The sequence below is a fragment of the Cupressus sempervirens genome, chromosome 11 (genome assembly GCF_028749045.1).
Source record: "Cupressus sempervirens isolate cs-2001-9-10 chromosome 11, ASM2874904v1, whole genome shotgun sequence".
NCBI classification, from domain to species: domain Eukaryota; kingdom Viridiplantae; phylum Streptophyta; class Pinopsida; order Cupressales; family Cupressaceae; genus Cupressus; species Cupressus sempervirens.
In genome coordinates this window covers 766,177,028-766,236,368 of record NC_143128.1, presented here as the reverse complement: position 1 = coordinate 766,236,368, position 59,341 = coordinate 766,177,028, and the positions used below count along the sequence as shown (strand labels likewise).

Genomic DNA, 59,341 nt, shown 5'->3' with positions numbered 1-59,341 from the left:
ATTAGGGTTTCATTAAGGAAATAAGTTACAGAACTAATGTTTTCGGTGGCCTATTTTTAATTAATTTTTAATCTCATGGGATGCTATAGTATAAAGTTTGAGACAACAATATTTTAAAAATCAATGTGTAATGAATAATCTTAATTTTTGATTGGCTAAACTCTATTTTGCCAGACTTTTTGGCTTTTGTCAAAATTTAAAAATTAAATGATATTTAGAAAAGACAAGACATTTAGATAAACTCACATTGATTGCAAGCATATAGATATGAATTTAATATGCGAAGTTGAAGGTAAAGTTGAGTTGCATTGATTGGAGGCAGATAGATATGAATTTATTATGTGGAGTTGAAGGTAAAGTTGATTGTAAAAGGTGCAGGGGATAGAGAAAGAAAGTATTCGCAACTGACTCTGGCATTTGGCATAGATTTAGAAATACAACCTTTTTGTAAAGATAGAAACAACAGTTCAGATTTCACAAAGGGGAAGTGTTTTGAACAAGTAAAATTTTGAATGCCCTCTTCATACTCGACAGTTCCCTATGGTATTGTCTTGTTCATTTCATCTATTTCACACCTTTTGTTTTTGAGTAATTCATCAAATTTTTCTCTATGGAAGCCCTAACCTATTCTTCTATCGAACACCATGTTGTGCCACAACCTATATGCTGTTGCACCAGCTTCCATGTTCTCCACTTTATCCCCGAAGTTGTTTTGGATTCACCCATTTCATGTTTATTACCATGTAATTTTCCACCTTAGAAGCTATCAAAGCTAAAGGGTTTTGATTAGTTAGCAACGATGAAAACGATGGAAGAGAAAATGGTCCCATAGATATTACAATATTTGAAAATGAATGAGTCACAAATAGGCATGATAAAATTGCAGATACATTTTATTACCAAAAGAAGGTCCATCTCCATAACTGACAAGTCTTAGTCCACTCTAGGCGACATAAACATTGTGTATATCAATTTTTAAGGGTTTCACTATTGATTACTATGGCTTGTGGTAATTTTTAGAAATGCCCTTGTCATTGATCGAAGAATATATTAATAAATCTATGGCTATGATTCCCATACATAGAAAATATGTAATTACAGAGAAAGCCCTAAATTAATGGGAAAAACCCAAACTAGAAACAAGTGTTGTTTTTATCCTATACAAAACATGCCAAAATAGCTTTCTTCTAATAATTGAACTCTTTTATTTCTATCCAAACCTATGAAATGGATTTTTGGAAAATTCCATGGAGTAAGCATTTTCTTTTTCATCTAGGGATTTCAAAAGAAGATTTTAGGTTATTTGGGAAATTTGAAGAAGGGGAATTGTCTGTTGGTTATTTTATTGTGTTTTTACTTAATTATTGTAGGAAACATTGAGTTTCACAATTTGGCATTATTTTATTTGATTTATTTTCCATGCTCTTTTTGAAGACTAGGCCTCCATAAATCTACATGCATCAAATCTGACTCACCCACCTCTATTTCCTCTTTCAAAAGCCACACCACTCTTTAGAATAAATTTGAAATATCCACAGCAATCAAAATTTTCAATCACAATAATTGCTTATAGTTTGAATAATTCAAAAAAAGATTACAGTCGCTATTCTTCCAACATCACCATTATATGGCAACTCCCAAGCTTGAAATAGGTAACCTCATCTACCCACTTATTTTATTTATTTTCATTCTTTTGCCACTTTATCTCTCTCTGCAAACAACCTCAACCCCCAACGAGTTTTCATAGAACTTATCTCCTAACTCTGATGTTGGCCAATTCAATAAATCAATTAAGGTCTTATGTTAACTAGGCAAGACAAAACAATGCATGAGACTTGTTCATTTCAAACATTACAAAACACCTTTCCCTCACTCTTGTAATCTTTAATGCACTTTTGGACAGTCTTGCGAATGATAGTGACCTCTATAGAATTCCCTTTCTCCTTGCTGGATTGGAAGAGATAGGCATCCATCCAAATGTGATCACTTACAACACTCTCATAAAGAATTTTTGTACACATGGTAAAATTGAGGAAGCACTACAACTTTTGGACAAAACGAGAAGTAGAAATTGTTGTATTGATATATTGTAGATCTAAGATGAAAAGGAATGTAAATTTCTAAGAGCATTTGGCTATTGAAAGAAGGAAAATGATGATATAGAGTTCTTCAAACAGGAGAAAATATAACAATTCCCTCAAAGATAGAGAGACCTCTCTCTCACTAGGATTTGAAGCACGCCTCACAAAACCGTAGCAATGGTTGTCACATAATAATCCAAGTTGAAAATGACATCTACGCACAGTAATAACTTAAACATAACATGGTGGTTACAAATTCCTTCAAAATTGAAGACCTTACTTGGAACTACCACTGAAGAAAAAAATTGGTCATTAATGTGCCAGTGGGCATGGTAGGCGGATTAGAAACCATTGAATTATATAGGAAAAAAATTTATCAGTTCATGTGTTTTTTCTAACTCATTGCTTAAACTTTTAAGAAATCAGGTCATACTCATCATTGCTATATAACTGTATATTTATATAATTTGAAAAAAGTAATTCTCATTTTAGTTATAGCCTTAAACAACTCTTGGTAAAGATATTTTTAGAAAAAGTTGAATATGTTCACAAATTGACATATTCTAGTATTGTTAATCTATCTCAGATGATATGTCAAGTTCCATCAATATTGTGCAATCTAGTTCCCTAGATGTGTCTAGCTGATTGAAAGAAAAATGACAGATTTTGGATCAACACAAAAACCATCAATGAAAAGCATAAGATTCCTTCATTTTGATTTTACAAATCAATGTTTTAGATATGTAAATCAAACCAAAATAGATTTTATATGCATGTTTATGCTTATATTCTTGATGGAAATAATGATCTTGTCTTTGTACTAATCTTAGAGACATCCATATCTTTGTTTCAACCCTCTCTTGCCCTTACTAGTGAAAACTTTCATATTCTCTAAAATAATCACTAATCCTATTCTAATTTTAACTCCTCTGTTCCTACTTGCATTTTATATCACACAGTTGAGTTTTGTTAAATAACATTGATTAAACTTATCATAACTTATCTAAATAACTGGCAACACAGCCATTGCCTTGATGTGCAACTTTGAAGAGGGAGATGCTAGTGAGAGTGGATATTAGAGTGTAATATTTTGGTGAAAAATATTTTTTTTTTCGTTTGAACTGTTATTATGATTGTATTTACAATTTGTTACAATTGTCTTTACTTTATATTCATATAAGAAAATAAATATATTTCTTTGTTCTCCTTTCTCAACAAATTTAAAATTTCCACTTTAGAGAAACTCTATTTCAACTATAACAAACTTGTTATTAGTATTCAATGATTTTAATTATGTTTCATCTTATCGTTTACTCATATGTTTCAATTTAAGTTAACATGACTTCATCTTGTGTACAAGACACAATAAAGTAGGAGCTTTTGCTTCATCAGTGAGTAGGTGCTATTACCATTTTGCTGCTCTTGCAAACAACCAAAAATCTCACACTACTTTGATTGGTAAGATGTATGGAACTATATTATCTTGTAAAAACACCTTTTGATACAACAAAAGATGAGATCAGATCTTTATTTAAGAAATTCATAGTAAGAAGTATAACAATACACATTTGAAAGCTATTATATTGTAAATACTATATTGATACTAGTACTGTTGATCTGAAATGTGTTTCTTTCCATTTGGTATCATAGTATATAATAGAGATAGATTAGTTTCTACCTAGTATACCTATACTGAAATATTACTACAAAAGCAACATACAGAATGATTACATAAACTAATTTTACAAACAATAGAAAATCAATAGAAAACATGGCAAAAGAACATGAAACTCTACAAGGTCTTCAACAAGTTGAACAACCAAATTACATTGAAATCTATATGGAAAAATTGACTTTGTTAGTAGTTTCCACCACTTCATCACCATGTCCAACACCACAGACTGCTACTACAAATATTTCCAATATGAGATAGTTACTTTGATCTCTGTAAGCAAGAATATGTGAAAATAGAAAACAACAATCAACTATAGACAAAGAAAACAAAGACATCAGCAATGATAGGTGAGCCTCTTGGATCAAAAGGAGTTGATCTCATCCCAAAGAGTCTCAAACACAATCATCAAGAAAAATTGGCACACACAAATCAATTACAAGGTACTATTAATGACACACCAACTCATGCATGCAACATCTGTGAGCTTCTCCATTTTCACAAAAACATACATAGGATGGATGAAACATTTGTTCAAGCTTTCCTATCACTTCCCCTCATACATGACAAAAAGAAAATTGTGAAAGGATAGTTTATTTGCAAACAATGTTTGAAAGCTAATATATGTCAGAAAGTGCCCCCTATGTAGCACCTTGGAACATACGATGAAACCCACATATAAGTGTTGTCCACAACTTGACTTCATTAGAGGAAAGATTAATGTGTTTGTGTATTGATTTTCACTAATTAGGCAACTAGGATACAAAAGATCACAATATGGCTTGACAGGAACAATAATCAATGTTCCTGTTGACATTGATAAAGTGCAACAAACACTCCCAAGAGAAATAGATGAGAAAAAAATAGTTGCAATCATGCTAAAGTGAAAACTAGAATATCAGAACACATATGCTCAAGGAAACATAAGATCAACACATGTGATGAATGTAGTAAGAACCCTAGCAACAACACCATTGTATATTGAACAAAACATACATATAGTAGAAGATTGAGAAATGGTAACACAAACAAGGCAAAAACAAAGATGCAAAAATATTGATCTAGAACCTAAAATGGATGATGATACCTATGAACTCGATAATGAGACAACATCAAAATCAATGATTCATTGGTATAATGACACACAATCAATAAAAGATCTTGAGGCAAAAATAATTGAAATTGCATCGTCAAAAGGAATAAAACCTCTTGGCATCTTCCAAGACATAAATTTAGAGGAAATGAACTTTCCCACACTATTTTATGGATATGCATGTACAATAGACATTGCAACTAGATTTACATTCCCAAAAATATCAAAATGGGAGCTTATGGATCAAGATTATGACTTTGCAACACATATAAAAGATATTTTTTTCAAAGCTGTCAAAACAATTATACAACAAATATCATCATTAGCATGGGTCTGCATTACTTATTGCCTAAAGAATTTTTTGTACATACTAATAATCATGCATTAAGCTTCTTGAATAGGCAAGAAAAGTTAAATCATAGGCATATGAAGTGGATAGAATTTCTACAAGCTTATACCTTCACTATTAAACATAAAAAGGGAGAAACTAACAAGGTTGCCGATGCACTTAGTAGGAGAAATTTGACAATTCAAGAGTTTCAGTTGGAGAGCATTGGCATCCATGCAATGAAGGACATGTATGAGCAAGATGAGGATTTCAAGGAGGCATACCAAGTCTACAAATATATGGGATAAAGATACCATACTGAATTTGGTGAGTACATTTTACAAGAAGGCCTTTTATTCAAGGGTGGTCAGCTTTGTGTTCCAAAGGGATCTATTAGGGAAAATATTATAAAGGAAAAACATTGTGGCAGTCTAGTAGGGCATTTTGGAGTGGATACAACTCTAGAGCAGGTTAGGAGATTTTATTTTTGGCCAAAATTGCAGATTGATGTTAGGAGATTTGTTGAAGAATGTCTGATTTGTCAACAAGCAAAGGGAGACACATCAAATGCAAGGCTCTATACCCCACTTCCAATACCTCACAAGCCTTGGGATTCAGTGAGCATGGACTTTGTTGTTGGTCTACCAAGGACAAAATCAAGTTATGATAGCATCTTTGTAGTTGTGGACAAGTTTTCTAAGATGGCCTATTTCATAGCTTTCAAGACCACTCATGATGCCTCCCATGTAGCAGGTTTTTTCTTCAAAGAAATTGTTAGGCTTCATGGTTTTCCCTTGTCCATTATATCTGATAGGGATTCCAAGTTTTTGGGGCATTTTTGGAGGACCTTGTGGAGAAAATTAGGAACCAACTTGTGTTTTTCATCTGCCTAACACCCTCAATCTGATGGGAAGAATGAGGCAGTCAATAGGTCATTAGGAAACATGCTAAGGTGTCTTTTCAAGCAACATGGAGTCTCATGGGATTGTGTCTTACCCTAGGCAAAGTTTTCCTTTAATGATTCCATTAATAGGAGTACTAGCCTAACTCCTTTTCAAGTTGTTTATGGCACTCACCCTAGGGGTACCTTGGAACTCAAAGATGTTAAAGACATGGAAAGGAGAAGTGCACATGATGAGGATTTTGCAAAGGTTATGAAAGAAGTCCATCAATAGGTGCACGATAGGTTGTAGGATACTTCCATTGAGTACAATTACCAGGCAGATAAAAGGAGAAAGGAACTTTAGTTCAAGGTGGGGGATATGGTAAGAGTCCATCTCAATAAGGCAAGACTTCCAAACTAGATGCATACAAAACTATAGATGAAGAATATTGGCCCATTTGAGATATTTAAGAAGTGTGGCAACAATGCCTACCAAATTGATTTACCCCCTGATATTAACTTGTCCCCTATTTTTAATATTTTTGACCTGTATGCTTTCAAGGGTGCTATTTCAAATGATGTGGATACAAGTGCACTTGCACATTTCAAGGAAGAGTTGAGGAAGACCATCCCATCAATGCCTAAACCCATGGTGGAAGCTATTTTGGATAAGAGAATCAGTAAGAAAACTAGGAGGAAGACATACTATGAGTACCTAGTACAGTGGAAGGGGCAAACAACAGTAGATGCAACTTGGATGATAAAGAAAGCTCTTAAGGCTTATGGCTTTGATCTTCCACTCCACAACACTATAGAGATTTGAATTTCTTTTATGCAAGGGAGAGTGGTGTAGAGCATTAGGAGAACCTATAGAGATGGTTAGAATTCAATTTATAGGAAAATGTGGTCACAAAGCAAAAATTGCAAAAATTGCAAAAAGTTGCTTATAAACTTTTGCAATTTGTTGACAACTTTTTAAAGTAAGCATTCCAAATGGCTAAAACCACCATAAGGTGGTTATGCATATTTCAAATGGCCTATAAAGGCTCTAAAAATATGAAGAAAGGGGAGGTATGAAGGAAAAACATTGTACTTTCTCTTTCGATCAATAAAATTTGTTGTTCCAGTACAATTTTCTCTGATTTTTTCGTATAGTATGACATCTAATGATTGGAGGGTAAAAATTTTGCACTGATTAGTTAGCCCTATTTATTTTTAAGATTTTGGTTTTGGTTTCAAGTTTTTATCAATCATAATATTCAAGTTATCCAATTTCTTTGGTCTCTACCCTATTAAACCCTTAAAATTAGGGTTTGGTCAAAGGAATGGCCCTAACTTGAATCTCCATTGTTGCAATTTTGTTCCAAATTGGCATGGACTAAGCTAGGGGTATACTCTTTCATATTTTACAAGTTTTGGAATAGGAGGTTGCAGTAGTGAATTATAAGAGCAAGCCCTAGGTCAAATATCACAATGTATTTGACCTTGTTTTAATGCAATTTGGTTGGATAATAAAAAGAAAGGATGTTGAGGACTTGGTGTAAGAACAAGATATCCTTGTTTAGGTTAGGAGAACATCTTGGTGGTGGAGGTTTGATTTCATGACCCCATCCCTTTTTATTTTCCTTGTAAACCATGCGAAAAGTAGCTAATTAGGCCTGTGTGTTTGGTATTGGTTGAGTCATGCTGGAGTGAAGTGAAACATTGAAACTTTGGAGTTTATTAGCATTTGAAAAAGGTATTCAAAAGTGTATTTTTTTGGCTAGGTCCTTTGGTAGGTTTTGGAGTTATTGATGGAAAACCAAATTAGGAGACCTAATAGGCTACTAGGTCAAATTCAACATCTTGAATTGTGGGTTGTTGGGAGTGGATCCATTAGGTGATTTACCTTGTTTGGGTTAAGTTTGAGTTGTTTCAAGCCTTGGTTGGTTATAGGAAGGCCAAGAACATCAAAATCCCCATTTTGCTCTTTTGGGGTAAGAAGCTTTGTTTGCACAAGTTGGGTGTAGTTGAGTTTTTTGTCTTGCTTGAGGAGTTGGGACTAGAAACCTGTTGGAAAGTTTGTTTAATTAGAGTATTTTCTAAGGGAAGTGAATCAATACATTGAACAAATCCTTTGTGAAGTGAGGATGTTGTGTAGGAGTTTGGATTATTTCTTGCTTCCTTTGTGCTTACTCTGCATCATGCATGAATAGAGTAAACCAAGAGTTGAGCTATCGACTATTCAAGCTTTGGTGACTCCACCTTTGGAAATCATGCAAAAACATCTCAAGATTGCTAAAGATTTAATTCAAAGTAATAAAAAACTATCCATAGCTGATAATATGATAAATCTTGCAGGTAAATTGGAGATTCGAAGATGAATTCTTGATGGACTAAAGACAAATTGGAAAAACATAATGTAAATGATTTTAAGGTCCCACAAACCATTTTTTTGAGAAGTATGGTATACTTCCTAGCACAAAGTTACAAATAAGAAAAATTGTGAAAAAAACAAGGGGGAATGAATGAATAAGGTATGATCAAAGGTGTTACCAAACATAACAAATATGACAATTTTATAATTTTGGTGTGTATACTAGAAGGTTTTGAAAAATATTTTGAAAATTATAAGTATATAAGTCCATGTATCAACTGAGTTATCTTTATAGAGTATATTCTAAGGGGGAGTACTTATATTTTAGTTTTGTTATGTAAAGTTTGATCATGACAAAGTGTTTTTGCCCTAAATATCAAAGGGGGAGATTGTTGGTCCTCAAGACAATAATGGTGTTGTTAGTTGGTACAAAAAACTTAAGTTATTTAATAGGAAAGGTTGTTCGATCATCACTATGACCGAGTCATCCTATACAGGCCGAGCAATATATTTAAGGACTTTTATATATTTTAGTTTGTGTTGAGTAGTAGTTACTATTGAGTAAGTCATAGGTCACTAAGTAGTCCAGTATTAGTCAAGTTGTCAAGAAGAAGCATGCAATTTGAGTTCATTCTTATGTTGATTCTGATAGAGATTGAGTAAAATATAATATGCCAATCAAATTTGAAGCTAATTGACAACATGCAGATTAGACATGGCTGAGCATCAAAAAGTTCAAGTGCCAAGTTAGACAATTTTGATATGATTGTTTGTAATGACACAAACATTGAGGTAAACAATTTTTTTCATGATAGAGATGCTTCTATATGATCAAGGAGTTAGTTATAGAGGTGATTACATGCTCTAGTGAGGATTAGTAATCCCTATGCAAATAGTTTAACCATTTAGAAAATTGTAAGGACTAAGCATCAAAATGAATGAATCTAGATCATTGATCTTGATCTAGAAGTTTCACCTAATGGCTATTTAGGAAGGGTTTATGACCTAGTTTGTGTGTGTGTAGAGCATATGTGATTAAGTGTTTGGTTTTATGTGAAGTATGAAGTGAATAAGGAAGAATAACCAAGAATTGTAGAGAAGAAGTGAAGTGCAAAGTTAGTGACAAACTAGAGTAGATAACTAATCAATAACTATATAGAGGAGATATATTATCAACATTATAGTGAAAATTGAAGGATCAGGTACTGATACATTCTAACAAGTTTTTTAGGGTGTAAATCTCTTAACAAAGTGGTTTTAATAGACCTTTTTAAATCTCTTAACATAGTACTCAATTAGTTGTGAGGTATAATCCTTTAATTAGGATATATTGAATAAGTCTTGTAAATCTCTTAACAGGGTAGACCCCTCACAAGATAGATCATTAGATGTGATCAAAATAGTAACCCTAATAGGTGAAATTTGTTACAGTAGTAGTGAAGACTTTGTGGGTTTCATCCCCACTGTGGTTTTACCTTCACTTTGGAGGGTTTTTGCATAACCAAATCTTTGAGTCATGTGTTATGAGTTATTTATGTGCTATGAGTGTTATTCATGCAAGTAGGTATTATATATGATATTACAATTGACATTAAGGTCAATTTGTCTATTAGTGACTAAACACATAGTTTAATTTCTACCAAGCTCTATAGTTTCTATAGAGATTACCATACTTCTAATAGTGTCAACTAAGTGTTTTAGTTGCTACCGAGCTTCATAGTATCTACCAAGCATCTAAGATAGTTTATAGTATTGCCTAAGATTAGTAGAGTCTACTAAGATTTTTAGTGTAAGTGATAAAAATCTTAGTGTTAATTAAGCTTTGTAGTGTTAACCAAGTATATTAGTGTCTATCGAGCTTGTAGTGTTAACAAAGTGAGTTTAGTGTTGACTGAGCCATGTAGTATCAAACAAGTGATTCAATATCTATTGAGTTGTTTAGTGTTCACTGAGTCATTTAGTGCTGACTAATTTCCTACTACTTGAAGTAATTAGTATGGACCAAGCTTCAATGTCAATTGAGTGCTAGAGCATGCTGAGTGTTGATAGTGTTTTCCAAGTGTCAGAACATCACTGAGTTGTGTTCAAAACTTGAGATACAATAATGGGCCGACTTTGTGAATTATGATGAATTTGGTATTGTAGCTGACTCTAGAAGGTAATTAAGTGGATTGATATATATGTGATACATTGTATCATATCCAAATGGAATATAACAAGTATGTGAACAAGTAAGAAGAATATGAGTGCAAATTGAAGAAGGTCACAAGAAGTATAAGGAAAAGAAAAGAATTATCTATTGCAGTCAGGTGATCATTGTAATTCAAGGAATCTCATTCAGAAAATCAAAGTTATAGATTAGAGATCAATCATTGGTTCATCCTAATAGGTGCATCAGTCAAATCCTTTCACAAGGTGAACTTAATAGTCTCATTCCAAATCTCCTAATAGAATCCATACTTTGTTGTATGTTTGTAAATCCTTTAACAAGGTGGACCTAACCATCCTTACTGCTCCTAATAGGGCAAATCACTAGAAGTGGTTAATTGTAAGCCTTAACAAGCCAACTTGATACTATAGTCATAATGCTTGTGGGTATCATCCCTACCCTAGTTTTACTTTCTATTTTGAAAGGTTTTTGGGCTACCATATCTTGTGTCAAAGTGTTATGAATTTTTTATTGCTTTCAATCTTTCATACATGCAACTATTTTAGATTATGTGGTGATGGTTTAATTCATGAATTAATTTTTAATTTTTATTGGTTCTTGATTCACCCCTTTCCTCTTAGCAACCTAGTCTATATTACATTTCAAACAATTGGTATCAAAGCTTTTGGTTCTCACATCAGAAGTTTAGTAGCTTGAGAAAAGATCAGAGAAAATGGAAGTCTATAGATTGGAGAAAGCTATTGAAAATGAAAAGTTAGATTTTCAACTAGCCATGGATCAAATAAAAAAGGCAAAACAGCAACTCCCTCAATCCTTGAAAAGAAGAAAAGATCTTGCAACACAGATGAATGATAATCTCTACATAGAAGAAAGAATTGAAGACATTTGTCAAGAAATAAGTTTAGATGAAGCTAATGCAACAATCACAGATCTACTTGACAAGAATCTTACTCTTCATGAAGAAGTCAAAAATTTGAAAAGAGAACAAGAAATTCAATCTGTCACATTATTTGAAGTCATGGAATAAAAGAATAAAGATAATGTAGAGATAGAAGAAAAAGACAATGAAATTAATCAACTATCTCTTCAACAATCAAATTTGACTAATCAACTCAATGATGTAAATCAAGAGTTTATCAACTTAAGGACATAAAATGAAAGATTGAGAAATGATCTCAACATAGAGAAGTAGACCAATGAGAGGATACTGAATTCAAAAGAAAGCATGAATCAACTAGATAAGAAAACTCAATTTAGACACAAATTCAAAGCTAGATTAGGATACACTGAAGAAGGTGAATCATCCCAACAAGGAGCTCAAAAGAACAAAAGGCCTACATGTAGTCATCATAGAAAGATAGGACATACATCAAACAAGTGTTGGAGTAATGGTAAATCAAAGTTCAGTGGAAAGTGTTATAGTTGTAACTAGGACATAGAGCTAGTGAATGCACATAGAAACCCAAGTTTGAAGGAAAATATCACAACTGCAACAAACAAGGACACAAATCTTTAGAGTGCAAGACCAAGAAATGGAACCCAGCAAAAAAAATTGTCAAAGCTATATTTGGTTGGGATTACAATACATGGTGCAAATGTCATTGTTGTGGTGAGTTTGGGCACATTGGAACAAACTACATAAAATATCACACGAGGGAGAGAGATACTACAAAGAGATGTTTTCTATGTATATAACTTGGACATCTTGCCAAAAAAATATGAACAGAGGAAGAATTGAAGATAAAAAGAAAGAAAAGGCTGGCAAAGGTAGCAATGGGTGCATAAATTTCAAGAGAATGCAAGCCAAAGTCATGAAATTGTTGACACCCAAGTCAATGAGTTGGGTGACTCAACAATTTCAACTTAGACATCCATGGAGATTACTAGAACTGAGATTTAGAAGAAGTCATCCCATACCAGTTGTGGTTAGCAAGTAAGATATCCATATCAACATTCATGATGTACAAGGATCACCAAGTGGAGATGACAGCTAAAGACTATAGGGAGCAAGGTTGGGTTGTAAGACCTTGCTGAGAAGGTCGGGATGCATAACCTTACCAAGTTTAGATTGAGTGGTGGTAACCTTACTGAGTTCAAAGTTATCTCTAATTTGGTAGTTCCTACCGAGTCAAGAGATCTTATCGAGTTGAAGGTGTCTTCCAAGCATTGAAGAAAAACTGAGTGGAGGATAGTATATCATCGAAAAAACATTTGTATGAAGCATTAATGGCAATCATAAAGATATAATTTTTGTTAAAATGAGGAAATTGAATGTATTGTTCACCGCAAATTTTTAGAGCACTTGGGTGATTCAAGCTGTTGTTGTTGAAGATTTCTCCCATGTTTGAAAGTTTAACCGAGTAGAATGGCATCTCCCAATATTAAGGTGAAAAAGGGTTCATATATGTTGGTTTGTTGATTTGATTGTAAGGCTCCCATGTTCAAGTTGAGTCCAATAGTTATAGAGGCACTTGACCCTGCTAGAGCACAATCTCAAATTCCACCAAAGGCACTTCTTATACATGACATTAGGTCATTTATCATTTCTTAATTCAAGAATTGTGAACATTAGAGATTAACTAGACATACAATGATCTATGTGTGGATGGTGTTTTGAAACCCAAGCATAAACACTTGGAGACGAAGGATTCGACACATATTCTACATATGCTAAGGGATTTCCAAGGAAAATGGATCAGATTTATCCTAAGATGAGTCCACAAAATGTATTTGTGATTGGATCACCCTATCCATATTACAAAGAAGATGATCCACAAGATAACTGGGTTGCTAATGCTGAACAATGCAAAGACCACAAAAACCCTTGGTAGGGTTGAACTAGCTAAGAGAAATCTTGCCGACTGGAATGGAAGATGCATGAAGCTAAGTCGTTTCACAAACATGGAGTTGAATTTTGCAATCCATGTGATAGCACATACGATATATAACCCGAGCCATCTAAACAACGTATCATGCGAAGTTGTTGACCTAGCACTAAATGTGGTGAAGAATAATCTATCCTTCGACCTTACCAAGCTAATGCTAAACCAATTCAACAAGAACATGGGCAATATCTGAGTCCTGAAGAACAACCCATGTAATTTTGGTTCTTTGTTGACTTGTTTATTCTTCTATGTCCAAAAGTTTTTCCCTTCAAAAGGAATTGTGGCATGGAAAAAGAATAAACCAATGTTATATCAAATCAATGAGTTTATAATAGAGATTGGTGAAAATTTTGAAAGTATAATGGATAACTACTTTGAGAACTTCAAAGAGAAAATACAAAATAGATTCAAAATACCAAGGAAGTTGGTAGAGGAATATGAACATGGCATCTTTTTTCTGGTTGATTGTGACAAGGTTTATATCCAGGTAGTAAGGCTGAGAGAGGCATGGGTTAAACATCTGGGATATGAGGTTAACATAGATAACACCAAGGACATCATTGAGGCTCTCCTGAATGAGCTAGAAGACCCCAAGGCACCTTATTTTGGCACCTATGAGGAAGCTAAGGCCAAAATTGAACTTTAAATCAAGTTACCTCAGGTAGTGAAGAGAGGAAGGAAGAAGGTAGAGAAAATATTAAAGAACACGAAATCATCAAGTTCCCCTCTCATGCTAACTGAAGGAAAGGGTGACGACCATGAAGAAGAAGAAGCTGAGGAAGAAGATGTAGAGGAAGATGAACTTGAAGAGGAAGATCCTCCCAAGAAGAAAGAGAAGGTAATTATAACAAGCCCTGCAAAATCATCCCCTGCAGTGTTCACCAGAAGAGAAACAAAATCAAGAATGAAATTTAAGCTTGGAGAGGATGAAAATGAAGCTGAACAAATTATATTTCAAATGACTGCCCCTACCTTTGCAGAAAGATTATAAATATTAGAAGAAGGAGGAGGCATGGCATGCTTCAAGTCTCTTATGTACAACACTAGAAGTGCAGAGGAGAAGAAATAGATTGAGGATACCCTAGTGGAAAAAATGGAAAAAATGGAAATACTCTCTTGATGAGTTGAAAGCTCAAGTTCCTAATGTAATTCTCAAGGTAGTTGCATCAATATGGAAAAATGCAGTGAATGTTGCAAGAGACATCAGAGAACAAACCTTGAGACAACTCATGTCGAGTCTGAGTGATAAAGAGGTAAATACATCATTAAAGGAAAATGAAATAAAATTGACACCAAGATTCAATGCATTGTTGATCCCATCAAAGGATATTAAGTTAGTTGTGAAGTCCAAAACCATAGCATGGAAGAACATCTATGGGCTGCACAAACCCAGTGATCAAGTTGTGTAGATTGATGACAAGGATGATGATGAAGAAGATGTGAAGTAAAAGAAAATGAAGAAATGGATGATGAAGAAATTGATGACATTGATAATGTTGATGCTGAAAATGAAGAAGATCAAGAAGCCATAGGATGAGATCTTCCTGAGATTGAAAACATTCAAGAATATGATGCAGTGAAGATAGTAGCAGAGGTTATGGCCTCCTTTCCTCATTCTTCGAGCAAAGCCTTAGTGCAACTTAGCTCAAAGAGGGCTTCTACCAAGCTGGTTGAGGTAAAAGTTGCATTACTTAGCACTCAACCAATCTCAAGAGAAACATTACCAAGTGTTATGATGAGTGAAGTTAGTGTCACTTCATCTATTGAGCAATAGGCTTCATTCTTTCCAACATTAGGCCTTATCAAGCAATAGCAAGATATTCCTACTGTTAGTATTATTTCTTCTACTTTTATTAATGTTTCTAATAATTCTACTATTGTTTCTATACTGAGTGAGTCCACAATAAGTGCAATGATAGTTGAGGTCAAGCCTCAACAAAGTCCAAAATTCAATAACAAAGGAAAGGAAATTGTTCCTTCTATTATAGAAAAGCGTAAAGAGGAAGAGATTGATTTGGATGAGGAAATTGTTATTCCAAATTGGGATACCTCTAACCTCACTCCTAAAGAGATGGCTACTCTTGGTGAGCCCTAGAAGAAAAGAGCAAGGCAAAAAACACTAAGAGCTAAAAGAAAATAGAAAAACTAGGTACTTTAAGACATCAAAAGAATATTAGTAGATGTTCCAAATATTGAGGTTGATGAGAAGCAACCTATTTTGGATCAATTGGTTGAAGTTGTTCAAAAATATAATGAAGAGTTGAATGGAGAAGAAAAAATTCTATAGAGGTCAGAGAGAAAATTTGAAAACAAAGTTTTGGAGAAAGTAGCACAAAAGATAGCTATTGACCAATAGAATTATATACTATTCTTGCTACACTTGAAACTTCTGTAAATAATGTTGTTTCTTTATTTGTTAAATTAAGTGACACATCTATATTTTCTAAGGAAATCAAGGATAAACTATCCAAGATAGATGAGGACATGAAGACAAGTGCACAATAATTACCACTTGATCCCAATTGCAGCTCAACACATTTTGTGAAGATTAGGTACTTGACAGATCTTGAAGTAGAATTACTAAGGGAAGAAGCTAGGATTAGGACCACATTTGCAAATATTAAAGGTATGGTCCTTCCCAACATGGATGCAATGCAAAAACATATTGTACATGCAAAGACATTGATCCATGACAATAATTTCTCCATTGATGACCACATGATGGAAATTTCAGTAGAAGTATAGATAGCCTTGCATGCATCTAAGGTATTGTAAAAGAATTGGGACAAGACCATGGCAATCATTTTGAAGGTACATAATGATTTCTTGTCATATTTTGTTATCAATTTGTAAATATTTTGCACCTTTGGCATTTATGTCAAAAAGGGGGAGAAGATTATTAGTATTTTATATTACTCCATATATGTATGGGGAGAGATATATGTATGGGGGAGTAGTAATAAGAAAGGAAATATAGGTACATATACAAAAAAATATGTCTACAAAAGAAATTCTAAATTTTTTTTTAAAATAAAGTAAAAATAAAGTAAGAGGTTACCGAGCTACAACAGTAGACAACAATCAAAATAGAGTTGAAGATTTAGATTGTTGATAAGGGGAGCTTTGAATTATAATTTTGAGAAATCATATTTTTTGGTATTATAAATGTTTTTGTCACTAATGCCAAATGGGGAGATTGTTGACATTAAGGTAAATTTGTCTATTAGTGACTTAACACTTAGTCAGTTGGTTTCATTGCTACCAAGCTCTATAGTTTCTATCGAGCTTACCATACTTCTAGTAGTGTTAACCAAGTGTTTTAGTTGCTACTAAGTTTCATAGTATCTACCAAGTATCTGAGACAGTTTATAGTATTGCTTGAGCGTAGCAGAGTCTACCGAGCTTTCCAATGTAAGTGATGGAGATCTTAGTGTTAACCAAGCTCTATATTGTTAACTAAGTATATTAGTGTCTACCAAGCTCGCAATGTTAACAAAGTGAATTCACTGTTAATTGAGCCATGCAATAACAATTGAGTGATTTAGTATCTATTGAGTTTCTTAGTGTTCATTGAGTCATACAATGCTAATCGAGTTCCTACAACTCAAAGTGATCAATATGGACTAAGCTTCAATGTCAACCAAGTGCCAGAGTGCGCTGAGTGTTCACAATGTTTTCCAAGTGTCAGAATAGCACCGAGTTGTGTTTAGAACTTGAGTTACAGTAGCTGGCCAACTTTGTGAATTATGATGAATTTGGTATTGTAGTCGACTCTAGAAGGCAATTAAATGGATTGATATATATGTAATACATTGTATCATACCCAAATGGAATGTAACAAGTATGTGAACAAGTAAGAAGTAGATGAGTGTGAATTGAAGAAGGCTATAAGTAGTATAAGGAAAAGTCTATCATAGTCAAGTGATCATTTCAATTCAAGGAATCTCATTTAGATAATCAAAGTTGTAAATCAAAGATCAATCACTGGTTCATCCTATTAGGTGCATCAATCAAATTCTTTCACAAGGTGGACTTAAGAGTCTCATTGAAAATCTCCTAATAGAGTGCATACTTCGTTGTATGTTTGTAAATCCTTTAACAAGGTGGACATAACATTCCTTATTGCTCCTAACAGGGTAGATCACTAGAATTGGTCAATTGTAAGCCTTAACGGGCCAACTTTATACTACAATCATAAAGTTTGTTGGTATCATCCCCACCCCAGTTTTACTTTCTATGTTGGAAGGTTTCTAGGTTACCATATCTTGTGTCAAAGTGTTATGAATACTTGATTGCTCTCAGTCTTTCATACGTGCAACTAGATCAAAGTATGTGGTGATGGTTTAATTGGTGTATTAAGTTTAAAGTTTTATTGGTTTCTGATTCTCCCCTCCCTTCTTAGTAACCTAGTCTATATTACATTTCTAACAATTACATTACATTATTTATGTGTTTAGTTTATGGTGATGTTGAGATAAGGGTTAATGGTGAAGTTACTAGTTTTAGTTGAATGTTTGAATTGTTAAAGTTTAAATAGATTATGATTCACTTCCTCTCTCAGTATCTTACTTTCCCATAAGATTTCCAAAACCTGAGATGTCCAAAAATTACTTTTCTTATCAACCGTACAACCTTGGCATGATGCCAAGGATCTTTACCTTTTTCTTGCACACACAAGGGACTGACAACCTAGACAAAGATGTACAAAATGGAACACTGAAGACTGAAACAAACACAAAGGGTTTGTCTCAAATGAGACAAGGAAAAAATGAAAGGAGGGAACCCAACTTTTTTCTCACAAAAAGTAGGGATAGGTATGCATGACATAACACACCTTACGATCCACCTTAGTCCACCTTTACATTGTGCCCACCCTTTGCAAACATCATGTCAATATTATCTTGCCTTACATTATTTATAACATTTATAGATTAAAGGGAAATGCTCTTGTTGCATGTGAAAGCTCTATTTAGTATTGTATCATTATCATGATAGACACTTGTACCTTAGTATTCAACATTTCTATTATATTTATTGTAAGATGTCTAGTTGAAATGTAACACAAATTCATGCAACATTACTACCCTTATTCATGTACACTTGAAGCCTTAGAATTTATATGAAATGTATTTATCCTATATATGATTTTAAAAAAATAATTTTGGCATAGTCATTACTGTATTCCTAATCCAATGTATTATAAGTGATAAGTAAATGGTACTATCAGATACCTCTATTTTAGCTATTATGAACAATTTGTGTAACATTATTGGAATGGGGTTTCATAGAAGGCCTTTCCTCTATGGTAGGTATTTCACCAAGTCATGTTCTTCCACCTTTCCCCCAAGCACAACCAAAAGAGTGCTTTATGGATCTCTTTTCTCACGAGCCTTCAAACTTGAATTCTTCACTCATAATTTCACAGACACCTTCTTCAAAGGTTACTCTATCCTTCCAAGTGTTTTGAATTCCCCAAAAAACCATACAAATTCCTAGGATCTAAATCAATGTTGATGTCAATTTGTGCTTTAGGAACAAGTTCCCAAAACAAGGCCAAAGTATGGGAATTTTCTTCAAACTCTTTTGAATTATCATAACTCATTCCATAGGCTATCTCTATGAGGACTCAACCATTCATTGGGTTTCAAGACAACAACATTCCAATTATCCCTTATTGACATAGTAGGCAAATCTAGAAGTAATTAGGTCATCCTAAAAGTAAATTTGAGCACAACTCTTAAACCTTCCAAGTATCTAGGTGAAAAAATTAGTGTTTGGTATTCCCTTTTAGGTTTTATATTAGATATAGGGTATTTATTTTCAGAGATATGAGGCAGTTTAGTCTCCTTTATAAGGTTGATTAATTTTAGAGATATAGCACATTTATTTTGTGATTAACTAAAATCTATTATTTAGGTTTTAACCTTTCTTCATCTTGGACCATATTGACCAAGTGTTGAAAAAGTTCTTTGATGCTAATAGACTAGTTTGGGTAATATTTGCAGACTATTGCATCCTATATTAGAAACCTTTCCATTATGTTGGTGTATCTTAGGGGTAGAAACCCCTCAATATACACTAGAAGGGGAATACTTCTTGGTCTTTGATATTTCACTCTCTTGAAGATTTTTTCTCTCTTTAGGAACACATAATTTTTGAAGTTATTGTGTATGTTTAAATTCTTGGATAAACAACAATTTATCTAGAATTTTAATTTTAATTTTTATGGTTAATTCAGATGATTTTATATATACTATTAAAAAACTAATCTATAACCATTTTTGTCCTTTCGAATTCTTTGCATTTCATTTTAGATTCCCTTTTTCTCAAAAAAGATATCTTTATAAAGCACAAACAAGTCATTAGAGTAATATAGCTGGGTAAGTACACCAAGATGGTGTACAAAAAGGTGGAGTCCCCCACCCCCCCCCCACCCCCCCCCTAAAAAAGAAGAAGAAGAAGAAGAAGAAGAAGAAGAAGAAGCAAAATCTTCAATAACCCAATCGGGTTTTGAAAAACTTGATCAATTTATATGAAATTTCAAAAAGCAGCTAGGCTTTGTTACCAAGCCTAGAAAAAATACATAAAAAACAAAACCTGTTCGAGTTTTGAAACCTGATCGGGTTTCTAGGATGAAAAATCTATTCAAAACCTGATTGCGTTTTGAAGAAATAAAAATAGGCTCCACTCCGGAAGCCATAACTTTCACATCTAGACTCCGATTGACTTTGTTCAAAATATGTTGGAAAGATATTGAAGAGATCTACAATATTATGTAACTAAAAAAATAGTAAGAGATCGATACTTTCTTTTCCATCCATTATAATAAATCATGGTCTAAAATAAGTAGTCATTATTTTTTAAACATGAGGCAAATAGGTAGGTAAGAGTATTATGATGGTTTTTATCTTTCTATCATCTCTCTCACTCCCTCTATCCATTTCTCACACAAAAACTCACTCACTCATTCACTCACTAACTCCTAATCTCTGTCTTACTAACTCTTAGCCTCTCTCTCTCTCTCTCTCTCTCTCTCTCTCTCACACACACACACACACACACACACACACACACACACACACACACACACACACATTCCCTTATATCCCTTACTCTTTGTATCCTATCCCCCCTCTCTCTCTCTCCATCTTATTCCCCCCTCCCCCTCTCTCCATATTTCTCACTCTCTCCATCCTATCCCCATGTCTCTCTCTCACTCAATCTTATCTTATCCCCCCCTCTCTCTATTCCCCCCCCCCCCCATCTCTCCATATTTCTAACTCTCTATCTCCATGTAAAATCCCCTCTCACTCTCTCCATCCTATACCACACACACACACACTCTCTCTCATCCTATCCCCTCTATTTCTTTCTATCCCATACTCTCCCCTCTCTCTCTCTCTCTCTTTGACTTGTAATTCCTAAAACCCCTCTCTCTCCTTGACCTTTAATCCTTGAATTGGGAACTTCACATAGAGAGAGAGAGAGAGAGAGAGAGAGAGAGAGAGAGAGAGGCATGGGGCTTAGGGATTACTTGGTGAGAGACAATCTGTAAGGGTAACAAGTTAGACAAAGAGAGAGAGGTTATTAGTTAGTTAAAGAATGTGAGAGGTTAGGAAAAGTAAGAGATATATCTTAGGATTTATTTAGTTAGTGAGTGATCGTGTGTATGCGGTTTTGAGAGAGAGATAGAATTAACACTATGTTAGCATTCATGTTTACCTATTGATTATGCATTTGGAAAATAATGGCTACCTATTTTAGATTATGCTTAATTCAAATTGATGGAAAACAAATTTTTTATGACATAGGATTGATTTATCTACATCATGTTGTAGATCTCTTCAATATCTTCACAGTGCATTTTGAATGGCATCAATCAGTCTCTGTATGTGAAAGTCATTGTCTTTAGAGTAAAGCCTACTTTTAGTTCTTCAAAACTCGATTGCGTTTTGAATAACTCGATTAGATTTTGAATGCAATTTTTCATTTCATAAGCCGATCGAGTTATTTGAATCCTAGAAACCTAATTGGGTTATGGCTTGGTGATAGCATTGGGAAATGACCCAAAGGCTTGGGAGGCTATTTTCCCTCCAATTTTTTTCCTTTAGATGTTTTTTCATCTTCTAAGATGAATTCTCATCTTTGGCTTCATTTAGTTTTCTAATGGTGAAGTGGGTATATCTAAAATCACCACCATAATCTTACACATCTTCTTAGTTTTCTAACCATATACATTTTTCTTTTTTTGGACAACATTAACATTGTAAACTTTAATTACTTTTACCAATGCCTTGACATTCTTCACAAACATATGTCTACCGTTCTTTTAATAAATTTTTATATACTTAACCAAATTCAAAATAAATTATATATTATTGTTCTATAGTTGATTCTATACATTTTTAAAAATAAATAAATTTATTTTTGATTATTTTGATGCAAGTTATGCTCAGCACATGAACAGGTACTAAAATATAAATGAAAATTGAATAACACCAAGGCCATGCAACTATGACATAAATATGATGTGGAGGAATAATGTCCCTCTTTTTCCTATTATATTCACAAAAGATTGTAAAAGATTTAATAAATGGAAATCTATCACAGGAAAAATGTGAAATTCTTGATGTACTTTCTTCATGTCAGATACCCCCTAGGTATGACTAGATTGATCAGTTTATGAAGAAAGATCAATTTGGTTTATGAGAGAAAATCGAAAATATTAATCTCAAATTAATTAAGCCAAATGATCTCTTTAACAAAATATCTAATTCAGAAATCACTTCTCATTAATTTGGCTTCAAGCCTTTACTTCTATTTGTAAAGAAAGGAAGGTTCATTAATAAATTATTTCCTTCATGTTTATGTGTAGGATGAAAAGGTTGATCAATAATTTTGTTATTATAAATAAAAATGGGTGTTTTAATATTAATAAGTGTCATATAAAGAGCAACTGAAAACATTTTCATGTGTACTACTAAACTTTAAAACATTAGTTCATATGAGTTAAATTTCATTTCTGAATATGGAGCATAGTTCTCTCCTTTTTAACAACTTGATCATCAAGCTCAATTTTAGGTACTATATACAAGGACTTCACAAGAATAAAGCCATAATTCGAAAATCAGGAGCAGGCGCTAAAATTGGTTAAAATATTATGAGAAAAATCTGTAAGGGCTATATCAAGGATAGCTATCCATTTCTGATCTTGCGTGCCCAATTGATATGTGTGTTTAATTTACACAATCTTGGGCCTCATGACCTCTTACCTACCAATAATAATGATGAAAAAGTACTCAATTTTCTTTAAGAATTTGTATGTCATGCTTCCCTTTGTATTAAAATCAAATGTTAAAGTTTAAAAATTGTCTTCTTTGCACTAATCTCTCGTAACTTGATTAAATAACATCTAATTACAAGTACTTTCATATAATCATTTGATAACAAAAGTGACTAACATTAATTTCAAAAGAATTCTACTTATTTTTCACTGAAAAAAACTAAAATTATTTTTCACCCTCTTCTTATTCCTGCTATCTTGACTATACTTACCTCCAAAGTAAAAATGCTAAGAACTCGGAGCGGTTTGTGTGTCTTCTTTGGACTTTCCCATCCTAAAAGAATTGTAACACTAAACAGAATTAAAACATTTTAATGAGTGGGAGAAAATAAAAGCGAGATCTATCATTCACCATAACCTAAATCAAAGCTCAGCGTACTGTTTAACCATGGCCTTTGGTCCGTTGGGTTTACCATTTGTAGATATGAGAGGCGAAAAATTAGATGGAACTCCTTGCATTGCAAACGTATTCATGCAATTTGAAGAACAATCATAACGCTACGAAAGAAAGGAGTATATTGTCTATATGATGAAAGGAGATTATGCTTAATGCATTTTTCGAAGATATATACTACAAACAATTCTGACAGTACTAAATTTCTGTGTATATTATTTATTATTTATTCTGGGAAATTTTCAGAATGTAATGCCCCGCCAAGGGATCTAAAGAATTAACCTAGAATTTCGCTAAGTTTGGTAGCATTTTTTTTTTTTTTGAAATTACATGAAAGTAAATACCACATATAACTTATTCACAATCACGGAAGCAATAGAAATGTCCATCATAACATACACAACAGATTACATTCTTTAAGATCCCTTAACACTGAATTACATACATGAATCTATCTAGTACAACAACCACATGAAATAATAATGATAAGTCTAGTGTTCATACATTACATTTCCAAATGCTCAATCATTCACTGTACATGTCACAGGGTATGAAGGCTTAAAAGAATATACATATGTAGAATAAGGTACATCATCCTATTCTAATCCATGATATATCAAAGTAAAGATAATCACATGATACATCATTATAAAAGTCATATACATCCATCATAAAGATCAAAAAAAAAAAAATAAGTGCACGGTTCCTCCCAACCGTTAATAGCATCATTAGACCATCGTGGGCCCTAGCCATCCCTCTGTGCGTAACATCCCAAATCACTGAAGAGATTATCGGTATTAACATAGTAGGAATGTCACTCCTAATAAATACAACATCATATGCAGAAAATAATCTAACATGCAAATATAAGCATAAGATAACATCATCTAACATATGCTAATCATCAATGAAAGGATACATATCCACCATCACGAAGGACGCTCCAGCCACGATGTCTCAATGAATCTCAAATGATAAGAGTGGAAAATACACTACCACCCGACCACGTGGTACCTGAGTGGTGCACTCCCACCGTGCTGAGGAGATAATCTCAAGTCCCAAGCAGGCTATCAAAATCACATAGCATAAATCTCTATAGTCTAGGGATCCTAAAAGTATATTAACTCAAAGGTTCCAACACACACAAAATCGACATCTAATTTCCAGAGGCACACAATGACATGTAGGAAACCTACTCTGCAAGCACGAAAGTGTCATTGCATTTATCTCGTACAAGTTACTCTGGCAGTTAGCTAAACTCCACGGGTCCATACAGATCTCATGCGGCCACTAGTATCCTCTCATATTGACAAGGCATACTATGGAATGCAAGGTTGCAACCATGCATTCTCACTACTCCCATCCTAACCTATACAAGCACTCAAGGCATGGGCGAGAACCCAAACTCTTATCTTTTTAGGTTCATTCAGTTAGTATTAGGTGTGAATGTTATCACTTATTAATCCAACTTACAATGAGTTACCTTGGAAGCCTCTTAAGGCCCCGGCCCCCATTGCAAGCCACTTCTCGACACTACAAGTAGATTACCTACCCTAGGCTCATAGAATCATAAATCACCACAGTCCTGTACAAGCGATTGTAAAAAAAATCCAAAAGATAATCCATAAAAAGAATCATCAAATAAGCATCAAATATCCATAATAAGAATCATCAAATCACCAAGATAAGAATCATCAAATCTCCATGAGCATCCGAAAAGCATCCATAGAAAATCATGACCACAACAGTTCTCTATTGGAAACTGAAGGCATCACTGATAATCATAAGTATCCGTTGGTTCTCAATAACCAAAATATATCTCAAAATAAATCACCATAATCATTGGCTCTCAACAAGCAACCAAGAATATCTCAAAATCATACTGATCAAAGACTCCAAAATGGTTGAGTCAAACATGTCCCAACATGACATCATCAAGAAATAAATTCACATTTTAGTCCCATCAAGGTGACTAAAAAGTAATCCAAGGATAACTGATCGATGACTTAAAAATGATTAGCTCAAGTGTCTCATACGCATACATCTCAGCTTCACACATGAAGACTGATGAACAATAACAATCGGTAAATACAAACATTTCATAAAACATACGATCACATTACCATGGTTGGGCTTATAAAGATCAAGACCAAATAAGATCAACATGCCAACACATCTCATAACCCTCGAGCCTATGGTAACAACCTAAGATTGGTCAACACTAGTCAACCCAAAAACCCAAAACAAGAAGCATAAAGAATACACGATGCAAACACATGTTTTGATTTTGCTATCTTACATAGTTAAATCAAGTGTAGAGGTTTCCAGTTTTCTGTTTGCAAGTATATTTTCAAGTGTCTCAAGTTTCATCATTTGACCTATAAGTCAACCCGTTTGTTCCTCGATAGCATTATCCTTCCATTAATAAGAATTACATTTAAAGAATAACTTAAAAATAAATATTCACTAAATTGATCATCATTGACCTTTAATTAAATTTTTCTCTTATTTAACCATGATCCATATTCTAATTGATTAACCTTTCAACTTTTCTAAGATCATTATTCGTTATATTATAAGATGACCAATTATCATTCTTCGAATAAGAGATTATAACTTTATTTATCTCAATCCATTAACATAGGTACACCATCCATGACCTATTAACATCTTTTTTAGTTTTCAATTAGAAACTTAATTAAGTATTACTAAAGTTTGAGTCTTTGAATTTAATTGTCACCATCGTTGACAACCATACAATATCTAAAGTCATAATTCAAGTCATAAGAATAAGACCTATCAACTTCAATATAGATAATCTACAATCTCATTAAAAGAATTATATCAAATAAATCTCTATTACATAACTTAATTATTAATTAAATCTAATTAGCTCTCATTAATTGATTTAATTAATAATTGTATAACCATAGGAACGTTCTAATTAACATCAGTTGACAAATAACTAACTAGAATTCTGTAAGTTAAAAGTCAACTATAAATCAATACTCAAATGATCATATTAATAATTCAATAATAATTTGTTAATATTTAATGACAAGCTATATTGGGAATCTTATTATTAAATCTTTCATGATCACATACATCACTCTGCAACAATGTTCTCATTTATATTTTAATAATAACAAGTTATAATAAATCTTCAATACCAGGTATTATTATCTCAAATAAGTTTTCTCTATGTACGTTGATTCAGTTAACTGATAATCCTCTAAATTATTAACCAATTCAATTTGATTAATATCTTTTACAGTACTTCGATCATTAACTAATCTCCTTTAGAGTAACTCTGTTCGTATTAGTTGATAACTATTTAAACTATTATTTATTGATAGTTTGTTAGACCCAACAAACATTAATAAATAATAAACTTATCACAACTATAAATAATCAATCTACAGAACTTTTACATAGAACTTCATTAGCTAACTTTTAATACCATTAAGGTATTCAAACGTATTAACCAGTAACATAATAATTCAATCTTAATCCAATATCATTTAGAATTTCTAAATTTAAATCAACATAATATAACTTATCATCTTACAATTATTTAATCAATATTAAAATCAACCATTAGACTCCATTTTCTAATTGTTTTAATAATATTTTGTCTATACAAAAGTTGTTTGAAAAAAATCCCTATCACAAACCAATAAGACCCATTGTAGATTTTAACATGAATAATTTTCAAATTCTTAGCATTATCATCTTCATTAAACAACTCTAAAATTGTTTAATAGTATTCAATATACATTATAAAAAGTCCACTATATAACTATATTAAAATCTCTTTTCTTTTAATTCATTTACTTAGATTGACTAATAATTAACTACACTTCTTCTACTATTAACTAATCTTAATTAAATTTGATTTAATTAGATTAGATAATAGAACATATAAAACTAATGCATATTAATAAGGTTTTAATAAGGGAAGATTGCAATAAAAATTTTAATTCATTAAATAATCTCCAATAGATTATCTCTAATCAAATTTGTTGATAACTATTTAAACTATTATTTATTAATAGTTTGTTAGACCTAACAAACATTAATAAATAATAAACTCATCAAACTATATTTCCATAAGCCCCATTAGTTATTATTTAACTAACCTTTAAGGCATATCAATAATTCAAATCGTAGCTATGTTATAACAATGTTATAATGTAACTATGACTCCTTGTCAATATAATAATTCTTATTTAAATCTAAATCCAATATCATTAAAATTTGAGTCTCTTAATAATCATCATTAAACACTTTTACCACCTCTTAACTATATATTAAATAGTATTTAATATACATTAAATAATTAATATTAAAAGTCATCCATTCTCTATTGAATTCAATATCTCTATCCATCAGCTCCATCCACAAACTTTTCATTAAAAATCTTCATTAATTCATTTAGAACATTCTTATTAATCTTTAGACTAATTAAATAATTATTAAATTTTAATTATATTACTTTGATATATTATTTTTGTGAAGTTTAAGCATAAAGAACTCTTGATTATAATAAATGAAGAGACATCCGTTCTTAAATAAAATAGTCTCAGTATGACGGCCATAACTCCCTAATGAACCGTTGGATTGGGCTGAAATTTAAATATGTTGGAAAGGGCCAAGTTGGGCCGCTTCTGACCGGAGCGATCAAATAAATTCGATCCTGATAAAAAGTTATGAATGACTGAATTCGGGTCTATCCAAGAGGTAGTGACAGGACAATTTGTGATGAATTAAGAATTTCCTCTTAAAATAATTGTTCTCTAAATTTAACCATAAAAGGGTTTGTTCATATGCATCTAAAAATATAATTGATAGAAAGATTACATCTAATCATTCGAATTTTCACCATAAAATTTCTATTTTAATTTCAAATCTTGTCTATCTAATTTCACAATATAAATTTGAACCCAAACCCGATTAAGATCTAGTTATTTCTCCTTAATTGGATCTAAGATTTTTCTATTGTTTTCTTCTCAACCAAATAAAATATCTTGATTCCAATTTCAAATAGTAGATTCAATCATAGAGAGTATTCAGACACATAAAACGGATATGATGAAGACAAGAAGAGAAAGAGTGCAAAGGAAATATGAGAATATCATGAGTGCACCTGGACACTGATGCTAATTTGCCATGCCTCAGAGTCTATAGAAAATCCCTTCCTTCTCCATCATTCGCAATTCTTCCAAAAATCCAAGCCGATCGAATCCTCCAAGTGATTAGAAGTGCTAGAAGGAGCATAGAAGCAAGTAGAAAATATATGAGCATATGAATCTTCTCCCATGCATGTAAGCTTTGAAGCTTCTATTTTTTTTTTGTAACTCCTGGCTTCCATTAAGCTTGTAGCTTCCATTAAACTTGTAGCTTCCATTAAGCTTTTCTTTTAAGCTTCTATGAATGCCTGAATATCAAGAGCTCTCAAGAAACCTTTGGAATGCTTCATGAAACCGCTGAAAGGTGTCACCAACTAAGCATGGTTCTTTTCCAATTCTTTTTTCATGAGTCATAGAATTGTAAACACCTTGTGCTTAATTGATGTACTAACCCCTGTGTTATTGACACATGTTAATTCTCATGAAAGTTTATAACTCCAATTTACTTTACTCTTTCCAATTTAATTAATTTATTTATTAAGTCTCATGCACTAACTTTAATATCTCCACTTTTCAATTTCATTTTCCAAAACTTTATTGTTAAAATATTTATTAGCTTTAATAATAATATTATTTAGTCATCTATTTAAAAATGAGCTCCAAATATATTATTATTAAAATAAATATTGTCACATTCTAAATTTAATATTATAAATTTTATCTTCCAATTTAATTATTTTATTTAATTAATTTTTTAATTAATTAAATAAAATAAATATCAAAATACCATATTAATTTTCTATTAAATTAAACCATTAACTAAATCTTTTAATTAGGCTTAATTAATATAAAATACTCCAAAGACTCACAAAGGTAAAAATACGAAAAACTCATCATAGCCAATATACATACAAATGAAACCAAGGGGTTTATATCATGAATTACATCATCTGACGCATTCGGAGGGTACTCAACTCAGATACTTGTCCTAATTTTTCAATTAGAACAAATGACTTAAAAGGTTGAGATTTGAACTTGAGAATTTATCTCCCCTCTCTTATCATTGAGATAATGTGATAGGGTACGCTCATCTTGGCAATTTAGGGAAGTCGATACCCGATACCTGTAACCTGCATAAAAACTACGCATGTACAAGCACAATATATACTAAACTAAATAGGCAATGGCAGGAAGTGGTGCATCGTGTAGATCCCGACTAGCAGGTGACTACGACTCCCTTCTTTAACCACATCAGACACACCATACAAAAGCAAACACACAAAACAAACACGCACACCATACACATGCAAGTATGGGGTAAGTATCCATAAGAAAACACATATGATAATAAATCATCTTACTAATCATCATTAATAACTACAAACACTGAAAATAATCATCATACATACATGAAATGTAGAGTCTAAGTAATCTCATCACATATCAACTGAATCCATAGCACAATATTTGATAATCTCATAATAATGTTACTGATCATCAACATGAAACTAGCTTTAAAAGAGTTCAACAATGATAACAAAATGCAAACCAGGGGCAGGCACTACACAGAAGAAATGCAAGGTGCGCTTTTTCAGCACTTAACATGCATTCTTAGCACCTCGTTTACCTTAATCTTTGTTTTGACCGTGCATTCGCAGTCCAGGAGCAAGCACAGTTTAGTGACCGCACCAATCGGCAACATTTCATCAATCACTTGCTTTGAAGGAGAGAATTTACAGAGAGACCAGAGAATCCTGACGGCTTTTTCCGTTGCCACGTGGGAAACTCTCAATATCTTCTTAGACACTGCAGGGATGCCCATTGCGTGGTCCGCCATGGCAGCCCTCCCTTCTGCACATCCAAACAACACGTCAAGAAGGCATAACATCCTCTTGCAGTTTCTTTTTTTCTGGTCAGGAAGCAATTCGATCAAGGCAGAGACTGCCCCTGCCTCGATGGCTTTCATTTTATGGCGTCGGCTATTGGAAGCCATTTCAGTGAGCATTTGGAGGGCATCCACGGTGGCCTCGTGGCACACCTCATCTGTCAGCACTTGTAAAAGTCCTTCAATGAACTCACCATTGGCATTCATGACAAGTCGCTCAAGGCCTTTCCTTGACACCGTCTGTAAGAGCACGGTGGAATAAAAGCGTGCGTTGGAGGTGCCTCTCTTGAGAATGGCCGCGAGGGAGGCCAGGCAATTCCGTGTGGCGATGGAATCGAGCGTTTGGTCTAACAAAGGAAGAGAGTGAAGAATCCCCAAGGCTTCCTCGCAGGCGATTGCAGAATCGTAGCAACAACCCTCTTCTTCATCACTCTCTGCGAAATAGCTTTCAATGATGGAGATTAGGGCAACCGGCGCAATGGACGATGTGATGAACCGCATGTTGCTCTCGCTCTCATAGGCCACAGATTTGATCTTCTTCAACGCTTTCAATTGAAATGATTTCATGTCTTGCAACAATTTATCGAGGCGATCTACATCGAGCGGCGGTCGGGGCGCAGAAATCCGCTGGACTCTTGCAGAGGAGTTGAGAACGCACCAGTGTTGGATGAGACGACGCAGTGTGTGGTTGGGTGTGAGGTCGGTGTTTTGAAGGGGTTGCTTTGTGAGAGGGCAGGTGTTGTTCCCCATTGCGAACACCCACTTCTCAATGCTCTGCTTGTCGTAAGTCGCACTAGTGCAGAGCGTCACGGGGTCATTCATCAGTTGCATAGATATCGGGCACAAGAAATACGAAGGGATTTCTATATCTGTAGAATCCATATATGCTTCCACGCACCAAATTAATGGGGAGAGCCGAGTGTTGGGTTTTCCCTACAAGGTGAAGCAATTGTGGAGTTGAAATGTGGCGTGGTGAAAGAAGAGGCCACAGATGCTTATATAGACTTGTTTCCAGCTAGGAGAGAGGAGCCATGTCAACGGAGGTTGCAACCGGGTGTAGTGTCAACATGAAATGAGGCCTAGTCGTTCGCTAGTCGGACGACATGGTCCGTTGCAACCGCCGACCTTCATGAGGCGCTGACTTTTTTTTTTTGTACTGGGGGTGGATTCTTTGTTGCCCGGTAAGCTTTGAAAGTTTCGTAAATCTTATAAAAATTAATTGAAACATGTGAAGGATACAAACTGTTATTCTTCAACATTTGAAAGCTGCAAATTGCAACGAACCAAAAATTGTCAAACTTATGACTGTGAAAGTAAAATGACAATTATTTATGAATGATATATTTATTGAATGAATGATAGATTTATGATTTTAAATTAATAATTAGTAGTTAGATAAGCATGATATATTTTTTATAGCAAGTTCAATCGATTCATCTAGTTTTGAGTCAAATTTATCGATCTATATTTCGTGTGTAGTCATTTATAAGATCTTAGGGCCCGTTTGGTTGCTAGAATAGGAATAGAAAAGTTGGAATATACTTTCCATTTTCTGTTTGGTTTGTCACTTGGAATAGGGAATAGGAATACCTATTCCCGTTTTGCCTCTATAATGAGCTTATACCCATTCCAAAAAATAGTTGTTATTGGAATAGCCATTCCTATTCCTAATATTGTTGAGATAATGGGTGTTGCACACATTGCATAATATTGTTATTTTATTATGTAATGTTCCACCTAGATGGACGTGCAACATGTAAAGATTCCCATGAAATATTCTTGATGAGTTGTATTGTAACATTGTGATAATATTTCATGTAATTATTTAATATTGGAAAAAAGAATTAAATGCCCAATATTAAATGTGGGGTCAGTGGGTTAGGTAGCACATGGTTTATGTAATACCACTTGGTGGTTTTGTGGGACTTGCTACTATATAAGCAACCACAAGGGTAGTTGTTGTAGTGAGAGACTGACAAGGAGAAGACAAAAGGCAAGAGTCAAGCGGGACAAGGCTTGACAGGTTAGCCAAGGGAGCATTTGTGAAGGTTGAAAGCATGGCATGGGATGTGTGGATTCATGCTTGTTCACATAGTTTGCTCGGTTGTGGCTATGGCCATGAAGGCTTCCATGGTTGTATGGCAATGGTATTTTTGTTGAATAATACATGGTGATGGATGCTTTTGGAGGCTGGGTTTTTTTCCCTCAATGAGGGTTTCCCAGGGTATATCTTGTGTCACAATTTTGTGGGTATGTTGTCTATTCTTTTGCATGTGGATTTTAATTCCGTGTTTATTTCAAATTTATTATGGGTTATGTGGAAACGGTTATATTCTTTGTTGCCAAGTTTCCTTACAAATATTACATGCCTATTCTCCATTCCTATGCCCGTACCAAACGGGCCCTTGCTTTTTACAAGAATGAATGTAACATTTGGCACTTATTACATCTAGCTGATGTTCAAAGAGGTAAAACACAAGGACTTCCCAAGAGGTCATCCCAATATTGATCTCATAGCTAAATAATAGCTATTGAACTTTACTTTAGAGCTACTTTGTAGCAATATAAGATCAATGCATGATACAAATTTGAGGAGAGAGGGAGAGATGAAAATATAGAGATCAATATGTGATATAGATTGAGCAAGGGGAAAATGTAGAGAGAGAGAGGAAGAGAGAGAATAAAAATATGAAAGAGATGTAGAAAGAACAAGGAGGATAGATAAAGGGAGAAGAAGGGAGAAGAGGGTGAGATTCTTCAATATATAGAAAATGAGAGCTAGAAAGGAGAGATGGAGAGAGATTAAAAAGATAGTTTGATGTAAAGAGATAAAGATAGAGGTAAATTAGAGCAAATTTAAATATGTATAAAATAATTGTTTGATTTATGAGCTATATTTTGAAAAATAAAAATTGAAAATATTTATGACTAACTTTATTCAATTTAAAAAATAATATTTTCTCTAATTTCTATTTATCTCAAATTATTTAGACATACCAAATGTTAATCACTAAAATAGCATTGAAAATACAAGAAATCTACCAAAGGAATTGGATAAAAATCCCTACGATTTTTTTATGAAAAGATAAAAATTTCACATGTAAGTGAGGCCTATGAAATTGAAACCATCTTTCATGGTCCTCATGAATAAGCTTACACATAACTGCAATTTCTCATGATATAAATCACTTCAATAGTCAACCTTCTAGTTGAGAATTTCTCTCCAATAGTCAACCTTCTCGTTGGAAATAATGTGAAAAGCTTAATTAACTTGGTTAGCCAACCACCCTATTCAATTCTTTGCAATATATACAAAAGAATGTTTCTCAAAGTTTATGAGAAAGTGTAAAAAAATTGGTTAGCAGGTATAGAAAATTACCTAAACACCTCTTGAATTTTTTTATTTATTTAAAAGGGACACCAAATTCGTAGAATCCATTTTAGATAAAAATCTTCCCCATCCTAGAGTATAATTTTTTCACAATGCTTAGAGAATTTCTCAAGCTTCTATTTATTTATTAGACCGACATACCATAAAAACAAAAAAATTAAATGATGAACCATCGTAATTATGGCCAATTCCCTTAATTGTGTATTGCCTACATTTCCTCATAAAAACATCACTATCACTTTTCGAGAACTCTAGAAGGAGGAAGACCTTATTTTTGATACTTGTTAACTTAGTATTTATAATTGATTTAACATAAAGAGACCAAAAGTCTATCTCTAGGCTATTAAAATTTTTCCAATTCAACAAATTGAGGGGTTCGTCCAAGTTAAATTTGGCCTAAAAATTCTCCTTAATCATACTTTTAACACATGTGATCTTTGAAAACCTCTTTTATTTTGACTCAAAAAATACACAATTAAATCGTGGTAACAATATCACAATTTGACTTGTGGTGGAAAAATATCTCCTACTTATAAACCTCTTTTTGTTATATTATCTTAGGTGAAACAAAAAAATGTTATACTAATGTCAACCAAATCAATTTCATATCCTTTAATGGTGGCAACTACCTCCTATTTTTGCATGCCAAGAGCTTGAAATCGAAGAATAATTGTGTACACACCTTTTGAATCATGACCTCAAGACATAATATTATGCTCCTCTATAAAATAAGAAATTGACACTAAAATATAAACTAAACTAAAAACCACTTTTTAATTTTTATTTTGAAAACACATATATATCTCACAATACATTTTTTTAAAATAAAACATTTATATATTTTTAATAAAAATTATTTATGGTCTTAATTTCAAAACACAAATTCAAAACAACACATTACAGTTAGTAAATTGTACACCTTTTATTGTAAGAGACACATTTCTGTTTTCATTCATAGATTTACATCAACAATTTAGTAATTAGAAGTCAATCGTATAATATCTTCTTTAATATGACGATTAAAAGGATGAAGTCGTGTAACACCTAAAATGTTTTCGACATTGGTTCATTGGCTATAAATATTGTGAGGAGAAACGAGACGGCAGCCATAGCTAGTTTCCGGTTTTCAGTGGGCAAGGAAACTTCAAGAAATTGCTTTTCACGATTGTTTACATTGGAATTGTCCATATGAAGGGTGAAAATCTAATGGAAGTTGTTGCCTTGCACGAATATGTAGGATTTCAAGCACTGGATTTAATTTCTCCGCTTCGTCCAAGATGAATATTACAAATGTGGAAAATTCACGGAGGAAATGCAAGATCTATTTTTCCAGCCATTTCCATGTTCTCTGAGCATATCTTTTACCTTTCTCTTGGTCTTGGCCGAGCAATCACCGTGCAGTAGCAAGCACAGTTTGGTGACCGCACCGATCTGCAACATCTCATCAATTACTCGCTTTGAAGGAGAGAATTTACAGAGCAACCAGAGGATGCGAACGGCCTTTTCCGTTGCCACGTGGGAGACTCTCATTATTTTCTTAGAGAGCGCAGCCATACCCATTGCGTGCTCGGCCAAGGCAGCCCTTCCTTCTGCACATCCGCACAGCACTTCGAGAAGACGTAACATCCTCTCGCACGTGCCCTTTTTCTCGCGATTCTGATCGGGAAGCAATTCGATCAACACGGAGACTGCCTCTGCTTGAATGGCTTCTATTTTACTGCGCTGGTTGTCGGAGGCGACTGCAGTGAGCATTTCAAGGGCAGCCACGGTGGCCTGGTGCGATATTTGTTCTGTCAACAGCTTCAGCAACCCATCGATCAAGTCACCGTTGGCGTTCATAACAACCCTCCCCAGGCCTTTCTTTGAAAGCTTTTGTAAGATGATGGCGGCATGAAACTGGGCGTTGGAGGCGCCTCTCTTAAGAATGGAGGTGAGAGAGGCGACGCACTTGCTTGTGGCAACCGAGTCAAGCGTGTCGTCCAACAGCGGAAGAGAATAAAGAATTCCCAGAGCTTCCTCGCACGCTTCGTAGCAGCAACGTCCTTCTTTGTAGCTTTCAATGATAGAGATTAGGGCACCCGGTGCCGCGGATGAAGTGATCAACCGCCTGTTACTCTCGCTCGCACTGGTCACTGATCCGAGCTTCTTCAATGTTTTCAGTTGGAATGAGTCCATGTCTTGGAGTATTTTGTTGAGCCGATCTGCATCGAGGGGAGGCCGAGGAGTGGCGATCCGCTGGATTCCTGTGGAGGGGTTGAGAACGCACCAGTGCTGGATGAGGCGGCGCAGTGTGTGGTTGGGTGTCGGCTCACAGTTTTGAAGGGCTTGCTTTGTGAGAGGGCAGCTGTTGTTCCCCATTGCGAACATCCACTTCTCAATGCTCTGCCTGTCGTAGGTCGCACCGGTGCAGAGCGTGACGGGGTCTTTCATGAGCTGCATCGATATCGGGCACAAGAAATACGAAGGGATTTCTAACTCTGCGGAATCCATACGCTTCCACGCACCAGATAACAGAGAGAGCGGAGAGTAGAGAGATGGGTATCGTGGCGTTGGAAGTGTATTGTGGTGATTATAGTGGAGGCTACAGACACTTATATAAACTCGTTTAGGGACGCATTGGGTCAATGGAGGTTGCTCGCAATAAACTCGTTCGTATGGGTGTAATATTGTCAACGTGCTTGCCTACCATTGGCATTAATGAGGCAGGTTTTCAAAAGCTAAAGTCTAATGCAGCCAGCGACCTCCTCGATGGGCCGACGCTCTCTTTTGGTGATGAATCCTTGGTTGAAAGTCAACCCACATACCGGGCTGGCTGTCAGAGTGAGGTCGTCTATGACTGCTGAAATCATTTCCATCAATGACGGTCTCCTCATAGAGGGTGCCACGGTCAAAAGCTTGTGCTACGAAGCATTTTCAAGGTGATGTTTGCTTAGTACACTCCTACCTGCTCTGTGGACTCGGGGACTCAAGGACACAGAGATTGCCTTAAACAGTTCTTACGGTGATTGGAAAAGGTCCAATGGAGAAGTGCTTTACGCATGAATGCAGCAGGCCAAAGTATGATTTACTTCGAGTGAGTGATACCTCGATTTTACTCTTCGTTCTCTAAACCGAGGGGGACGTCAAAAACATGTTAAATAAAATAAAAGAGTAAGGCTAAAAGGAGAGAAATACATAGATATATAAAGAGATAAAAGATGGAGAAATGGGGAAAGAGCAGATGAATAATATAAATAACGGGAGATTTGGATCTACAACTCTCCGTTAGCATCTCAAGATTAGACCTATATTACTTGATAAATCTCTCTTAACATTTAATTTGGCATTAGTAATGGTATTTATTCATTTTTTTAAGAGTTGAATATATTCCTCCTACTTTTACAAGATTCGATTTCATCTAGTTAAGATACTCTAATACTTTTTCTTAATTTTCTTTATTTACATCAAAAGTCATTAAAGTAACCACTTCAATACCAGTTCCATGAAAGTTAAATTAGTTTTTAGGTTTGTTATTCTAGATTTTATAGTTGGTATTGACTTTCCTTAATAGAACTAATTTTAGATCATTAATAGTGAGAATATCTAATCTTAGTCGTATTGTCTTCCTAAATATCTAAACCTTCATTTATCATTAAGGATAATTAACATTTAAACTTCAGTATTAATTCTAGCTTTGTAAGGATTTTTTAATGTCCGTTTTCCCTCCATCTCTTTGAGCTTTCTTCTATTTCCAAATTGTTTCCTTCTTTGTTGTTTTCACTCCCTCCATTCTCCCCTTAGTATCTTTCCATCTTTTCAAATCTGTCCTATGTTAGTTGCTCTAGAGCATATTCACCTGTTTTGTCAGTTTTCTTAGATTTAGTGTGTGCTAACTTTAGTCTATTTTTGATTCTTTATATGATGGTGTCTTTCCCCTAATTCATTTCTTCTCTATTTCTTCATTTTTGTTGTCTAGTTTAGTCTTTCGTTTTCCTCATTTGGCTCACATCGATCTCCTCTTGATTTTTTTTTAAGAAACATTTATGTTTCAAAACAAATTGTTCAAAGATATCAATGTCTCATGAAATGTTTTTTCTTAAATTTTCATTAGCCTCTTGGCTCCTTGTTGTTATGGGCTTTCTTCCTTTGTCCTATGTTTTATCTTGGTTTTTGGTTTCTTTTGGTTTGTTTTTTTTTTTTTTCCTTTCTTTGAGCTTTGTCTTTCCAGTTTACTCTTTAGTTGGTGATTAGCTTTTCTCGTTGGCTTTGCTTGGTTTTATTCCATTTATCTAATTTTTTAATTTGATAAGTCATCTTTTAATATTCTTCCTCTAACATCATCTATTTTTGTAATAGGTTAGATGCTATTTTCTCCCTTCATATTCTTCCCTTTTCTTCTTTGTTATTCTCCTTTTAACTCTTCATCTTTGTATTCCTCCGGCGATTAAATTTCTCAAACCCTTGACATTCAATATCATTTCTAAGTAGCTATAAAAGGGTATAGGGGTAAATCATTTCATATAGGCTCGTTGGATTCAAGTAAATATGGAAACTATTATTAAGCTCCACAGGCCACTATATCAAACAACCTTTGAGGGATCTGTTATAGGTACTATAATATAGGAATTGCTGCTATCAAATTTTTTTTTGGTAACAAGGGAAGCATGCCATGGTCCATTCTTGATGAAGTACAAGGTAAGAAAATTCCCAAAAGGAGATGTCCTAGCCCCCAACAAATAACCACACAACAAAAACACAACAATCATGCAAGATCTGCTACCAATTCACAATATTTTATTCATAAAATAACTATTTCCATGCAATGTGCCCGCCTGTAAAGCCTTTCGGGTTATGACCAAATATAATAGCAATTACAATAATTTTTGTAAAGATCCCTCAAGATCCAATGGAAAACCCCTTAGTTAGTCACAAACCATACTCTAGTAGAAACCTCCAAGGAAGATCTAAACTTGTTCTTGCAAGCCCACCAAGAAATCTCCCTTTTTTCCAAGCCACAACTACTAGCTTTTCAAAGTTCACTCCTTTGCCACATCCTCTTCTCCAAGCTAGATTATTATGGCTTAAGACTCCACAAGACCCCCCTACTTATACCCAACTAAGCCACAAGTCATCCTAGTAAGTTATTAATTAAATAAAGCCTTGCATTTAATACACATTAAAGCTACAAGTTGCCTAACAAAAAAATTTAAATACATACAACCAAATTAGATGCCAAGGTCGGCTCACATTGGAAACTGATCACAAACAACTCAAGAAAAGAAGAAACCAATACATGACCGAGCATCAAAAGAACCACTTCTGAGTATCAACAAATCCACCAAGCATAACCAAGCCCATACAAGCACTAGTATGTATTGAGTCCACCACAAACTGAGCCACTTCATTGATCAAGCTACTCAATCAACACATGAACCAAGCATAATTGAGCCATGTAGTATAATTTGATCTCCCAGTGTATGTCGAGTACCTTTAGAGATTGAGTGCCATGAGTAATGCTCTTCTTTGACCTAGTCATCTAACTCCAAGGGCAAAACACTCCAACATGCAGGATTGCCAACTACCCTAGGATGCTCTTGCATCAATTCTGTAGAAGCTAAAAAATTTGGAATATAATTGTTATGTAGGAGTCTATTCAAAATTATGTTCCTTGGCGATCTTGAAAAAGTACTCATCAATATCAACAAAAACCACATAATTGCAATTATGATTTAAATCTTCTAGGAAGAAACAATGTTCGATTATTTCCTTTTTTTTTAACTGAAAATCATAGAAGATTCAATAAACGGAAGATTATTGTGAGAAGAAACATTGATTTTCTTATGCATTTTCTACATGTCTGACATCCACTAGGAAACAATTGGATTGATTAGTTCATGAAGGAGGATCAAGTAGGATTGTGGGAAGATATCAAAAACATTAAGATCGAATTTATTAAGCCCAACCATCCTTTTGATGAAATTTTCGATTCTAACTTCCAATATCAATAGTTTTTTTCATAACATGTTTAATTAAATGTAAAAAGAAATGAAAAGATTGAAAGCTCCATATTTCATGTAATCTATTTCCCATTTGGCAATAAATGCAAAATGATTATTACCTCTTTAACTAATCAATATTTAAAAAGAAGTTCATCTGCAATTTTGAACAATAAATGCATACTAGTAAAGTGATCTTAGCCAATTTAATTTGCAAGATCTAATAAAGGTATCAATTTGGTAACAAACAAAAGGAGATTAATTTAGAAGTTCATGAAGATCATTCTAAGGAGCTTCTTTTGAAATAAAAGTTTAATTAAGATTCTAGTTATTTGGGTCTAAAAGACCTATTATCTATCAAAAAAAAAAAAGGGAAAAGAGATAGAAATAGATAGAGAAATGGGTAAACAATGAGATAAAGAGGAAGAAAGGAAGAGAGGGAGGGAGAGACAAAATAGAAGAATATAAATAGATTTAATGAAGTATTGGGAGAGAGGGAGAGAAGGAGAGATGTTATTTTGGAAGGATCAACATGTACTTGTAGATAAGTGACAGACATTATATGAATTAATTCATTAATTTTGAGCTTTGTCAAAACTATGTACCATAGAAGGATTATGTATGTAAGTTGATAATTTCATTCATAAGTTATAATAAATAGAGGTGTTGATAAATCTCTTATATCTAGGATTTTATGTTTAACATAAAAATCCAACAATTTTTGATGAGGACAATAATTTCAATTTAAAAGATAAAAATTTCAATGCATATTGGGCCATGAATAGATTTCCCTAAAACATATTAAGATTCATGGGTCCTTTGTAGGATTGTAATTGATTTAAAAATCACATTCATAATAGTCATGTCATGTCATAATGACTATTATATGAAAAAACAAGTATAGTTACATTTCTTAAATAACATTATAAAGAATAATGCACGAGTTTTTTAATTGGAACATAGTTAGATGACTAAAATAAACTTCTTAGAGAATTATATATTCATCAAAGCTATTGATAGCACCTAATGGATAACTATATTCAAGAGTAATTCCTTCATCACATACCTAGTCACGAGAGCATAATAATGGGGAATTTTATCCTTACAAAAATGAAAATATTTACTCAAATGACACATAAAATATAAATATTTTCTATAAAGGAAAAACTAATAACTTGGAAAAATAAATAAATGAGCAAACCAATATTATTAATTGATATTGAAATCCTATCTTATTACTATACACATGTCCAACTCAATAACATATGTAGTAACTTTTTGTAATGATAGGCTATTATTTGACTATGGACATATATTGGTATGACACACACCTCTCTTCCTCCCTCCCTCCCTAACTCCCCCCTCTCCATCTTTATATTTTATCAGCTATACAAAATAATGATAGATATGTTTTATTAAATATTTATAATTTAATCAATCTTTTTAATCGTAAATAAAAATATTTACAATATAATGAAATAAAATATCAAATAAGTCTATCTAAAGTTAAAATTCAATTCAAATAGGTTTTTAGCTAATTTTTTAAAATTTAAATAATTTTTTTGTTTATACATCATAACACATAATTACATTTTATTAAATATAAAATATGATTGCATTATAAAACACAATTATGTTCATATATAAAATAATCAAATTGTGGATTCTTATATTTAACAATAGAAAATGTGATCATGCTATGTTAGTATTTACAAAGACCAACCTAAAATAATTAGTTTGGGCAAATTATTTTTCATTCAATTTAGTGCAATCACCTTAAACTTATTTTATGAAATGGTTTGTAAGACCTTACCTTTAGTTATTTAATCTCTTTCTTTGTTTATTTTCTAACTTGAGAGCTCTTTAAGCTTTTTGTCTCTTTAATAATCTTCATTCCATATTTCTTAAATTTATATTAGTCTAAAATAATTAGATAATAATTTTTTTTATAAAAATATTCTAATAATATAATAAGAAGCTTTTGAAAATAATATAATACCAATTTCTATATCAATATAAATAATCTAAGAAAACTAAAAGAAATTGTTCTTAATAATCATGTTATATTTATTTCTTATAAAAATAAAACTAATCATTCACTTATTTATTTGAAAATGTCCATGAGATCATTTTTTTAGAAATTTTCGTTTTTCTTTGCAAGAGACCTATTGCATCTTTCCTTATTTTTAGTTTTTGTTCATTAGTTTACATTAATAATTTAGTAATTAGAATAGGGGTCTATAATTTCAAAATTAATTTGATGATAATGGTTAAAATGAGGAAGTTATTGAAATTGTGGTTGGAAGGAGATTCACATTATACAAACACAGTTAAGTTGTTGCATTAGTCTTTTGATCAAGGTCAACAAAAAGAATATTTAAATGAATTAGTGTAGACGCTTCTCAAAAGTTACTTAGCGATTCTGACCAAGTGAATGATTTAATAAATTATTTTCCTTTAAAGTTTCTATTGGATTTGTGAATTTGAAGGGTGAAAACTGAATGAAACTTTTTGTCTTAAATGAACTTTATTGCTTTTTATTATGGCCATTATGCTTTATTTCAACCATAGTGATTTTAATTTCCCTACCATATCCTATTATGTCATTATTAGCATGGGGATAAAAAAGAACATTTTAAGAAGTGGTCTAAAGTATTTAGAATATAAGTAACATTAAAGTATTAGTACATCTAGTCATTATAAATAGTTTTTGAAAACTATAAAATAATAATTTCTATATCAATATAAATAATCTATAAAAAAAAAAAATAGTTCTAAATAATCATTATATTTATTTTATTTCTTGAATAAAATAAAACTAAGATAATTTGTTAAATTTATCTTGGTGGTTTACAAAATATGTATTAAATTATCCTTCATTTTCAATTTTCATTCATAAATTTACACCAACAATTTAATAATTAGAATAGGAGCAGTATTTTGATGAGAATAGTTAAAACGAGGAAGTCATTAGACATGTGGCTCGAAGGAATCTCCCATTTCACAAAGATAAATAAGCCACTGCAGTATTCTTTGACTAAGGTCAGCGAAAATAAGATTTAATCAAGATAGTGTAGATAGCTTCTCAAAAGTACTTGCCATTTTCCAGTCCCCATAGACAAGAGTGCTTCAATATATAATTTTTCCCAATCGTTCCTGTTTATTTGTGAATTTGAGGGGTGAAAATGAGCATATTATGCGAGCACAAACGCTTTTGCCTAATGAGCATTTTGTACAGTTAAAAATGAGTCTATCTTTGGGAAGTTTTGGTATTTTATCTCTATGAACATCATTTAGATTTAATGAGTGTTAAGTTTTTAATTCATTTTCATGAGAAATGGATTTGATGAGTCATTACTTGATCAATGAATTTGACTCAAAATTTACACAATTAAATCCTAATAGTAATATCGTGGAAAATATCTCCTACTTGACTAAAGATGAGTCATCCCAGATGTATAATTTGGTGAATTTGGATGTCTTATTACTCTAGAAATTCTAGGGTGGAAAGGCAACATCTACTATTCCAGCACATAATATGCATTCTAAGTACCTGATTGACCTTACTCCTTGTCTTGGTCAAGCATGGACATTGCAGGAGAAAAAACAATTTTGTGACCGCACCAATTTGCAACATTTCATCAATTATTCGCTTTGAAGGAGAGAATTTACAGAGCAACCAGAGAATCTGAACAACTTTTTTTGTTGCCAAGTCAGAGATCCTCATTATTTTGTTGGCGATAGTGGGGATACCCATTGCGTGGTTGGCCATGGAAGCCCTTCCTTCTGCACATTCACACAACACATCCAAAAGACATAAAATCCTCTCATAGATGTTCTTCCTCTTTGCCGTCTGCTCTGGAAGCAATCCAATCGAGACAGAGACTGCGCCTGCCTTGATCAATTTCATTCTACTATGCCGATTGCCGAAGACAATTGTAGTGAGCAATTCAAGGGCGGCTATGGTCACCTTGTGCCACACCTCATCTGTCAGCACTTCCAAAAGCCCTTCAATTATCTCACTGTTGGCATTCATTACAAGTCGGTCAAGGCCTTTCCTTGACATGAAGCGTAAGAGCATGGTGGAATGAAAGCGTGCGTTGGAGGTACCTCTATTAAGAATGGCACTAAGGTGTTGGCTCCTAATTTAACAGTTTTTAAAACAACCTAAAAATAAGAAAAATGCATCTAAGGCTAGCAACATCCTATGATAGATACACCTAACTGCAGTCTTGGGCCAACTATAAGGCATAACTCCTTCACTTTAGGCACTGCAAAACCTAGGCGGGTGAACCTTAGATCCAATTAATATGGTACCAGTCCAAAACATATTCTTGAATCTCACAAAGCAGATAAAACACTTATTTCTCCTAATAACTCATGACATGACACAGATCTATAGTAGCTAAATGTGAATCTATGAATCTCACAAGTTGAGTGCGGGTTAATTCCTTTCAGCCCACTACAAAACATGAAAAACTGAACTAATTTTGATTAATAACTATTTGTCTAAATAACCTTCATATCAGCTTGCATTTGATTTAGTGATCAATGGCTTATCCATTGAAATATAGAGTCGTTACCAACAAGATGACCTAACTAGATTGCATTACAATCAAGTTTGTCAACTGAAATCCCCAAATCCCATCCTTATGCAATATCCCCTTCATGCACCCAAAAACCCTACCAGAACGATGAAGCATTTACTTGACTGCTTGAGTCAAAAGCAACAAAGATCTGACATACAACTCATCCAAGCTATCTTAAATCAAATGAACATTATCCATTTAATCCTAAAGTTAATAACACATGAAGAATTAGGAGACAGAATAAGAGAACTCAAATAACTCATGTAAATCCCCTTTTGTATTTTTCCCTAGAAAGACTGGTAACACAAAATGAAACTCTATACAATTCACATGATCTAGCATCAATTTTCAGTATTCAAAATGACAATACATGACATGAAATGAAAATCTGCACATAAACAGGTGTGTGGCCTTCACTGCTAGAGCTCAACTCAATAGACAGGAAGCAAAACCATCAACAACCCTAGTTTCAATAGTAAAACTAGAACCCTGTTGGTATTACCCAAAGCAAACTGCCAACAACCACAAAAGAGAAGAAGGAAGAAAGATATAGGAGAAGAGTTCATTCCCGGATTTGATCTAAAGATGACATCTGTCCACTTGGAAAACCTTCTCAATAGGTTAAAAATAACTCTCTAATCTCTCCCCTCAACTGGTGAATCAAATCTTCATCATTAGGCCTCTCTACAAGCACAAAATATCTCAAATATTTGATGAAAAGAATAATTGATTTTGATTCCTGATTTTGAATCATGGTTAAAAGCCAAAAAATAGTTAAAAGGCCTCCAAAATGCAATACAATCTTCTCAAAGTCATTTTTTCCACATTTTGGCTTCAAATAGTCTTCATAACTACCCTCTAACCAATTTTGATGCTTCATGATCAAATCAGCCTGTTCTGCTACCAATATTTCAAAAAACACAAATTGACCTACAACACGAATTGGTGAATATCTGTACACAAACTGACTTCAAAAATGGAAAATTCAAATTCTTTTAGTTCCAGTGGTATATTGGAGCATCCATTTTTGATAAAAATACTCCAGTTATGGTCGTTTGAAAATCAGGCATTTCCTTAAGGAATAATCAATTTAAATAAATGCATTTGAAAAATTAAAAAATTTCCATAGTTTGAACTATAGAAAGTCACCCTTTTAAAACAAAATTTTCAAACTTTCAAATGAACAATGAATGCTCAGATGGAAAAATATATTTAAAATATTTCTTAAAACTCCCATCACCACCTAGGCAGTGCAATGTGTCAATCATCAATAGGCCAATCAATCTTGGGTGGGCCCCACAATGTTACAACATGTCACTGAATTTTTGGATTTTCTGGTAGGTCACTATGTCGCTTACTGAAAAATCCACCATTTTCCAGCGGCGACACCACCGAATTTTGGTCACATTTTTACATACTACTCTGCACACTCACGGGGTGCCACTTGGCAACGTCTAGTTCGTCGGAGACATCTGGGCGAGACCCACAACAACACCTACCAGATTTTGAGGTTTTCTAGTGATTCACTATGTCACTAGCCAAAAATCCTAGATTTTTCTAGGATTTTCATCTAGTGACATAGTGAGGTGCTAGATTTTGGAGTTTTCAGGCGACCTTATCTGACGCCATGTCAACGCCACCTCATTGGTGCCACATCATCATCGCCAAGTTGCTATGGCTATCCAACAAGCATTTTGCAACGTGTCACGATCTTCTCGTTTAGTCTGCAATCTTGCCACATCACCAAGGGGGTTAGTTTGTTTAAAATTATGCTCATGTCATCAACTGTCGACTGGGCCCACCCACAAGCCATGCTCCTCAAAAAGCACCTTCTTCTTAAACACATTGCTTCTGAGTGCAATACTATTTAAATATCAAAGAATCCCTTTACATAGGTAATGTGGGATATATGCTATCTCATTGGCTTTCGGCATTGCCACAGCCTTTCCTCCTACAGCTTTTCTCATTTTTGTGTCATGGGTTTGCCCTACTTGGTGCCTTTCTCTTTAAAATCTTTCGCTTGGTTTATGCATGATTTCCCTGCCGATGCATGGGTCTGAAATGTCTCTTTTTTGATTTTATATGATATTTCCAACCTCTAATCAGATCTTTAAGATCAAACAACTAATATCACAAAGATCCACCAAATTTCTCAAGAAACCCCAAATCGGGTATGCTAGAAATTGTGCCAAAAGCTTCACAGCTTCACCTATTATTAATAAATCTGAAAGTGGACATTTATACAAAAATTTCAGCAGCATAATAGCCTACAAAATGACATTTCCATATCCATATAGCCTTTACACAACAATTCTTAAATGTAGGACAAAAACTATGCTTATCGAGCTCCCGAAATTAACACAAAAATGCTCGAAAACACCACAAAAACACTAATAATCTATCTCATAAGTTTAATCATGTCCCAATACATATATTCAACTCTATTTTAACACCTTAAATTTTGAAATACAACAGCAAACCAAACTGATATGTAATACCCAACTGAAAACACCAAATTCATACAAAAAACACACCCGAAAACCACAAATCTGCACTGTTCAGCACAAAGGCAAACTCTGTATGAGCATGCACATGGAATGGCTTCAAAATCCCGTCCTTAGCCTTCCTAGAAACCTGCAAACTCCTATTCTTGGGTCTCTCTGGAAACCTGCAAACTCCCGTTCTTGGGTCTCCTTCTCCATAGGTTTTGGCAGCCTCTGAAGAATAACAAAGAATGAGCAAAAATCAAGTTCTGGAATCTGCCCAAAATGCCTCCAAACACCTTAAAAGAGGGCATAACCATAACTCACGTCCAAGAGAGGTTAATGAAACATATTTTAATAATAATTTTTATTTATTAGTCCAACGGTTTCCAAAGATTAACCCCCTTTTTCAAAACTTCACTTTCTTGGGCCTGCCTGCCTTAGCAAAGATTATTATTTTTTAATTATTTGAAAAGGGGACATGAAAAGTCCTCTCCTCCCAAACATTGCTTGTCCTCAAGCAATGGCTGAACAATAAACCAATCAATCCACCTGGATCCCAAATGTAGTCATGAACTATACTACTACCAATTAACACAGGCTCCTGCAATATCCTCTGCAATATGACTAAGAGGAATCCATAATCAAACTGACAATTATAGCTCAACCAAACTCCAAAATCACAACTTTTACAGTCAGAAACCCATGAGACACAAACTCTTAGAACATCAAAACACAAGTAAAGTGGACTAATCAAACCACCAACACAGTAAATACCATCAACGCATCCCACTAGCCTATACGAAATGTACAATCCAACTCTACAACAATGGTGAATGCTCTCAAATGAAACTATACCAAGTATGGAGAATCCACACACTGTACAACTCCTGCAGTCAACACAACTCTGTAGATCATCGGCCACTGTCTCATAACCATAACTCCCATGCACCCTTGATGATGAAAAGCCATCACAAGATAAACAACAAGAAATGGAACCCAAACCAAATTTTCCTGCCATCAACTCCTCAACACAAGGATCAATTGCTAACTGATGTACATACCCTGCAATATAATGTTGATTAAAAAACCAACCTCAATCAACAACTCACCATGAACAAGTGATATAACCCTCTGTGACTGATCACTAGCTAAGTCAGGAGATGTCATAGCCAAAGGAGTAGAATCAATAACAACACCTACTGAAGCATCACTCCAAAACTCCTGCTCTAAGTCATGTATTATCAAGCTATCAACTGCAGGACCTATCGCCATGTTGTGCTCATCACAACTCTCATCCCGAGGCATCAAACTATTCCATAACTAATGATAAGCACTAGGAACCAAAGTACATCTCTGTATCATAATCTCATCAACATGGTCATCAAAGGTAAATTGATGAGCGTACCTCACAGTGTAACGCCGATAGAATGCACCAATCTCAGTCAGTGGCTCAGAGTGTAATCGAGATGAAACTAACTGCAATTGATCATTAACCATGTTGGAACTGACTACTACCTCCAAAGATATCACCAAAGGAGTAGTATTACTAGCAGGAACCATGCCAACTGTCAACTCACCAACATCACACACGATCTTTGATACATCTCTAGTCTCTGTGCCATCAGTATTAGAGGCCACCACCATGTCAGGCATACAACAATCAGCTACAACACCCAACTGAACTGAACCTGACTCTAGTGGGAATGAATGCCAATGTTAGTATCAAGGATGGATGCATCCCCATCTCCACCGTCTCTGACAATCTTGGCCATGGACATCCTCGGATCACCAAACACCACAGCTTGTGACTGTATAGAATCAGGCAAAGAATGTAGTCGCTCTAACTCCATGGTCACCTTAGCCAAATGAAACTGTGACTCCTTGAAAGCCAACTATGTACTCTCAAGAATCTCAGAAGTCACCTCAAGATGCTCAGTAAGCTCACTCACCTCATCTTCCTTGGCCAACAATGCATCATATGATGTACTACCCACTCCATAAGATAATCTCTGTCGGCTAGCAACTGCATATAATTCTGTCTCAAAATCCGAATAGCCTCCCATAAAGAGTGGATCTCTGTCAAGGAAAGATAACTTCCTTCCTGCTCATCACTAGTAGGAGAACCCCATCCATAAACTGCTAACAACTGACGAGCATCATCGAAATGCTGGCAAGTGATAGCAATGTCTCGGTCACTAACTCTCAACTGATTAGACACATGATGGCGCTGGCTTGACTGTCTCCTACAAACCTCCTCTGATGCATTGTCTAAAAGAGTATCCTCAAAGTTACTAGTCTCTAGAGTATTACCATCCATATCGTGTGAATCAAATCTAAAGCTCATATCAACATACGGAGTATCAAAAACATTAGCATTGCTGTCCAACTCCTCTATACCCAAGGAAACTAAGTCTTCAAAACTACCCACTGCATCCTCCTGGATGTCATCAATGCCAATATGATCCTGAGACTCATCTATACACACTGCCAAATATGAAATATCATCAACACATTCTAGCAAGTATGGTCAACTAGATATATGAACAAAGCCCAACATCGGTGTATAAAAACTAATACCAACATCAGACAAGATACTGGCACAAGAAAAGACAACACCATGTAATCTGCTAATCAACTCCATGATAGCACCCAAACAAACACTGCTACCAAAAAGTGTTAAAGATCTTCAGTCAACTGAATCCCAAACACCAATATAACAATCTCGAGTCCATATCCGTAAACTAGAATCAACTGGTAACTCAAGAAAACTCCTCACCTGAGTAATATGACCAATACCAACTAACTCCACATACCTGTCATGATGAGATAATGAAGTCACAATACTATCTTTGTTCACCTTCAGCTGGCTGGACAAATCATGTGAAGTACTACCAGCCTCAACCTCATGTGATGAAGCATCTAACTGTGCCTAGTACTCTTTCTCAGAAAAGTCATGAATGCTCAATGTTTGCTCATCTCTACTAGGTATTTCACCATCCTGCACAACAACATCCTCATAATCATCATCTGAACCCACTACATTGTAGTCATTGCCTGTTGTAACTATACCATCCTGAATACCTGTGGCATCACCCTTTGACGACCTATAAACAATTGTCTCAATCTGAGTATCAAGTTGACCGTTACTATCAATCTGTGTAATATCCTTTCCCACCACCACCTCAGAGTAGAATCTGAGACCTCTACCTGGCTATCAGCTAGTTTCTCAAACTCCTCATGCAACTTCCTGTAAGAAAATATGCCAAATAGAAATCCAGTCAACTTATCCACCTTAGCTGGGTCGGAAAACATGTCATTCATTATACGGTGGTGCTCAACCAACTGTTCAGACATGTCATGGCTTATTTTCATAAGTTTATCTCGAATGTCTAAATAACCATCCTTTCTACTGTTTTGACTCTGGATATCAATTGTCCAATATCGTGTCCTCTGAGACTCTGTACTATACCTGTCCATTCTGGATAAAGTAGAGTGTAACCCCAATAGGATATAACTTCTTCAAACACCAAGAACTAACATGCAAATGATTAGAAGTAGCATGCAACCATAGATTTTGACATGCAATTGATCAGAAGCAATATGCAACCACCAAATTCACCAAGAACTAACATGCAAATGATTAGAAGTAGCATGCAACCATAAATTTTGACATGCACCTGATTAGAAGCAACATGCAATCATAAATTATGACATGCAAGATCTGGGTAGTTGTCAAAACTGACATGCAAGATCTGGGTAGTTGTCAAAACTAATATGCAAGATCTGGGTAGTTGTCAAAACTGACATGCAAGATTTGGGTAGTTGTCAAAACTAACATGCAAGATCTGGGTAGTTGTCAAAACTGACATGCAAACTTCTACAACCACCAAATTCACCAAGAACTAATATGAAAATGATTAGAAGTAGCATGCAACCATAAATTTTGACATGTAGCTGATTAGAAGCAACATGCAACCATAAATTATGACATGCAAGATTTGGGTAGTTCTCAAAACTGAAATGCAAGATCTGGGTAGTTGTCAAAACTGACATGCAAACTTCTACAAACCCTCAGACTGGCAAGATCATGGCTCTGATACCACTGAAATGTCCCTTTTCTGATTTTATATGATATTTCCAACCTCTAATCATATCTTTAAGATCAAACAACTAATATCACAAAGATCCACCAAATTTTTCAAAAAACCCCAAATCGAGTATGCTAGAAATTGTGCCAAAAGCTTCACAACTTCACCTATTATTAATAAATTTGAAAGTGGACATTTTTACAGAAATTTCAGCATCATAATAGCCTAAAAAATGACATTTCCATATCCATATAGCCTTTACACAATAGTTCTCAAATGTAGGACAAAAACTATGCTTATCGGGCTCCCGAAATTAACACAAAAATGCCCGAAAACACCACAAAAACACTAATAATCTATCTCAGAAGTTTAATCACGTCCCAATACATATATTCAGCTCTATTTTAACACCTTAAATTCTGAAATACAGCAGCAACCCAAACTGATATGAAATACCCAACTGAAAACACCAAACTTATACAAAAAACACACCCGAAAACTCACAAATCTGTACTGTTCAGCACAAAGGAAAACTCTGTATGAGCATGCACATGGAATGGCTTCAAACTCCCATCCTTAGCCTTCCTAAAAACCTGCAAACTCCCATTTTTGGGTCTCCCTGGAAACCTGCAAACTCCCGTTCTTGGGTCTCCTTCTCCACAGGTTTTGGCAGCCTCTGAAGAATAACAAAGAATGAGCAAAAATCAAGTTCTGGAATTTGCCCAAAATGCCTCCAAACCCCTTAAAAGAGGGCATTACCATAACTCACGTCCAAGAGAGGTTAACGAAACATATTTTAATAATAATTTTCATTTATTAGTCCAACGGTTTCCAAAGATTAACCCCCTTTTCCGAAACTTCACTTTCTTGGACCTGCTTGCCTTAGCAAAGATTATTATTTTTTAATTATTTGAAAAGGGGACATGATAGGTCTCATCAACTTTCATGAGCTTTGACTAGCATTCCCTCCATACTGCGTTTGCTCCTGTTGTCTTTTGGTGCCAGTTGGTTTTTCCCTCTGCCCACTGGTTTACTTCATACACTGCCGCTTTATATTGCGTTGGCTGTCTCCCTTTAAAAAAAAATTGTGGCTTCCAATTGACGTGGGGCTTCACTTCTTTTCCACCATGCACTGGATACTCTAGTTTTGGCAAGATTTATATTTCTTTAACCCACGTGGGGTCTTACATGCTTACTATCGTGTTTTAATGTGTGTAGAGCTATTTGAACTTTGCCTCTATTATGGCATTCAGTAATTGCTGGTGGCTTTCCTTTTACAGCGTTCATCTTCTACCTTTGACCTGCGTTTTGACTACCCCTGCGGCTTCATAATGGGTGCCCCCCTGTTCCTTGCGTGAGGCTCCTTTTTTGCTGTGCTGGATGTCCTCATTTGGTAATGATTTCCTCTTTGAAAATGCTCGGGCTTTTAGATTTATTTGTTTAAAAATGCAAATTGTTGCCTAATTCTAACGCCTGGTTGCGGGTTGCTCTCCCTTTTAAACATGTCACTTTACTAACTCAAGATGACCTCCATACTTTAACTACGAATGTTTTTATATATGGACGCCCCCTTTCTATTTCACATGTGTGATCCTTCTTTGGATAAGCGTATTTAAAAGCTTCTTGGGCAGCCTTCAAAATATCCACACTAATCCTTTTTAAAATGTGATCTTCTACTTTTTTTCAAAATCGACTCCCCCTGAAATTGCCTTGCTCTCCTTTGAATGGGTTTTGTCGATGATGTGGATCAGCTTGCGTTTTCAATTTGACTTGCTTGAGCTCCTATCTGCTCCGTGTGAGATTGGGTGTGGGTTCTTTGATTTTTAACACTGTTTCAGCTTTTCTTTAATGTTGGAACTCTCCTTTAAAATGGCGTGGAGATTCAATTTAGTATTGACTGCTTTTGCTTTTTCCTCTTGGCACTTGAGGGCAATCCTCTTTCACACGTGGATATTTTTATTCAGCTTTATTTGAAAATGCATGAGGCTCTAACTGTGGTGACAGAGAGCATTTGAATTTGAAAAATTTAACCTGAATGTAGCAATAATGCCAACCATATAGCAACAAATGCATACCATTGTCAATATACAAATTACACTACTACTTCCCTTGGATTTTAACTTTCAAGGGGTCCAGTTAGATCAACTAAACATAGATTTGCAAGCTCTCTCAGGCAACTTATCCCAGTGTCCATCTCATCTCCTCTGGGATATGATGGAGTAACAAGTCCCTCTGCTAACCAAAAATGAATGAGACATTCGTAGGAACTCATATAATCTTTGGGAAAGAAACAAAAGTAGGCATAGCAGACTTTCAGGTATCGAGGCAGGGAATCATACCTTGGCTTGAAGATCTGTAAGATGGGCTCCTTTGAAATTAGCAGTTCATTCAATTTTAACTTCCACTCTTCTTCTAGATTGTAGTTTGCCATTGATGCGGCAAACATCTTCACTACAAGAGGCAACCTACCACATTCCCCTTCCACTAAACATGCCAATCTCTCCAAGTACTTTGGTGGTCTATTTCCTTTGAACTTGGGGAAAGCATGAATGCAGAACAACTTTCAATTATCTTCCGCTGATAGAAATTAGTTCTTGAACTTATATCACTTCCAATCTTGTTCCAGTCAATCTGTAGAAGTTAGTTGGGCCCAGAGTGTGTTTGGCTAAAATTTTTTTTGTTTCCAAACAACTAAACCTTTAAATTGATCTATTAAACTTTTTAGATTGACTGGAATCCGATTCGAGCAATAACTGATCCTTAAAAACTCACTTTTCATTAATTTGCAACTTGTCAATTTTGTGCCAGGAGGTCCGTTGACCGGCTTTAAAAATTGACCCAAACCTCTGACCGGGGTCTAAAAACTGGTACACTGACTCTATTCTGCATTCTTGCATCCTGTTCAATCTCGTCTCATGAAAAATTTGGGGTCGAAAGATATTCGTTGTCAAAGTTGACCTTTCAGAACTTCCTACAAGAAAACAGGTTAGAAAACACTAAATTGGGTTCAGAATTGGCTTCAGAAACTGGGTAAATTGACAATTGGGAAGACGAAAGCTAAGGCATTGGTTCTCTGTCATGAGGAGAGTATGAATCTGCATTTTGAGCTCATGATGAATAACATGACACATTTGGTGAACAGTCAAAGTGGGCTACTTGGATTTTGCAGACTAGAAGCACTGACAGAAAAGTGATTTTTGCAAATGGAATGGACCTAAAAAAAGTGTACAAATGGATTCGTCATGACTTACAAGCTGGAACACTTAAAGTATTTTTAGAGGACAACATAGGGGTACAATCCATTGGATCTTACCAGTCACGGATCTCAAGTTATGACGTCTTGAACATGGGTACCAAACAATCTACAAATGTTGACACTAGTAAAAGATAGAAAGTGCGTTTGGAATCACCTTTGAAAATTGATCAAACAGATTCGTCATGGGCTAAAACTTGAAGCATAACAAGCCTCTGATGTCTACAATACAACACAAAAGAAATTTTAGCATTCGGGTCAACTGGTCAAAAGTTATAACACGTCAAACATGGCTTCCCAGAAATGTGTGAAAAGAATAAACTACCAACTTTGAGGGATTCAAAACCTAGTCAAATGAACTCAAAATGGCCTGAAATATAAAACATAGGTTCTCAGGTATGGATACTAGCCACTCCTAAAGTGGTGAGTCCTGAAACATTTTTGGGTGCGAGATATTCAATCGCAAACATAGCCTCTTGTTGTTGTTTGACATAGGTGAATGCAGATTTGACAAATGCTCAAAACGAGACTTCATGGAATGGCTCAGAATGTCAGTTTATCATCATGAAACAAGTGGATAGGCTGAATGGAAGGTGTTAGAAACATTAAACATCTTATGGGACTCAAAAGTACAGCCGGGTACAAATGCATTTATGGGCAGTTAGAGGGCTTGAAATCTCAAAATTTTCAATATGTGACTCAAAATTAACCATGCAATTTTTAGTCCCAACACGAGAGAGGCCAGGCACTTCGCTGTGGCGATTGAGTCCAGCGTCTTGTCTAACAGAGGAAGAGAGTGAAGAATTCCCAAAGCTTCCTCGCAGGCAACTCAAGCGTCATAGCAACAACCTTTTTCTTCTTCTCTTTCTATGGAATGGCTTTCAATGATGGAGATCAGGGCAGCCGGTGCGGGGGAGGAAGCGATGAGGTGCCTGTTGCTCTCGCTCTCACCGGCCAGACATTTGAGCTTCTTTAACGCCTTCAATTGGAATGATTTCATGTCTGTGATTAACTTATTCAGGTGATCAGCATCGAGCGACAGCTGGGGCGTGGATATCCGCTGTATGCCCGCTGAGGAGTTGAGGACACACCACTATAGGATGAGGCGGCACAGTGTGTGGTTTGGTGTGAGCTCGGTGTTTTGAAGGGGTTGCTTTGTGAGAGGGCAGGTGTTATTCACCATTGCGAACATCCACTTCTCAATGCTCTGCCTGTCGTAGGTGGCACTGGTGCAGAGCATGACGAGGTCTTTCAGGAGCTGCATCGATATCGGGCACAGGAAATACAAAGGGATTTCCACCTCGGGAGGATCCATGGTGTTGCACACTGAATAGGTCACCTAAAATAATCTTCTTCACTAAGGCGTACGAGTTTTGGAGTTGAAATGTGTTATGGTGATAGAGGAGGCCAGGAATACACCCCACTCGTTCTATGGACACATACAGTCAACGTCGGTTACGCACAACGTGGGCGCCCACTGTAAACATAAATAACACACGTGTTGAATTACAAAGTCTAATGCAACCATCGACCCGAGCCAACCCTCCCTTTTTGATGATCGATGCTTTTGTTGGTAGGAAGTGTTGCAAGTTTCATATAACTTTAATTGACACACGTGAAAGCACGTGTAGGTAGGAAGGAAGCTTAACCTTACCTTGATAAAATTCAATTTGTCAATGTACAAGTCAAAGGGCCTAATTTCTATGTTTAATGTTTTTAAAATAATATATAAGAATTAAACAAGAAATGCAAGGCTTCATAGTTCCTGTCTAATGTGTAATGACTAATGTGTAATGACTCTAGAGATGTAAGGCTTCATAGTTCCTATCTAATGATTGTGTAATGACTCTAGAGTTGTGGTGGAGTGGAAAAATTAAAAGTTAGAATGAAGTAACAAAAATTAACAATTTCGAAGAATGAGAATGAGGTTAAATAGTTGTAAATTAGAATTGTGAATATTAAATAGTAATCTTTACCATTGTTATTTTAGTTCTATTATCCATAAGCTAGTTCGAGATTAACTATAGGAGTAGATCTCATGCAAAACAAGTGTCATATAGTGGCTTGTATTTGCCGTTAATTGTAATAGTTTAATCAAGTAGATTCGTTCCTCATAAATATAAATAATTAGTAATAAAGATTTAAAAATTATGATTGTATTTTTTTAAAAAAGCATTTCATATTTAAATAGAGTAGTACGATAAAAAAAATTAATAGAAAAGATTAAAAAAGTTATGGTTTTATTTTTATAAAGTACTTGATATTTAAATATTTTTAATATAAAATAATTAATCATTAAAAATAAATTTATTGTATTTTCTTTAAATTAATATGAATATTTTAATATTTTAAGAATAATTTGTTTAATATAAAATATTTATCATTAAAAACCATTTATAATTTATCTGTAATATGTATCTAGTGGGAAAATGAGACCAATGATTAACAATGCAAACAAGACTAAGCAAGTTGAACAATTTCTATGTGAGCCATTCAACACAAGAGAAAGAGGGGCTTCTAAGCATAACTCTCGATAAGCCCCAAATTTGATTAGAAAAATCCCAAAAAGGATTAAGGGATGCTAATACAAAATCTAGAAGCTTGTCAAGGAAGTACATTAGCAAGTTCTCTTTCATGCAATGCAAACATGAGATATGAGAAATATATATCTGAAATACAAATAAATAGCCTAATAGAAATATGAAAGGAGATTTATGCTAAGAGGGAAAATAAAGGATAAGGTACTCACCTCGAAACATGAAGAGGAAGATATAATTGTTCTTCAAAACTCCTAGATCTAAATTGTTTTTGAATTTTTGGCTGCAAATCTCGAAATAAAATGACGAAAGGAACAAAACCCATAAATTTTCTTGAAACTGGAGACTAAAAGACAAGGTCTACTTGGGAAGATGTCTTACAACCAAGTTGATGTAGTTTGACAATCTACAACTGATGACTCCATAAAACTTGTGAACAATAGAATCCAGATATGTAACCCTTTTCTCTCCTAATGATGTAATGCTAGGTTATTTTGCTCCTTTAGTCCTTACCTTCTTAAGGACTTGCTCAGGCTTTCTCCTAGCCTATTAGGGTTCCTTAGAAGCCCTAATCTCTATTAGCATGAATGCTAATCATACTACTTTGGGGGAGTATTGAAGCATTAGAGAGTATTGACATGTTGCATTCACGACTATGTTTGTCATTGATGTCAACATAGCATGATTCTTGTAAAGACTGGGTGAGTAGTAGACATAGATCTTAATGGTATAGATAATGGTTTGATTATTTGGTGATGTGTAGTTATGGACATGATCAACATAGTGTCCTGATGACATGGTTAAGTGCACATAGTCTAAGTCGAAGATGTATAGAGGTTGTACCTGATTTACATAGAGCAGTTTAGAGACAAAGTATTGGAAAAAAAAATTCTTGATATTTGTTCGCTACATTACATCTGAGATGTAGTAACAAGATGTGTAGTTAGGCTATTATAGACGATATTCCATTGATGATATTAGTAAGTGCACAAGCCCTAGTATCGCATGTGTCTAGTTTTGTATAGATTGTGAGCTGATAGTGCTATTGTAATTGTAATTAATTAATTAATTAATTATAATTAATTGAAAAAGCCTCAAGGTCGACTCAAGGAATTATTATGAAATTATGGTATAAAGGAAAGATGTTTTCCTTGTTTGTAAGTGTGTGGAAAATCTATTGAACTATGGAGTGTGAAAAGGAGCAAAGTGCTCTCTAAATGCGTGTAAGTGAACCAAGGGATTATTGGATGTGAGTGTTGTGATCTGGCTACAAGATCAAAAGGACCAGAGGTCCAATTGGCAGGACATAAGAAGAGGAAGGAAGTACATTTCATTTCTATTATTATGCAAAGAAAAATATAGAGATCATTTGGACAATGGGTTTATTGGTCTTGCCCTTGAAGCTATTTGGACAGTGGGCCTAGCTGTCTTCCACAACTCCTAATAGGGTTGGCACAACTCCTAAAGGGGTTGGAATCTCCTAATAGGGATTCAAAGTCTCCTAGTAGGGACTCATATGTACTGAATGTATTCATAAACTCCTAACAGGGTCCATCCTCTAACAAGGAATATTTATATTAGTACACCATCTTGTGGGTACCAACCCCACTAGAGTTTTCCCTTTGATCAAGGGTTTCCCTAGTTAACATATTTGGTGTTATTGTGTATGAGTATCTTGTTGTGGTTTTAGTTTATATTTCTCATATGGTTAAGTTTGTTTAAGGTTGATAACTATGATAATAGTTGGATAATTGATTCACCCCCCCTTAGTTATATTAGTGGACTATATATATTCTAACAATTGGTATCAGAGCATCAAGTCCTTGAAGGATAAGCTTAACAACTTTGGGATATTAATGGCAAATCTTTTTAGAAAGGATAGTCCTAAATTTGATGGGGCCAACTATGATAGTTGAAAGGAGAAGATGAAGACTCATTTTTTGTGCATGGGTTTGAGATATTGGATCTTGACTAAGAGTAAGAAGAAAATCGTTGAAAAAGAAAAGCTTGAAGGATGCACTAAAGATAAGAGAGATTTATTCATGTGTAACATGAGAGCAAGATAAGCTTTATTATCAACTCTTCCATAGAATGAATACAGTCAGGTAAAGTCACTTGAAGCATTTTATGAAATTTGGAAAGCATTAGAATCTACTTTTGAAGGTGATACACATGCAAAGAGAATGAGATTGCAAAATTGGATATGTGCATTTCAAGATGCCAAAATGAATCTATAAGAAGTTATATTGTAGAATATCAAAAATTTTTGCAGGAATTTAGTTTCATGGTGGAGCCAAGGAAGAAATGAAGTAATATGGAAGATCTTGAAAAGTTTGACACCACCATTCAAGAAAGTAGCTCAGATGATTCAGCTAGTAATGCCCTGTACTAAAGATTTCACAAAGGAAACATTGCTTGGAAGATTAGAATCTATAGAAATAGATTTGAGATAGTTTGGAGATCTATCTAGAGTCAAAAAAACTTTGAGTGCCCTAAACATTTGACCTAATCTAATAAGGAGTGCAAGCCAACGTAAAGATTTTGTTGGTAGCAACAGATCTGATGAAGACAAGAAGATTGAGGAAGGAATAGCCCTTCTTGTGAGAAGAGAAAAAGATGGTAAGAAAATATTTAAATGTTGTAATTGTACTAAATTTGGTCATTATGCATCTAAATGTCCTAAGGAAGAGAAAAAGTACAAGGGAAAGTTTAAGCCTAGAAGAGATAGAGATAGAAACTGTTTGTATGCAATTGAAGATGAAGAATCTAATGAGAAAGGTTAAAGTGAAAGTGATGATGAATT

At 34.5% G+C, this 59,341-nt stretch overlaps 3 pseudogenes; all 3 read right to left on the bottom strand.

Moving 5' to 3' along the window:
* Window positions 1-29,925: 29,925 nt before the first annotated feature.
* Window positions 29,926-31,101, bottom strand: LOC149531859 (E3 ubiquitin-protein ligase PUB23 pseudogene; annotated as a pseudogene).
* Window positions 31,102-34,582: 3,481 nt separating this feature from the next.
* LOC149531858 (E3 ubiquitin-protein ligase PUB23 pseudogene) lies at window positions 34,583-36,158 on the bottom strand (annotated as a pseudogene).
* Window positions 36,159-43,069: 6,911 nt separating this feature from the next.
* LOC149531857 (E3 ubiquitin-protein ligase PUB23-like) lies at window positions 43,070-55,316 on the bottom strand (annotated as a pseudogene).
* Between the last annotated feature and the right edge of the window lie 4,025 nt (window positions 55,317-59,341).